Source organism: Leptosomus discolor, chromosome 9 (genome assembly GCF_034619465.1).
Source record: "Leptosomus discolor isolate bLepDis1 chromosome 9, bLepDis1.hap2, whole genome shotgun sequence".
NCBI lineage: Eukaryota > Metazoa > Chordata > Aves > Leptosomiformes > Leptosomidae > Leptosomus > Leptosomus discolor.
This window is the reverse complement of record NC_141399.1, coordinates 23,654,780-23,726,868: the sequence shown is the minus strand read 5'-3', so window position 1 is coordinate 23,726,868 and position 72,089 is coordinate 23,654,780. Positions and strand designations below refer to the sequence as shown.

Here is a 72,089-nt window from a genome sequence, read left to right as displayed (position 1 = left end):
AGAAGACCACCAGTGGTTGTGGAAAAGTGAATGTTTTAATGACTGTTCACTGAGACTTGATAGCCTCCCTTCGAATGGGCATAGGTGCCAAATGGACACAGCTTCTGCCATGAGAAGCTTGACATCCTCGTTGCTGATCTTGCAGACTCTTTAAAAAAGAATTTTAACTTCCAACATGAGCAAAGCTCTGCATAAGCACCCTAAACTTAAGACCTGTTTTTATCAAGGCACCCAGCAGAAATCCTGCACGTTCCCACCAGGCCAGAGAGGGATGAGGCTTACACTAGGACTGACAATTAGGCAAGATTTTGAGTAGTGAAAGATATAATTAATTATAAAAATATAGAATGAAAACAGAAAACTTGAGAAAAGTCTGATGTTTATAGCCACTGGAAAAAGGATCAAAGGACCACAAGCTGTGTACTCACCACTTCTTCCCACAAGTCCACCAAATGGATGGAGCCTAGGTTTTGAACAGCTACGTGGTACGATGCAGGCATCGAAACCATTGTAGACTTGACATCTGTTAGCCAGTGAAAACAAGACAGAATAATCAAGTAGCTGGTCACAGGAGACATAAATGTCTCACTACTGCGGTAGGCTGCAGTAAATGTGTGCTTAAACATGACCTGCATAAACAGTCACAGGTTCCTCTTGTTCACATCGCCTGGGCTCCACTCAGGTGACAGCCCTCGAAACAAGTCCAGCAGCTGCTCCCACTGCCAAGGTGGAGCCGGGAAAGGGTTGTGCCCTGGCCATGGGCTGGCAGCCTTCACTGTCGGCACAAAGAAGAGGTGTTTCCGCAAGAGCGCTCAGTGTCACCACAGACCAACGGAAGGAGTAGGGAGAAAATTTCTGTTTGCACCTTGAAGCTGAAAAGGGATCCATTTAAGTCTGGACAGCCCCTCATCCTCCCAGTTATCTAAGAGTAAAAGCAGGAGATTTAAGCAGCCCTCACATTAATGTTTGAGAAAGACTAAGGACTGGAAAGATATCGAAGACTTACTTCATAAGATCATTCAGTGACAGTGTACTTGGGAACTGATGATAAACCAGGTCACAAACAACCTCATCCTCCAGACAGTATTTAAGAATCATTAGGAAAAGATTATGGAAATGAGAAAACCCGTTTGTTAGAAGTCTTGTTCTGAATCAAAACTCCTTTGGCAAAGGAGCACTTTCGCTTTCACGCATGGTGCTTTATCACTTCATGACATTGTTAAAAGCTTTGTTTTGTGTGCTCAGCTGCTGCATAGCCCACATTTGGCTGGGCAGGCTGAGGTTTGGAACACCAAAGAGTATCATTAGAACAGTGGAAATGATGCTATAATTGTTGGGTTTGCATAGTTATCTGGTTAAATTATCATCTGGGAAAAGAAACACTATGTATGTATAATTAGTCTATTTAGAATTTTTTGTAAATTAATCATATTGGATATTAAAAATATTCCCTGTTCTCACGTTAAGAAACAAAATTTCTCATAGTTTTCATTCTGGTCTTACTAGAAATTATGAAGATGGACATTGGTATCTACCTCTTCTGTTGTTACCTATTGCACTGGCAGAAAAGTGCAAAATAAATTAATTGCAAGTTCCCTGCAGCAAAGAGCTGATCTTTTAGGCCCTCTGACACACACATATCAGTTAGTCCAACAAACAGAGCTGTCTGGGTGTCTAAAATTCTGTGTCTCTGAGGGAGTTTGCAGTAGTTAGTCCCAGTTAAGAAGTAAGCAGCTGCACAGATGACCAGAGGAACCATAGCCATAGCGTGTGCTATGAGATAATTTAAGTATGGCCCACCCAGAGCTACTTTTTTTTATTTCTTGATCTTCTAATTTTCAGGTTTAAGTTTTATATTGCTAATATTTACCGGCCTGAAAAATTCCTGAAAGATGCAAGTCTTCAGGAGGGACATGAGGGAGGCAGTAAAACAACCCAGAGAAGTATGTAAGAAAGAGATGGAGGCACTGTTCAAGGGGACCAGGGGAAGACGATCAAGTCAGAAGCGTAAGTAGTACCAAAGGAAGGATGCCTTGGCCCTTAATAGTTGATGGGCCACATCAGTCCGGAGTCTTACACCAGCACCAGGGGTGGCAATAAAAACTAAAAAAAGATGAAAGCGGAATTAAGGCAGAAAATCAGAGACCAAGGCAGCTCCCCAATAGCACCACATCCCTAAATAGCGTGAGGGTCTCTAGTGAAGATCAGTAGACTCAGTAAACAAGTGGCAGTTGCTGAGACCATTGGGGCAAGACTGTAACAGAGAGGCAGAGGGAGACTGGAAAGGGTAAGATCCCATTACCTACAGCCTTAGGTATTTTTGCTAGGAGAGATATTCACAGAAAGCAAGCTTCAGGTAAAATATTTATGTCACTATTTTGAAAAACGTATAGGCTATCAAAGTCTGTGACAAATCTCAGTTTCTCCCCTGGCATTTCCCCTCTACATAAGCAGCTGAGCCACTTTACCTGGGAAACAGAGCAAAGCCTACCAGACCACACTGCATACTCTGTGCACATACAGTACACACCTATACAAGTATATAGATAATACTGTACGTGCATATTGAAACTCAGTGGATTTTTATTTTAAAATAAACTTAGAAAATTATGACCAAAGGCAGTGCATTATACTGGAAACACATGAACTACCAGCATCACTACAGGGAAGGATGCCATAAGAGAAATGGCATTGAAGGAATAAATATTTGTAATACGAAAGTACGTACGCACAGTATTTTTCTTTCCCTATCTGGTGAGACTTAGGTAAACAAGTTGTAGGATCTGTAGTAAAAGATGCAAAACATCAGTGTTTTGTGCCAATATACATGTGATTACACGGTTCAGAATGTTGTGGCAAGAGCTAAAGATTTTCTATAGCAAGGAGGTCTCTAGAGATTTACTAATACACATTGTTTTAAGTGAGAAAAACATACATATGGCATTCACTTGATTTCTTCCCAATTTTGGACAGTAGCTTTCAAGTGTGTATTAGTGCTGTCTCACCTGCTTTATGAGTATTTGCTTGAGAATCATGCCAAAGTGTTCAGTCAACTCGCAAGAAGGCTTGGCATAATCTTCAAGACCCCTGGATACCCTATAAGGTGGGGTTTTTGTTGGTTGGTTGGGGTTTGGGTTTTTTTTTTTTGACACTTTAGTTGATAGACAGATCACAGAAGATGCAGTAAGTTCTCCGTGCAGAGGCGGGGCCTAGCTCGGAGCAGAGTCTCCATGTTCCCCTGTCCCATCCTCATCACTGGTCTAGCATGAGTCGGTTCAGAGTTACGACAACCAGCTTTTGCTATGTTGTGACAAAAGGGGCTAAATAAATGGCAAAAGCTATTTTGTTGTGGGCCTAACGCCACAGCATTACTTAGCTGTATTTACTGAAGGCTGCGATATAAAACACTCTAAAATAGCATGCCGCAGCATCATCCATCCTCTTGGTTTTCCAGTTGCACAGATGAGGAAAGGGCTTCACAGGAGCTGCTACTCGGACTCCTTCATCTTTTCCCACCTTCACTGCAGTCAAGGCAGGCTCGCTGCAGCACTCACAACTTGCCAGTGCAGAGCTTCCAAAAACCTCTTTGTGCTGTTTATCTGACACATCTCCTTACTCCTTTGTCACAATCACCACTTAGTTCATTTAAGTGCCTTGAAGAAAAACACGATCTCAACCTGAAACAGTTGGCACAATTTTCTTTTGTTTCTCCATTTCAACCTTTCAGACTACTTGTTCCACTACAATAACCAGCATTTGGTAAAACATCAGAAAACCAGTTCAATTACCTGGTACACAGCAGATATTGCCTTGGCATTTGCCATAATGACAAGTGACTAAGCTCAAATGTGGCTTTAGCAAACTCAGAGTGGCTCTACACTCGTGTAGCAGTGCCAAGAAACAACACGGACTCACCAGCCTGAAAGTGCTCTACATCATGAGAAACTTCTGCTCATCTTCTGCACGTGCACAGCCCACTAGTGTAGTGCACAGGAACATGAACGCTAACACGGAAAGGTGGTAGGGGTGTACAGGATTAATTAACATCCTAAGGTAGCATCAAGATCCCTTCTCAAAACTCAGTCCCACTCTTGCAGCAGGAAAACGGGTGTATGTTCTTCAAAACCCCACCAAAGCACTTGCTGGTACCTTTCTCTAATTAGCTGTTTGCATTCACTTCACAAATTTCTGTTTAAAAAAAAAGTTTGTTGAGTTTAAAAAACAGTAATAAATTATTCATTAATCAACTCAGCAATTTCATACCTTGCCATTCTAATTAACAGTAGCAATTAGAAAATAATAAGTTGGATTTCTACAGTACTCCCGTCTCTACTAACTAACATGTAACTTTTAAACAAAGTTTACAGATGCTACTCCTCTTAATATTAAAACATTAAAGAATTGAGGCCAAAGCACTGCTGGTATTGTTGTCCGTTTCCCACCCAGCTGTGTTACCTGCCTGGTTTTCACCAGCTCATAGGAAGACCAGAGAAGCAACGGAGGACAGCATCAAAGACCCACAAAGGTTTCTAAAACCCACATCTTTTGTTCATGTTTCAAACCTGGGCTCCGTTTCCTGTTCGCACGCTGTAGACTACGTACACGAACTCTCTAAAAATGACCATTTACTCTCACTCTTCTGGGACATCCAGTTCCTTTGGAGCCACCAGTCTCTCTAGGAACATCATTTCAGTGCCCCAAATGCCCAAGTTTTTAAATTTCTTTGGTCACGTTTTTAGATAAATTAGCTGCTTCTTCCAGATGTGTCCTGTACCAGACACAGTACCTGTGTACCTGTGGGTTTGTGGAGCGAACAATCTGCAGCACAGAGACACCCTGCAGAAATAAGCATAGGTATATGAGTGAAGTGGCTGTTTTGCTCATATTGGCATTTGGGTCAGGGTTTACAAATCAATCATTTCAGAACACCAAGTAACTGAAAAAAATATGGTTGTACAGGCAGCCTTCTCACATAGCAGTGGAATGTGCAATAGAAACAACAAATTTTATTTTTTTTTTAAGAGGCATATTTGTTCTTTTCTAGGACAATCTTGGAATCAAGTGCTGTAATGCAAAGGCATTTTTTCAACTTTCAGAAATAGCACCTCACCTTTACAGATCCTGCAACACAAATTGGTTGCTGAATGCCACCTATACGTGAATTAGTGGCCAATTAGCCCAAACCTCTCTTTGCTACCAACCCATCTTCAGCTATGACTCTGCACATTCAGAAGTTAAATGATAATGGAAGATTTTACCCTCTTAATAGCAATAATGCAAGATTGTGGCAGACACAATTTTACATTTTAATTAAAACCTGGTCCCCAGAGATGCTCCAGGGTTACCTGACTGTTCAGAGGAGTCCCAGCTCCCTCAAACACAACTGCACGAGCCACAGACCTTTCATTTCGTGGCCTGTGGCAGCAGAAAATCACTGCTATAAGGCTCTGACACCAGCGGTCCATGCTATAAACAGAGCGGATACTCTCTTCCTTTGCTACTGATTTACTTTGTCAGAGGGTGGAGGAGTACACGCTCTAACTATTGAACCTACCTGAAGTTGATCAATAGCAGCATCTATGAAATTGTTTTTGTTGTCTCTAGTTCAGGGCTAAGGAAAAGAAAAACCTGCGAGCTTCTCAGGGGTCATATTCTGCTCTCAGGTGAACTCTCCGTGGGAAGCTCCCATCCATTAGCGGAGCTCCTGCCAACGACTGCCCTAACCTATTTTGGCTCATGTCATTGTCCCTTCAGCAGGTTCCAGGTTTGCTGCATGAGGAACCCTCCATCACTGCGGCTGCTGCCAGGCACCCCAAGCCACCCAGCCCCCCCGCTGGAAGGCTCCCAATCAGGTACCGCTGGCTCTGCCTGTGCTGGGCATGTCACCTCCTATACACACACACCTCGTAAAAGCATTATAAACCCCTGGCATTACACTGGTGTGTTTGCATTACTATAAAGTTCTGTCACTGCTTCCACCATAAAATTATTTCAGTGGGTTGTAAGTCAGGTGTAAAAACTCTTTTGGGGCTGAAACTTGGCATGTGTATGCATGCAAACACAGACACAGCCCAATCGCTGGGAAGAGGAGAAGTGGAGAGAGATTTTGTCTTGCTTCTGAATCCTGCGTGGGAGCAGAGGATTTTCTGTGGGGTGTTTTTATGAGGAGAAGCTGCAGAGCTCCTGCAAGGGCAGTGGGAAAGGCAGGGACTCCCAGAGGTGGGACAGAGACAAAACTGCCCAGCACCACCATTCCCAGTCCCCTCCTTCCTACCTTCCAGCTCTGGAAGTGAAAGGGGAAAGGCAACTTGTCTGTCTGACATTAAGGCCCCTGAGGTTAGAGATACCTGTTTCCCAAGCTCAGACTATATCTGTGAGGGTAGAGGGACATTTCAGACTCCCCTGTATATACCACAGTTCCCCAGTGCAGCTTTAAAGGAGGATTTCTTGGAAGGCCACAAGGATTAACTTCATCCTTGAACCAAGCTTTGCTTCAGATCTGTTTGGATGCACCTGAATGTTGCTGCAAACTGCAGAGGAGAAATGCCTTTATGTAACCAGGACTTCACTCAGACAGGAGTACAAAGAGCACAAACCCCCGTGCTTACAGAGCTCCTTCCCACAGGGGCCCTGCACTGTCAGCACTAGCCTTGGAAGAAATAATCTTGCAACTGGAAGCCATCTCCAACAGTGCTTGAACAGGACAGCTAGCGAGAAGAGAGGAGGAGGTTTTAAGAAGCATAAGGGAAGAGGGAGCCTCTCACTATCCCTTGAAACTTCATCCAGCTCCTCGTTTCAGAGCTTGAGCCCTCCTGCCAGAAGGGAGTAGGGCACAGACTGTAACTGCAGTTGAAGGTGTTAAGTGTACTTCACCTTTTGTAATGCAACAATAAGTACATTTTCTTCACACTTACTTCACAGCCTACAAGTCTATTAAAAAATAGACCAAACTCAAAGCAGTCATTTGCTGTGACATTTTGCTCCCCAAATAACACAATGCTCCACCTTTATGTCAGTTTTCCTGTGGCTTGCTGGGTCAAAAATCCATGTCTAGCCCATGGGAGGTGAGTCATTTCCCCATGTGCTTCCACTCCTGCTGCCGCTGCAGCCCTCCTAAAGCCTAGATGATGAACGTATATACAGAAGAAACATACAGAAAGAGCTAGAGTAATATATTACCATATTATCTGGTAATAAAAGAAGGAAATGTCATTGACAATAAGGGTATTCTTATTTAATGTCATGCAACCATATTTAGTGATATTAGTGGTTTGAGCATTACTATCCATCATCCCAACTAGAAATTGACTGACTTTCTGGTTACACACATCGTTTGAACTCAGGAAAACATCATAGCTATGTCTTTTCATGGTATATGCAGCACTGGGATCCGAGTGACTGTTTCACAGAGCAGACTGAGTTCAGCAGTTTGCTCTGGCTCCAAGTACAGAGTGATCCCAATCTAAAAACTTCTGAAGGATAAATTAAGAGCATCATTACAGCAGGAACTCTGCTGGTTATCATGAGATAATAATCACACATCTGCATTTGTAAGACACAGGGCATAGTCTGGTGCTTTCTGTTCCCAAGTGACATGATCTCATAACCACACACCCCTGGAGCTGTACCGTGGCTGCTGTTAACAGAGCACTTTATGGTGGGGGAAGTATGCATTTCTGTGTTGGAAGAAGATGAAATTGGCAGCTTATAGCTGTAGTTTACACAAAGCTGTTTGTTTCTTGTAAACAGATTTATTTTCCTTCAGTGGTAGGGACCCAAGAGACCTACTGTACAGCAGCAAAACAGAGAGCATCTTCTTGCAGAGCACTAGCAGGGGAAGGACAGACCTTCCAGCACAGGCCGAGTGCTCCCATGATGATTGTTTAAATGAAGAGGTGTAGTGAATATGTAAGGCTAGATAAGGTCAGAAAATCTTTTGCAGTATGAATCAACTCCCTACTACTTCTGTTGCAGAGGTTCCAGGCATCCTGCTCTGGGGCTGGGCTCCTGCTGGGCTAATAATTCTTCCCAAATGGAGGTGGTGCCATGTTACTCATTCCCTGGCTCTAACTATCTGGTCAGTCCTCAGAAGATATGTCTCTAGCCTAGTCCTCTACCTCTTGATCACCAGCAAGCAAGATTAAAAAGTGGTCCTTATCCTCCACCCAGCAATCTATTGATACAGACCCACCTAACGATGGAAAATACCCCCATCCAGCACATCCGCCTGGTATGACCACAGCTGATGGGCCTGCCTCGTGTCAGCCCCAAAGTAGAGCAGGAGGAAGAATGCTGTGGGGGCTGAGGATCAACACTGAAACTCAAACTCTCACAGGACGACTGTCAACTTAGGTGGACATGGGGCATCTCTCCACTCAGCCTGCCCCCCCTTCTCATCAGTGAGGACAGACAGTGCCCACTCAGCGCCCATGCTGCAGCCGAAGCTTGCACAAATGTACTTCAGCTCCCTCTAATCAAATGAGGTTGGTGTCTGGGGACAGCATAACCATGACCACAACCACGGTGCTCAGTTCAGGCTGCAAAACCTGCTGGAAACCTACAGCAATAGTTAGGTAATTTTCTACACTAACCTAAATTTTTCTTTATGCTGTTCCTGGTGCCATGCTGGGTGAACCCAGGCTGCGGATGCCCTTTGAGCAGAGCTGAACCTTTGGGGCCGGCTGCCTAATGGCAAGGAGGTGCCAAACTCTTCAGTTACTGGTGTCCTCTGCCTGCCCTGAAATTAATAGACACAAACCATTTCTCTCACCTCGTATTTCTTCTCCTTGGTCCCTCAGCCACTACATCAGCTCCTCAACCCTATGTTCTGTTTCTCGTCTCCTCTGGAAGTCACAGGATCTTCTGTCCCCTTCCCAGGGAAAGGGCCATGGGCTCCTTCTCCAATCTTCACACCCAGTTTATTCCTTTCACATACTGGGAGATGCATTGGAGGATGGAGGTGGAGAAAACAGCAGAGAGTTGACCAAGCCATTTATACAGGAGAGAAATTAGGAGTACTTAGTTACTGGGCTTGTTTTTCATTCCTGTTTTTCCTCCTGTTCCTTCTCCAGCAGCTGAGTGAGTGCTACAGAGGCTGCCTGACCCCTTTTCCTTTTTCCCATGCAAAGCTCCTACACGTTCCCGAGAGAAGAACGGAGATCTCTGACCCGGGCTCCAGCACGCCTGATCCTCCTCCTCTCACAGCAGAGCTGCTCACAGTGGGTTCTTCCTCAAAGCAACACTGCGGCTCCCTCAGTGCAAGGGCTTCCCACAGCATCTCCTCTGCACCCAGGCCCAGCCAAACGTGACCATTCACAGTGTCACTGAGAAAGGTGGGGGCTGTAGGGGCTGACCCTCAAAGTGCCACTTACCTGCTGCTCTGTTCAGTTCATACTTCCACCTCAGGAGACAGCAGCCTGCCTGCTTTGTCCAGTGTCTGCAGCCATATCCAGTGTTTCCTCCGCCTTGCCTGCTTGGCCACACGTGTCAGGAGTGTTTGATGAATCAGGCTGGGGAATATGGGGAGAGGAAGCCCCTCTGACACAGTAGCGAAACTTATGATGATGTGTAAGAAAAAAGGGAAACTGAAGAGCAATTTGCCATTTAGAAAAAAAAAAATGCTCTGCAGTCAACATGCTAATTTTTTATCATAAGGTCCAAAAATTTCAAGCAACATCTAATTATTTTGTGTAATCATAACTTATTTACTATGAGTAAGAGGAGAAAAACACACAAAAGTGTATTGGGAAACATCCTGTGCCCACCTTCCTTTGCTCATGACCTGGATGGCTCAGAGGAGCCAGCCCAGATCTCGGGGTGAGTCTTCGCACCCCCAGCAGCAAGGGCTCCCCACAAACCTGCAGCCAGCACCCCCCCTCCGAGGACATGCTGCTGAGCAACGGCACAGAAATAATTCCACAGGGTACAGTCCTAAGGGGAGAAAAACCAACACCACCATAGAAGGGCAAAGAGACTCGGATCGAAAAATGCAGAAACACACTTGCATGCCGGGGCTGAACGAGATTGCCAACAGCACTATGCTCTTCACGGCGTAAGGCTTTAAATGCTGCTTACTTACATTTGCAAATCCAGGGTTGTGTTGCCGCTGGGCCGTTTGATTTGATTCAGGGGAACCAACAAATCTGTTTTTACACATTTTTAAAAGATTGCCTAGGATGCCCAGCACCTTGGGTGGCCGCTCTTATTACAGTCAGTAAAAAACCAGAAAATTAATAAAATACGTCCAGCAGCTCGGCATGGTGTGTCACGGTAAAACAGGGCCCGTCCCGGACTCCAGTGGCACACACTGGTACTGATTTTCATGTGGGAAAGCCACTGTGAATTCATCACACAACTTTTGCAGCTGAAATAATACACCGACCTGCGTGAACCAAATCTTCATAGTGGGCACGTTTTTTCTCCCACTGTTTCCAAACAAAAAAAATCAAACATAAATAGTAAGAAATCAGCCCATCTCAACTAATGAATGGCAGCATGAGAACATCAGCAACATTCCAAGTGCAAATCTTTCTGGTGCACTGAATTAGGCTTTCCCTGGAGTGGAGCAAGAACCTTGGTGCTTGAAAAACTCACTTTTCGGTAAATCCAGAGGCTATGAGGAGAAGCAGCGGGGGGTATTTTCTCTTTTTTAATCTTTACTCAGTTTTTCATGTAGCCTTCTATACCTTTTAATTACCAAATACACTATTAAATTAAGTAAGAACCTGGTTCAAAACAAATAAATCATTCTATCACCAAGAAGACATGAAACTAGAGCGTCAGTTTATTGTACAGCTTATTCTACTGCTGACCACAGTTGGCTCCTCTCCGGAGCACAGCTTACTCCCCTCCTCTACCTCCCCTCTTCCCACCCTGCCCTCTCCCACACCTGGCACGAGCATCCTTCAGAGCAGCAGGAAGGGGCTGCAAGACACCCTCACCTTGCCCCTTTCCTGGGACGGGCGTGCAACGGTTCCAGTAGCACCGCTCCGCATCTTTGTGGGAGGGGGGGGCTTTAAACAGAAAACTCGGTGCAAAGGTAAATGCAAAGGGGGAAACGCAAAGGGAGATGCAAAGAGGGTAAGGGGAGATGCAAAGAGGGCAACACTCCACACAGAGAATGCAAATTGCAGAGAAACATGACACTGCTTGAGGCCACACCACTCACCCTCAAACAGGGGCTCCAGCTGGTCCCCCGGTCCCCGTGGACACCCAGGGAAAGGCAAACCCCAGTGCACCCCAAAGGGTGGAGAGAGGATCCAATGCCTCCTATACCCCTCTGGCCAAACCATGTCTAAGAAGCGTGGAAATACTGTTCATACAGAAAAGTGAACTTGCACAGGACAGGAGGGACCCATGCCCAGGCCACCTCAGCCATGCCCGGGAGGGACAGCTGTCCTGGTCTGGCACTTGGAGCAAAACAGTTCTCCAAGTGGGTGTTACAGGAGAAGCAAAAAGCAAAGGCTCGGGGAAAAAGGAACTGTTGCACGGAGGTTGTTTGTGTAAGGTATTCTAAGAAAAAATAACATACGATGTTCTTGAATCATAAATAAGCCAGAAAACATTGGTAACAATTATTTCCCAATGCCTTTGAAATTAAATCCCTTCCCCAAAATCTTTTCAAATTGTAATATTTAACGAACCTATACACATAACATTGGCACACATAATACTGCAAACATACTTATGTAGTACATGCATGCAATACTTCACTCCTCACTGCACTGCCCACCTACCTGCCATAGCTGCTGCCTCTGCCAAGACACAACCTGCTGTTCTGCACACCCAGGGAGGCTGCAGGACCACCCATGGTAAGGGACTGTAGCAGCTGCTCTCCTGCCCAGCCTCCCCCCCCCCAAGATTCCCCACAAGGACACGCTTGCAACTCAGACTGTCCAGTGGCACAAAGCCTGAGGACTCTGGGTGCATTTAGGAACTGTGTTGTCCCTGAATGCCTTGGTGCAAATTCAGTGAATCATCTCTCACCAGGACATGTTTCCAAATAAAGAGGAACGGGGACTCATGGACCTGAAGGGCTTTCCACAGAAATTGGAGGACCTAGTCCAGTGGGACTGCAGAAGCACAGCAGGGAGAGCGTCCAGGCAAGCTGCAAGTGGGCCAAGGCTTGAACGATGGAAAATCGATGGTGGGAAGGAAACAACAGTGTCTGGTATTTTGAGACGTGGCTACAGTTTTACTGTGCACTCTGGCTACGAGTCACTAGCAACAGGCTGAGAAATTCCTGTGCTAAGCTGATGTCCCACCCACCTTGTGTGCTGCATCCTCAGGATGAGCCATGGGGTACAGTTCAGGGAGGAGACCTGGGAGAGGTCCTGCAGTCAGCTGGGTCCCCCGGGTCAACTGGGATCCCCCCCCAGAGCAGAGCAGAGCGCTGCTGTGGCATCCCACTCCCAAATGCAGCACCAGAACGTTGTTCAGAAGGTGTGTCCCCACTCAGACGGATGCTGCAGAGGTGCCTGCACAAGGGGACGCTCAGCCAAGAAGCCCCTGGGGGGCAAACATCACAGAGGCAACCAGTCGCCCACAGCAAGCCTCACCTTCCAGTAAGTTGAGCAGCAATGGTGTTTTGCCCCAGGAGGCTGCCATTTTTCACTGAGCCAGCCCAGCCTCAGGCCAGGCCAAAAGGAGCAGAAGAGCACAAAATGGTTTCTGCCAGAAAGAAGAAAGGCCCAAAGCAGGCATTTCAGCAGCAATAGCCATGCTGCTTGCTGCCAGCCAGGCACGTTCCCTGGGATGTCTCTCTCCCATCCGCACTGGGAGCGGGACAGATGTGCGAAGGGAAATCGCCTCCAGGTGACAGCCAGGGAGCAGCTGCCTGCAGGAGGGGGCTGTACACCCTCTCATGCCGCCACGGCCAAGCACCAGGAAAAGAAAGCAAATAGTAGTGGAGCAGGTTATATTCTTTCCAGTAAAAGCCCAGCAGGACAGCAAGCTATTGTTTGTGTATAAAAACGTCAGTATGGAGACAGAGTAAACTAATGGTAACATCTACTCTGAGGAGCCCTTTGCAGAGTGATGGTGTGCACAGGAGCAGCAGCCAGCCTGCAATTCGGGGGGGCAGCGGGATGAGGAGAGAAGGTCACATTTGGCATCCTCACAGGCCTCCTCAGTAGTGCCTGTGAGCAAGGAGGTGCAAGAGGCGACACGGGAGCGATTGTCTGTCCCTCAATAGCCTCCAATGACTGGAACAGGGAAAAACAACACCATGAAAACACCCTTGGAAAGCTTTTGTCTCTGTTCCAAGGGCTGAGCAAGGAAAATGCTCATGGAGGGTGTGTGCAGCCCCTCCTCATGTGCGAAATGCAGAGGATCCAGCCTGGGATCGGGACTTTGCCTGGCGAATTGCTGCAGAGCTGGACATGGGTTCCCACTGCTGGTGCAGCCTCCAGCTCAGAGCTAAATTCACACAACTAAGTGGCAACAGCAGCAAAGACCAGCCTTTGCAGTGAGGCTCGTCAGGTCTTATCACCACAAACCTGAGTGTTGCATCTGACACACACACACGCTCCTGGTCTCACAGACACTTGGGAAAAGTCCACACTGGAGCTGATACCTTTCTGTACTGTACCCCCACTCCCTGCAGTGCAGGGCCACTGTGAGATGAGCCCTCCAGGACGGCGATCCAGGGGCAGCTAGGCTGCCTGCTGCTGCTTGTGTTACCAGGCACCAGGACCCCACTGGCCAGCACCAGGTTGTCCATCGTGTTATCCATCATGCCCATGTTGCAATGCCTGGTTGAGAGATACAGAGGTATTGAAACAGTAGGAGGAGGCAGAATTCAAATTTTTACTCCCAAAATAAATCTTCGAAACATAGTTCTTAAAGTTCCTGTTATCATGCATCAGTGAACAGTGTGAGCACTTGCACGTGGCCACAGAAGACCGAATGAACAGTGAGAGGCATGAGAAGGCTCTGATAAAACTCATCTCCAGGCTCGCAGTGAAAAGGAACAAAACCATTTTTAACCCCAGAGGTGAAACCAGCATTTCAGAAACCCTGAACCTGCATTTCTTTGAAAGGCTGCCTCCTGCTCCCCAGGAAATTCCTAGACTAGAAAAAAAAACAAACCACTCTGACTACATAGCAGTGGTGATAAACAAGAAAGGATAAATTTGTATCAAGAGATAATTGAGCAGATAAAAGCAGGTATCTGCTGTGCAATCAATCCACAGAGTGACAACAACTTCCCATAAACAAATCCCACCATCACTGCAACCTCTTTGACTAGAAGTAGGCTTTTTTCCCCCATCAATAACAACTTACATTTAGGGATAATGCCCAAACACAGATGAATGCTAGGGGAAAAAAGAAAAGAAAAAAAAAAAAGTAGTTTCTGCAGTATTCCCTGGGAGCCTCAACCATAAACCAGGGACCCCCTGGGGTGCACATTGCACAAAGTACTGAGCAACAGCATCAGCTGCAGTTTGGTTTCACAGAATCACAGAATGGCTTGGGTTGGAAGGGGGCTGGCCCGGGGCGGGAGGGAGAGCTGGGGGTGGCACTCCCTGCTGTGGGGGTGGTTTTTGTCCGTGTCCCTCGAAGAAGCAACTGGCCAAGCAGCTGCGCTCCCCTCGTGCTCTCCTTCTGGTTTTCTGCGTTTTGTTTGGTGGGACAACCTGTCCCAGAGGGTGGGAGCGTGCCTTCAGGCACCAGCCCTGGGGGAAACTGAGAATTTCCTGGCCATAGCAAACGCTCTGCAAGCTCAGCAGTGGTACCCAGGATGGACTAACAGTCCAAATTCCTCCTCCAGGCACTGCCAGCAAGAGGCCCACAAGTGATGACAACCTGCAGAGGGGCACAAGTTGATTCTGTCCCCAAAATGTGCTGAGACAGTATCATCCTGTATTAGGACTGTGGTTGGATACAGACCAGAAATAGTATCTGGCAAAAGGAAGACAAGGCAACAAAGGTCCCTTGAGTCCCCTGGCAGGCTGAACGAGGAGGTGCCTCCCCATGTGCAAGCAGGTCAGGATGCAGCTGAAACAGTTAACCCAGAAGGGCTGCCCAGATCAGAGCTACTCCAAGCCCACCACACTTGGAGCTGCTCTGGGTTTGAATGAGTCCAGAGCTGAACCTTTCTCCTGAAGCTGCAGCAGTCAACACAAAGAGAGCAAGTCAAACTGAGCTAGCTTGTAGCCTTGCTGCTCTGGTCACTGGCCTGCTTAATCCCAGCTGCACCCTGCTGTGCTCTAAATATAGAGTAAACTCTTATTTTCTGTGGGATGTGTTAGGGTCATGACACCAAAACTCTCAGAAAGCGAATCAGTGAGAGCAGACAACAGTAGCTGGGCTCCATGGAGCAAACACAGAGCCCTGTGCTGGAAGATAACCTTTGGGTATTTTGAGAGTACAGACTTGCAGCCCTGAGGGGGGAAATAAAAGTCCAGGGACACATTGCCTCTCTTTTTATTGAAATACTTTGGACGAGGATGAAAGAGGTACATTTTTTATAGCTAAGGCTACTCTGCCCTGTGAGGACAGGAGCTTTCTTTTTATTTTTCCAACATTTGCTTTACACTGGAGAAGACAAGTGGGATCAGGCATCTTCAGCTATGAGTCAGCTGCTGTACCTTTAATTAATAACAGTTTTTAGAAAACTCACCTCGGCTGTTGTCCTGTATTGCAGAATAGCAACAGTCAGCAGCGTGTCCCCAGCTCCAAACACTTCACCTGGTCACTACCCAGAACGAGAAACAGAACAAACACATTATGGACACATACATGTGATTTCTGCTCTCGGGTCGAGACCACAGAATAAGTCTTGGACTCCACGTGTGACTGAAAATGAAGACGTCTAGCACAAATATAAGAGACACTTTCACTGCTATGCAGGTTTCTGAGGCTGGCAGGGAGTTCATTAGCTACAGATTGCCCTCCATGTATTTTTACATATGACCCCTAGTCTTTTCACTCTTACTTGTTCATTTATTTTCCTCTTCCAAAAAGACAGATTGGAAGCCCTGGGGTCACACTTTCAGAAGCTGTCGGGGTACAGAAAAAAACCTGTGTTAACATCTCAGCTATACCCTCCCCAACTCACGTGCACAGCTCCAGGTTTGATCAGGTAAGCTAAAGAGGTTGCGTGCTTTAGGAAACTACTTTATTGCTGATAAAGAAAGCTTTTTCTTTTTTTCTTAATGAACTTTTAGCACTGCTAAAAGGGGAATTAGTATTTTAAATGTTAAAGTCTTCTCTGACTGTCCCAGGGATTGGGAAGTCTCTCCCTGCATGTACAAAACCAAACGTGAAGAACTGTAAGTATCAAAAACCAGCTGAAAGGCCAAGATGACAAGCATTTTCTGCAGAAAAGGCTTCCCTTTCCTTGTTTACTAAAAGCTTAACCATTTCCTAGAACACACAAAAGCAAACCAAAACCCAAGCCCCCAACCTTCTCTCAAAGAAGGAGGATCTGTCGAGTTCACAGACCCCTCTTTGTACTTCAGTGTGTCCCTCACCCCACGAATTCTCCCCACTTAGCATCTCCAACTCCTAACAGACTCGGGGCTCCCATGTGAGCCAGAAAACCCAAAAAAAGATGCCTGCAACACTTTCCCCGATGTGAAAATGCAGGTGGTATGGCAATAGTTACTGAAGACACAAGCTTAGGTATGTGTGGACGCTCACCCTTACAGCCGCTGTGCCCTTGGCCTCTCCTTCAAAGCATCCTCACTGGCTGAAAGCAGCCGAATCCGTACACACAGCTCTGGTGTTTCAAAGAAATCCAGCAAATGTAATGTGGCATGAAAGGGGAAACGGAGGTCAGCTTTTTGGTACTGCATACCTCTGCCTTAAAGTTCTTAGGCATTACTTTTGCTGAAAAACCTTTCAAAGTTTACATATTTTTCCACTTGGGCATAAAAGAAGAAAACTAGATGTGATACCTTTGATGGGAAAGGGAGAAGCCCCAACGCAGCCGTGTTGTCCCTACAAAGATCAAACAAAACACTGCTGTTGCTGAACTCTGTACATGAAGTATCACAAGGTTGATTTCCTGCCAGAGTTTCATGTCGCACATCCAGATGAAGTTAAAGTATTTCTTTAATAAAAAACAAACCCAGGAACTCTGATAAAAACCTGGGTTTAGTTACGACCAAGGTAAATGTAGACATGGAACAGAAAACAGTGTTGCAGTTGGACTCGGCTGCATGGCCAAATTACCTGAAAGCAAATCCCTTGTAGTTACTGCGGGCACTGTAAAATGTGTTTATTAACTTTGAAATGAGTTACGAAAAATGTCTCTTTTCCTAAAAAGACAGCTATATTGTTGTGTAATGAGGAGCAGATGTCAAAAAATACTATAAAGACTTGAAACAAACTTAGAAAAATAGCAAAGGCTTCACTCACTTTGTCAGACCTGCCCTAGTCTCTCATGCAAACACTGATGCTACGTGTGTTGTCACTTTGCTCTGAGAGCACGGTCCCTGGGAGCTCCAGCATGCGCGGTCCATGCTTATCCACCTCTTCCACCGCACAGGCACGTCCCAAGAGCAGAGAATCTCTTCCCAGCAGCAGGAAATTTCCTTTAGTGCAACTGACAGCAAACAGCTTGTCCTTCTGAGGGGAAATAGCAAGGCAGGTATGAGGGGAAAGTCACCTCAGAAGAAAGTGTGAGTCACAACCAAGCACTGGAGGTGCACCCTGCACTCCAGGGATGGGTGCCCTCCCAGCCGCACCACTGGCCCCGCGCAGGGGCTTTGGGCAGCCTCCCCAGCAGCGCTCATCCTCTCTCCTCCGCAAGCACAGCAGGGGCCAGGGCAGAAGCCAGAACGCTCCCACCAAGACAAGAGGGCTGGATCCTCATTGGAGATATCGCAGCGGACTGGCTTTGGCTTCAGGCAGCGTGATCAGTTTCCACCACTGAGTAACCAGATTGTTTTTGAAGAGTGTTCAAACTGCAAAACTGAGTTCAAGTTTCATGTACAATTTTATTAGAGGGCAGAATTGCAGCCAACTGTTTATCTGGTGTCTGGCCTAAGTGCTGATAAAGACTTGGCTGAAATTTATATAATCTGCCATTAAGAAATGCAATTTGTGATCATTTCAAGGAAAGACATAACCACTGCTGGCTCTGTTAATAGTACATTCAGCAGAGGCCACGGATTTAGTCTGCACAGAGACGAGACTTAATTCACTTCTTGTCCCTAAATGCTAGTGATTTAGGTCAGGCCCAAGACAAAAGACTATGTAAATCTAAAGGCTCCACATCAGAACTGCCAGGCTTTGCTAATACGAGTTCAGTTGCTTTAATACAACCCCGTACCCTACTTTATAATTCCAGTGACCCACCTAAAGCATATATTGGCTCCAGCAACCACACAGCAGTTTAAGTGAGAAGCCCTGAACCTGACATGATAGATGTATGAGCTTAATTTTACACCCTACAAGTGGTTCTGTTGAAGTGCAGTGGGCAGAGCACAGCTCATAAACACCTTTTCAGAACTAGAGGCATCGAGACCAGAGACAGAGAAAACCTATTACACCACATAGTCCAGGACCCTTCTCTGCTCTCCCCCCGCTTTTTTTTTTTTGCTGCACTTTGGTAATTTGTGAGCTGGCACAGACTGTCTTTGCGCTTGACCTCTGTCCAACACTCAGCCCAAATGCCAGATGCCAGCTCCAGACAGGCTCTGCTGAGGGCTCTCTGCAGGGCAGCTGCTGAACAAAACACTGCAAGGAGAAATAGCACATGCAAGGTGATGAACAAAAATGAATATACAGGAACAACTTTGGTTTCCATTCACAGTGCTTGATTAAAAAAGAATTAATTCAAGGAAAAATTTATTTGGCAAATGCTGTCATATTTAAACCCATCTTAATATAAAAGTGTATACTCCATTGCCTATAATTCAAAATTTACACTTACCATTAACAGAAGGTATACAAATCTGATCTTTACGTAAGCTCTGCATATTTAAAGAAACCTCTGTTTAAATGTACATACACTTTATAGCTCAAATTCATCCTCTGAAAATTTCTATGGCCCTATCTGGAAGCCAAGAGACATTTCTTTTCAAGACCTGTGATGAATGAGATCCAGACACAGGACTGTTTCACAAAGTGTATCCATGCCAAAATCTTCATCCAAAGGAAAATTCCAAGAACAATTTTGAAGATCTAAATATCAAAGACCTAGTTCTGTTGCATTCCAAGCAAAAGAGAAATTTATAAATGCATGGATAAATCACTTAAAAAGTACACGTCAGAAGACATTAAAATGCAAGCACCTAAAATAATTTCTAAAATACTAGTAAATGAGTAATTTTTCTATTATCTTTTCAGTGTCTAGTATAACATCACACTGCTAGAGGATACCATTATGTTTACTCATTTTAACATGAAATTTAATCACCAGAGTTGAATTCCTCTAGATAATCTGACTCTGCAACAGGGTGAAATTCAAAGGAGACAATGCAAATAAACACTGCAGAATTCCACTGAAAAACATTTGAAAATTTATCTAGGCTCTTTTCTCCCTCTATCCCCACCTACTCTGAACTACTCCAATACTCTCAACCACAGGACAAATGCTTGGCATCAAAGCTTACACCACTGCTAAAATTTGGCTCCAGGTATGAAGTTATCCAGAACAAATTTTCTCTGACAGCTCTTGCCAAGACACCCAGTTCACAAGGCCTCTTCCTGGTCTGTCCACCCTGCTCCCCACCTCTGTTTCCTAAATACCTTGGTGGCGGTGGGATCCCTTCACCCACTGTCTATGGGCTGTGATTCAAGTGCCAACATTTCCAACATGCAGTCCTACCAGTGCTGATCTCCAAAGGAAAGGGACCTGAGAGTAGGCAGAAAGCTGAGCTCCATTAGACAACATCTGAAAACATCAACAACAGATGAACTGCGAAGCATTCAGGAACTTGGGCAACCTTCTGCTATCAATTGCAGCCAATCCATGGCAGTGCAAATGAAGCAGTGGTGGAGGTGAACCCCATTTACAGCCACTAATGAGAGAGTAATTTTTTGAACCCCAGAGATGCAGGAAATATAAGCCAGGACTGCAGTCAAGAGAATTACACATTTCCTTGACTCAAGGAGGGACCAAGAACACGTTTGGTTACACGGAAAATAGATCACCATAAAGAAATGAAAAAGTGCTTTGACAAGAGCATAAAGGGAAAGCGCCTCTTAAACCTCACAGCCCACCCTCCCCAGGGGACTGTGCTGCTGGACCCCATGCCAGGGTCTCCCCAAGCTCAGGGCCAGCTGGCAGCAGGTCATCATGCCCAGCTGCGGCACCACGGCACGGCCGAAGGCATCCCTCGTATCGTTTGCTCTGCTTCCAGGGTGACATGTCAGCCTTCCACAGCTCTTCCATTAAATTGTACTGATCTGGGCGACTTGCCCATTGGTGTTTGTGGGGTGATTTTATTGTTTTTCTTTTAATTTGGTGAACATATGCAGAACCTACTGAACACAGCCGTTTAAGGCTGTTTTCATCACAGATTTAGCTTGAGTTTGTTGCACTTCAGTTAACTCCACTTGCATTAGTTGCACTTAAATGAGAGCAGATACAGTGCTAAATTTTATTCAAACTGCGCAGAGATTGCATTAGCAGCTGGAGAGCTGCGCTAGTTCAGGCTGTAAGCAACATCCCCAGAGAGAGGAGCCGGCTCATGTTCAAAAACACAAATAACTGTTTGCGTGTGCAGACAGGCCCGAGAGGTTTAACTAGAGGAAAACCTGCAGCGAATGCTAGCCTCAGCAAAAATCACCCATTATCTGGTTTAGCAAAGAAGAGAGTTTGATGCAGTCTTACAGTAAGTTTTAAAGACAAACCCAAATGCTCTCCTAATAAAAGGAACACAAACCAATTTAGATTTATCATTGCTTATGTAATTGATTTGGGCCTCCAGCTGTATAAAAGTGATCAAGCTCTATTTATTTCCATACAGAGACAATTATTAGCTACCCATTCTTGGCATTCCCTTTTTCCAAGCGGTATTGTGTTCTGAGCTCCTCCTGTTTTTACCAGAAGCTTTAGGGCTACAAATCTCAAGCATCTGTCAGTCAAAAAATATGCTTCCCATCTGGCTGCCTTTCAGTCAAACTCAAGCATCAAGAGACCTTTGCACTAAAACAATTCTCAAAACAACAGAAGAGCTGTTCAGTGTGCAAGAAAAGACTTCACCGCAATTGTTATATAACAACGGAAATTACAAATGCATGATAACTTTATTAAGTGAAATAGTGCTTGCTGGCAGCATTCAGCAAGGAAATCTGCATAGCTACTTCCCGACTAAAGCACAGAAATGCTTCCTAGGAAGTGAAAAGTGTGCCAGTTTGCCTTCCAGACACAGACCCTGCTGGTGCTGTTTACTGGGTTTCACACATCTGGACTGCAACATTCATCGACCTTATTTTTTCTCTTTTTTAAGTTCCATGAGGTTCTTTGCATCTCCATTACTAATACAGCAACACCTGATTTTGCACATAAAATGGGTATTTGGGATAGCTTGTATTTATGGGGAGCAGACACTAATATGAATATTCACCACGGAGGGAGCTGCTGAAAACCAGCAAGATGTGTTGCAGATAAAAGCAGGTTTTATACAACATACATGGGTACACCAGTATCGACATGCCATAGGAACTGACTGATGAATACTTCCAGACTATCCTATCTCCTCATGATTATAACACCACTTTATCAAAGCTGAATTCACTCTTAGACACCTCAGTGATTCACAGCGACTTAACAGAGCCAGTTCTGTAACTTCACCCAGTAAATTACCTCTTTCCAATCTGCAGGGTATGTGATGCACAAGGTACAAGAAAATAAGCAGCTCTTGGAGGAGATGCGTTTATCTGACTCACAAGGGACAACTTCCCAACTCAGTAAGTTCATGACAGAATGGAAATGAGTTGTGGGACTTCACACAAGAATATCTACTACCATATTCAGGTATTCCTTGTGGTTATAGGAGCTCTGTGAATGTAATCACAATACTTAAAAATCTAGATACATTCCTGCTACCACCATAGGACTAGGTTACAGTTAAATACTCTGATCAACAAAAGCAGCAGCAAATTTTAGCAATTTACCCTGAAGCATCTCTATATTCTCCTGTTTGGATCCAACTACAGAAAAAAATGCTTTTTGATGGACAGTGTACTTCTGAGGGCTCTTCTGAGATGAAGCCAGAAAAAGAACTGTACCTTCTTCCTTCCCTTCCCAAAGGAATCAAAGCTCTACCTCGATGCCTTCACATGCCAGACCTGAACACAAGTCTGGAGCACCATTCACTTGGTGGCCTCCTGCTTCTGCCACAGCCAGATCACCAGAGCATCATGGGCTGGTAAAGCATGAGATCACCACACCAACTCTGCCATCACTAGTCTGCCCTTTTGTAATAATCCCAAATGGTGAGAAAGGCACATGTCTTTAACACTCCCTCTCAGCCAGCTGCCCTCTGCCTCCCTGCGGAGCTGCTCACAAGACAGGTGTGGGATCCACCTTCTCGGGCAGTCCTTGTTGGTGGGCTCCAGAGCAAAGGCCAAAGCTTACCAAGTCTGAAAGAGATTGTACCAAAAAGTGTGAGCCTGACTGATCGCTCACGGATGAGCTCACTCAACCGATGAACGGCTCTTAATACTGCAGGGTCTTCTAGTGTTGCTCTGCTTTCTTTGAGGCACTGAGCAACAACATCAGATATTTGCTTTCACCTGGGGACCGGCAGCAGAGCTGTCTTTGGGCAACAATTCAGCTCAAAGTAGAATCTGAGCATGTGGCAGCACTGTGGATAGTTACGCTGTAAAATAAAAAAATAAATCTTATCTAAGATTAAGTTGAGCCAACAGAAAGACAACCGCTGTATTTCGGCATTTTAAAAGTGTAATAAGTAATTTCCCTAATAATAATGAGGCAGTGTCCTCTAGTGGTTAAAGCACTGGACACTGAGTTAGAAGCCCAGCAGTCCACTCTTCGCTCTGCACGTAACATGTGTAGCCTTTGGCAACTCACATCGGATGAGTTCTGTAACACCACTGAGGCGCTTAACATGCCTTTAGTTCCTAACTCCTGTTGAATCAAATGAGCCCATGATGCTCAAATATTTTTAGAAACTTGGGTCCCAGCCAACACTTACTGATGCCCTACTTGCAGCATTCAGGACTTTAGGATCTTTATTTCTTTAAGAAGTCATGAAGACACAGAGACACCTTGCAGTGCTAGCATAACACTTCTGTAAGGACACAACAGGCAGGATATTAAAAAGGTCATGGACAACCCTTCACCACATGGAGAAGCTGCTGCGAGGCCCACAATGCAGAATATTCTAGCTCTGCTTCCCAAATTTCTCTTTCAAAAAATGGACATCAAGCCACTCACTGAAGACTCTCGAAACCAGCTTGAATCACCCACACCCGAGAATAAGGAGGCTGGTCTCTAGAGGATCCAGCACATCACGGGATCAAAAATCTTGAATACACCAAGGCTCCATGGAACATTACTACATGGAAAACGTAATTTACTATAAAATTACTGCATTATCAACATCTTTAGACTGGAGTGGTAACAAAGGAAGAGGTTTTTGGTTTCGTATGCAAATCATACTGTTCTTTCCATTGAAAACTATTCATCAAATAATTTGTTGGACTACCTCTTAACAACTTGCTCGAAAACACCACGCCAAAGCCAAAAAAGGTCTGTTGCAAGATTGCAGTTACGCGGTCAGCCAGTTTTAAACCAGAGAACAGGTGCACTGCAAATCTTAACTTTGACTATGTGAAGCTTTCTGTATTTTCACCCAGAAGAGTGACATTCCATAAAAAGACCAGCTAGATACAGTTCTTACAAAGATTTAAACATCGGATACACTGAAGTGAGCCATTATCATAGAGTTCGCAATTAGCTTGGTTACAATAAGATGACTAGCTCAGGGATTTTTAAGATTTCCTGTATATGTTTTGAATTATGCCAAGTACACTTCTGAAAGTACAGCTAATTTCTGCTTTAGCCCAGATTTCAGTGACTGGATCCTGAACATATTATACCAGGTTAGGTTGATTTAAAAGATTGTAATTAATAGAATTAGACTAGATAAATACTCATGTAACTAAGCCAATCTCATCCAAAGCATGTAATGTACAGTAAAACTACAGCATGTAACACAAATGCAGTCTGAAACCAGAAGGGATAGAAGTTATTTCAATCAGACCTCTCTACTAAGAGAACGTCATCCAGCACATATAATAAATACTCTCAGCTCATTGCAAAGTTGGTGGATTTCCAAGCAATAACGACTGTGATACATGCCGACATGTTACTAGGGAACTTGATGAAATGCTATAGTTGAGAGAAAATTTCTTGACCTAGTGGGAGTCCTGGATTTCTCCGAGCATTGCATATTTCTATCTACATATCAGCCAAAACCAGCAGGCCAGCCTTCAACATTAAATGTTTCTCCAGAGCACTTACAGCCTCTACAATGGAGACAGAAAGCCTAATCACATTTCAATTGAGCCAAATCAGACTTCCAAATTCAACCCATATTCAAGAGATATTTCCTCCAGTTAAAATATAAAACTGCTAGGCACTTCTCAATAAGCAAGTAACTTAGAAAAGATAGACTGGAGGATTGAAATATGACCACACGCACAAATGAAAACACATCTTCTAACAGCATTACCATAAAGAGGATAATTGGTATTGCCTTCTCTTCAAGGCACTGGATTTTTCCTCTCCAAGATTATGCAACCTATCAAAACAGCTGGGTTTCCCATTAGCTTATTGTAAACACTGGTCATCTTTCCCATTACCATGTTTTTTCAGACTCTTCCTTGGGGAGAAAGGCCAAGTAAAGGCTGGTGGTGAGATTGCCACAGGGCCAGAAAGGCTATTTACTGGAAGCAAGCTGGGCGACACAATTATGTGACATAATGAGATGGACCAAGAAACGGCTGAGGAAAAGACTTACACGGTAGCTTGCTTGTTAAACTGAGCATTTTTGTTTTGTTTTAATTGCAGAACACTTAATTTGTTGTAAAAGCAATAAAAGTTTAAATAACTTAATTTTAATAATATGCCTCATGTTATTCCACCTGTTCAATAGACCTGCAACATCTCTGTTACAAAGCGATGCTAATCCAAGACAACATGCTTCTGACAGGCTCCATCCAATAAACTTCTGACTTCTCCTGCCATAACATGTACAGACATTTTTGACTCTTGCACACAGATCACCCCACTGAGCTGAGGAGCAAGGAACACTTTTGTTGGAGCAGGTTCCAAGCGGGTCACTGAAAACAGTAAATTTGCTTCAACATGTGTATCTAAGTCTCCCAAATCCAAAAATCAAACTGGACTGAACCATCCCTTGTACAATGCCAGGAAGAAACTTGCCTAAAACCAGTCACATTAACTCCCAACAGAGTCACTATAAAGCTTGAAATTTGCTTGTACACTCAAAGAACTAGCTGTTTCCATCTTAGAGGACACCAGCACTGTAGATGCTGCTCCTGAGCAGTACATCAAGACTCAACAATCTCCAAAACTGAGCAGCTTAGTGGCCTACAAATTCCCTTACCATTCCCACCTCAGAATTTTTAACACCTCATGCAGCACCAAAAGATCTTTCTTCCTCAGGCTTATGTAGTAAAAATTACAAAAGATATAAAGGCACCAATTACTGATGTTTAGCTGTATATATTCTAAATCCTTATGGCATCTAGTTATGATTCTGCACTATTCTCCATGATCTATCAAAAGTTCTTCCCAGTTATATTCATTTTTAATGCTACACAAAGAACTCAAAATACATTTTATGGTAACAGAAGTACCAAGATGCAGTGTAGCCTTTTTCCTGCCACACTTCTGTACAAGATGTGGCTGGAAAGGTGTATTACGTGCTGAAGAACATACATTTCAAAAACCATACGCTGTTAAAAAGCTGAAATGCAGAAACACTGATGCTACAGCACTAGCCCACAACTATCTCTCTTGCTTGAGGGAACATATGTGGTTTTGCCCACGAATAAGTGCGCTTATCCAGAGTACTGTGTCCAGCTCTGGAGTCCTCAGCACAGGAAAGACATGGACCTGTTGGGAGCAAGTCCACATGAGCGCCACAAAAACGGTCACGGGGCTGAAGCACCTCCCCTGTGAGCACAGGCTGAGAGAGTTGGGATGGTTCACCCAGGAGAAAAGAAGGCTCCAAGAACACCTTATAGCAGCCTTCCAGTACTTAAAGGGGGCTACAGGAAAGATGAGGGCAATCTTTTCAGCAAGGCCTGTTGTGATAGGACAAGGAGTAGCAGTTTTAAACTAAAGGAGATTAGATTTAGACTAGATATAAGGAAGAAATTTTTTACAATGAGAGTGATGAGACACTGGCACAGGCCGCCCAGAGAGGTGATAGAAGCTGCAACCCTGGAAACATTCCAGATCAGATTGGACAGGGCTCTAAGCAACTTGATGTAGCTAAAGATGTCCCTGCTCACTGCAGGGGGTTGGACTAGATGAGCTTTAAAGGTCCTTTCCAACCCATTCCAAACCATTCTGTGATTCTGTAAGTAATGTTTACAATTGGTCTGTCAGTGCAGTGACCACAAACCCAATTCAGATTCTGGTAAAACATTTCTATTTATTTTTCTAAGGCTGTTCTAAATAGTCTTTAAAAAGAGGAAAAATGCAATCTTCTGCTTGTTACTAATATAACCATGTCCTTGTAGACAGCAGGTTACTTTAAGACACCTAACTTTTCCCTCAACTGCTTTGACAAAAGTTTAGAGGGAATTTAATTTCCCTTATCATCATATGACTAAGTTTAAAGGAAATTTATCATTTGATTCAAGCAAATGCTATTTCCTCCATGGAAATGGAAACACTAAATCATACATTTTTCTCACATACCATATTTTGAAAACTCTGCATTCTTTCACATTTCAGGCTCAAATGTTCCCACAACTAAAGCTTATTATAAAAGCATTCAGCTCTTAAAGCACTCCCACCTCCAGTAAACAGTCAACCCAAAACACACCCCAGTTTTACATGTAGCCTTGTTCATCCAAAATAAATAACTTCGTCTGTTCACTGGAGATCTATTAACTTAATGTGCTCATTTCATTGTTGGCATTGGCGCAGATGTCTAGGTCTAGAATGAAAAATAGCAAAAATTGACAAACCTTAAATCCCAGTGTCAAAAAAAATTCTTAGGTAACAGACAGAAAAGATAATTAGTCCACAACTCAACCATCACATGCTTAATTAGGAACCTTACTCCTATCAGACATATTCTGTCAAAGATTTTATCTTCATAACAATAATGGCTATTGTTTTCCACCACAGGTCCATGAACTAGCAAAAAACAAGGTGAGCTCTTCAAATTTGGAGAAGAAAAAAGCCTTATTCTCCTCTAAATTCAGTGGTTTGCTTACACATCAGTAATTTACAGCCATAAGCTGGCCCTGGGATTGCTGTGTAGGAGGTTATCTTGGGGACAAAAAGGCCAGGTCAAGAGTTTACTAGCCAGCCTCTCTTTGCAAGTGAGAGGGAGTTATACAATCTTTGGTGGCAGCAGAAACTTGTTACACAGTCATCGTGCAGCGCAAGATAAATATATGTACACATACACACACCAATGACTGTTTCCTCATTAACTTCCATGCAGTCAAAATTCAGCCAGAGTCTTGCTACCTCTGCTTATGTTTGTAAAAAAAATACTGAAAAAAACTTGTACACCTTGGTAACCTGCTACACAGCTCTACACTTCATGAGAAAATATTCAAAGTAAGTGTAAATAGATGAAATACCTTTTAACACTAAAATGGCTTGTTGAAATTTGTACATTATTTATACAGGTCAGACCAATTCTCCTCTGGAAAGACCTCTGGCAAAAAAATGCAATGACTATACCTTTTGTATAATTTTTATGATATTCTATATTACTATTCATATTTTCCCTCTATTTATAAACAGCTAAAGATTAATAATTACCTCTTTTGAAAGAACTGTGTGCTGATTTATTCATGTAACATACAAATTACATGCAGCAGAGGAACATCACTAAAGCAGAGCAGAATACCATGTATCTGGCAACATACAAACTTTCAAAAAGAAACTTTCACACACAGTATTCATCCATTTATGTATTAAGTCACTAAAATGGCCTGACGACACGGAAGTTGCATCCTCCCCTCTTCCACTGAACAACAGTTTGAAAACCACCCATATAGAGTGCAAAAGAGAAGCAAACCATTTCCATAGAAGCAGGGGAAGTACCATTATGAAAGCAGCATTTTTTTTTCAGATCTACAATTTTCTTCTTAATGGAATTCTACCAAATAGTCAAAGGAAGAACAACTGAGCAAGCCCTTTGATTTGCAAAAAATCTTTTCCAACTCCTTTTAAGCAAAGAACTACAATACAGCTACAGCAGAGGAGAAAAAGAGATGAAGCAGAACCAGAGCCCTATGTATTAGATACATCAGGAGTCCAGTTTGGTCAACCCAAGCTGTTGCCAACAATGGAAGGGAAATATTAAAACCAGACAAAATTGAAACATTTCTGAGAATATGAACAATTAACTTCAACCCTAAAATAAGCTTCACTAGCTGCCAGTCTCTGACAATCTCTGGGTCTTCCCTTGGCTGTGTAGGGGACTGTTGGCTTTCCACCTCCAGACAACACTGATTAGCTGCTACAGGTCAAGGGTGAACAACAGTATTATTCTTCTCCCCAAGGTGAGCTATCACCAAAATATAACTGCCTGGATATTACTCCTGCTTCAAAACTCGAACTGTTCCTAATGACTAAAATGACCCCATGATTCCCTGTACAGTCATCTAAAACACTGCTAAGATATATTAAAAAAAAAAAAAAAAAAAAATCTATCTCCACATTTCCAAATGTTCCCCAAGGAGCCATGTTGCATGTCCCCAACTGGATGCCATCCACCTCCCAAACACTGTAGGCTGCTCTCCTCACACGCTGTGAGCACAGCATAAGGAGAAGGTGTACGTGCCTTTTGTTGGGACAGTAACTCACCTGGTATGGAAGCAGTGTGCATCTCAAAGACAGCATTTTACCAAGACATTCTAAAAGACTAAATTTTCCACACTCTGTAAGATTTCAAGGTCTTTGAGCATGCCTTAAAAAACAAAACAGCAGCTTATCTCTGTTGTGTGACCACTACTGATTTCATCACACCCACAGCACGGTAATTTGTTGTGGGTTGTTTTTCTTTTCCCCCTAGCAATACCTCAGTGATGAAAACTAAATCAAATCCAGCCCTCTAAACACCGTCCTTGTTGTAGAAATGCACAATAAATCAGGCCCAGCTTTGTTAGGGTTGACCTTGACAATTCTTTATAGGTTTATTGCATCCACATTTAAGCTGAAATATTCCTTGTCCTAAGCTGGGAAAGGACTTGCATGGGAACTAAAGCTTACAAACTGCATTTCTAAACAACAACTATCACGTCTTGTCCCCCTCCTCCATTTTTTTTAAATTTTTTTTTAAATAACATTGACCTTAATAACAAGTCATTCAGATAGCAGTGCATTACATGTAGTTATTTGGTTTAGACTACATTAGGTGGGGCCTAAGTAAGCATTGGTCATCACTAGAAAAATAAAAGGTTAGTCTTTGGTTTTACCTGTATCCTGAAAATGTTTCTTTAAATTTCTTCAAATTATTTGCTTAAGAGGAAAGGGAGACAGCATGTATCGTTCTCTATCATCACCATCCTACAACACATGAATGCCCAGTTGCAACATTTGGGAAATATCAGCCTTCCAGTTTTAACGAGGAGGAATATAGAAAAAAACAACAGATGGCAATTGTTTTGAACGCAGTTTATTGCATTCTTCATTTGGTAACTCAGCTTTATTTCCCAAGCTGTGTAGACCCATTACATCAAGAGCCTCAGCTATTTAAAAATTAGATAGAATTACTGTGACTACATCATGAAGCACTGATGTCTATTATAGCTTGTTAGCTTTCAGACATACATATTTACTTTCCTGAAGTCAAAATAAGGTAAACTTGTTGAATTCTTAATATTGTTCTCAAGCATACGCAGGCAGCTCTAAAAAAAGCCATGTCTGCACTTCATCAGCACTGCTGCTCCCGCACTTCATGAAACCCTTTAATTCAATCAGTGTGCTGGCATAGAAGGCTACACACTCATACTCCAACTCTCCCTTTCATGTTCCATCTTTGCATATGCTCTTGGTCTGTGCCAACATTTTCATGAGCAGAAAAAATGAACAAAAACTTGCACATACTAAACAAGCAGCACAGAAATGAAAAGGCTAACAACAATTATTTGTCCTACCTCTCCCTCTATAAACCAAGAATTTCTATAAAATGAGGCTACCTAGCCTTTCTTTTTGCAAATCCAATAAAACATCTTAATTACTAATGCAAACAGTTCACTATTTCTTAAAGTACTGCTACTGTTTGAACAGTTGTTAATACCCATCACTATTTTTGTATTGCAGCGTATCAATTTTCATCTTACGCTAACATGAGATTACAACCTTGATGTACATTCACTACACTCACCAATACCGAATGCACTGCAGCATTCAGACTGATAGCTACACTGCTTTCTGGCCTGTAAGAAAACATCTCTCTAGAAATACTGTATAAAACCAGATTAATTCACAAAATAAATAGTGAGGTGGGCTGATGTATCAGTACAGGAGGAGACTCATCTTCACTGCTGCCGGTCCATTCTGACCATTGTTTACGGCATCATAGAACTCAAACTCCACAGGTGGATAACGTGCACAAACGGATAAGGAAAAACTGGTCTATATGACAGAGCCTGCTTTTGTGCCTAAGTCACAAAGATTCTTTGCATACTGAGTGGAGAAGTGGGCCTTACACTGCTTGCCATGTGAACTTTAGCAGAAGTTATCTCCTGCTGTAGCACTTTAGGAAATGTACTGTAACTTCATTAATGATCAAGTCCTTTTTGCTTAGCCATGGATAGATCCTCAACACCTACACACAGCATGCTGTAATTGCTACTGACACATAGCTTCTGCAAGCAAGCAGGAATTCTGAAAAGACTAAATAGCATTAAATCAAGCTTCAGTTTTCATCCTTGTCTTACGGTTGAGCAAACTATGCATTCAGAAAAATGCCAGGTTTTTTCAGACAGCTTTTTTTCTCCCCACAGCATATCTTCCTTTGAACTAGTTTTTCTAGTTAACCAGCATAGAAGTACAGTTCACATGTTTATTAACCAAATGAAACCAGACTACAGAGCATTTAGTAACTTTCTGGATTTTTATGCCAATATAGGGAGAACGGTCCCTAGCAGCAGATATAGCTGATGAAGCATTAGGAGTTATATGTGGTTGTGTCCATAGTCACAATTACATACACGACTCAGGAGTTTTCAAATTTATCAGCATATGATATCCAACCACAATGAACAGTGGGAGACCTTGATGGACCATGGAACCTCTACAGCTCTATCACTCACTGGTTCTGTTCCAATACCCTGCTCCCTAAAGAGCACCAGAATGCAGGCTATAGAAAACACAAAATACTTCGCTCACCTTTTAGTGTAGCCACTGCACATTTACTTATTTTTCTGTCATAATACAATTTTTACTGTATTTATTTGTAAAACTTGTGCTTAATCAAGGATTGGCTAAAACATGCATCTATTTTACAGATCAGTGAAGGAGCAAAGTCTGAAACACTCCAGGTGTTTCCAACTTGCTCATAGCATTAAAAACATAACTCTTAACTGGGAACTCTAAAAGCTTCCTAACACTATTAACAGTAAATAGAAGAAATCACAAGGAAAGTGGGCTTCAGATATATTGTTTGGTTTGTCTATTATTTATTTGAGTTACAGCGAAGAGTTACTTTACTGTCTTATTAACTGATGTGTTTATAAGTCAGCAAACATAAGAGAAGGAGGAATAGGAGGGAATCACCTGGGAAGCAAGTTCTGGGTGATTTTCCCTCCAGAATTCAAGACACAGCTGTGTTTTACTCTGGCTTCCACTCCAAAACTGCATCTTTGTGGCACCATGCTTACCTCTAGAAACAGTTACAGAAAAGAGACAAAAGTTACCATCATTTACAGAGTTGATAATACTGCAGAGTAGAAAGAATGAAAGCCCACGTTTGACTTTTCTCCACAAAAAAGGGCCGAGACTTCTTTGCTTTTATACAGTCTCATTTATTTCTACCAACTATAATAATTATTTGATTTTGAGTACTTATTGGTTGTCAATTCTGTTCGATAATATGATATCAAGCTCTAGTCTGCCTTTAGAATCTCATCACAGGATATTTAAACTCTGAGTACATCTAATTTGTATTTGTAGTATTTTGTTCTCTGATCCTAACATGGTATCAGCAGCTTCAAGTGTACTGTTGAATTGCATGCCTAAGTGCAAATCCTTAAATTATTTTCCCATAGTCTGTGATACATTTAGCACTGCTAATACAAAGTTGCCCAGAAGTTTTGGGGTTTGTGGCTGGTTTTTGTGGTTTGGTTCGTTTTTTCTTTTTTAATTAACAAAAGGCAATTTTGAGAAACAGTGCCCAAGATAAAGAAAATTAACCTGAGAATTAATTTCAGAGACAGCATACCATGAAGCTAAAACAATTCATCCAGAAAAGGTTAATTTCATCAATAATTCTGTTTGGAACTTCCAACAGTCTAAGCACTTCCTCTAATAGTATTCTAAGAAACAAACTCAATTAAAAGACATGGATGGCAATAAGCAGGGTATTGGGCTGCCTGAAAACTGACATGAGATACCACTGAGATCAGAACTGGATGCCTGGTGTTCAGAAGGGTTAACCACCAGCCTTTCTCAGGGGCTGCAGCTGAAGCTGCCTCTGGCACAGATCGCAATGCTCCTTGGCACACCTGATCCACAGCCCATGCTCTCTTCTAAACCGTAGCTGAGCTGTGGCCATTGCTTATGATGCCATTTTTAAAACTATTCTTACAGAATCTGTATGAATCAACACTTTTTGCTTTTTTAAAAGAGCACTTGAATCTCACAACATTCAAGTAATTACATTGGAACTGCTCTGGAAAAGTAAATAACTAGGAATTGGAATCGTTAGAACCACTTACCTGCTTCAGAACTTCACGTTCCTGCTTATGTCCACAGAGTAACAAGCAGGGCTGCATCTTATCACGCCATTACTTTGTCTGCTAAGCCAAAACAGTGCTAGCATGAAACTGAGAGCAATTACAGCAGTTGCATCACATTACCTGCAGCTATGCCTTTCCCTCTCTGCTTTCCATTAATCTGCGCTTCTGTGATTATCACAGGATGTAGTCTTGGCAAAGACATCTAATTTGCAGTAATACTCTGAGACAATCATAGTATCTTGAAATTAAGAACCCTCAGATCCACTAGTTTTGGACATCCCCCACAAGTAAAACTATCTACTTTTGATATTTGTCAACTTGTTTTAATTCGTAAAGGAATCAAATTAAAATCTGATTCTGTTTCCATTCTTCAACAAGCTATTATGAATTACTCCTACTCGGGCAGCAATCAAACATCTCTTTCTGATCTGGGACCCTACTGAGCTGCTTAGCCCAAAACCACAAACAACTGTCAGCAGAAGTTGCTGTGTATACCCGTCACTTACTCAGGTCCTCAGGTGCACGTGCAGAGCCTGCTTTGCACATCTGTTTCCGAAAGTCTCATATGTTAAACAAGAGCCATACTCTAATGTAGCTGCTAACCAAAACAAGTATGCCCAAATTCCACCAAGCCCTTATGCTGAGAATACCTAAGTAGCTTGAGGTCTCTATAAAGGGAGAATCAGTCAGCAAGAAGTTGTACCACAGCTGGAGAACAGTCCACACAGAAACACCCCTGCTTACCAACACCAAAAGGCAGAATGTCCTTGGTAATGCTTTTGGTAGACAGTTGTCACAGGAAAGATCAGCAAAGACTGAAGAGAGACAGAAGCTAGGATACAATATATGGAAGAAGCGAATAAATACACCGATACCCACATATACCAGTAAAGATCCTACTTGATTCATACAGCAAAGAAGAAAAGAGGCTTTTGCTGGCTGCAGCTCTTAATGTCACAAACAAGGAAAGCAGAGAGCAAGCTGCAGCTTTTCGTTTAGGATATTTTCAGTTTCCTTGTCCCATCTCTGCTATAGACCTAAATAGACCTTAAAGTCTATTTTGCCCTCTTCTGTACCTGTAGCAAATACAAGGGGAGGAAAAATAAATCACAGAACAAATGCCAAGCTTTTGGCTCAGAGGATTAAGTACAATCTTTCTTGGGTGTCAAAAGTGAAAGAAAGGAGATATCTCTTTGCTCTTACAAAGCATTGCAATCTGTTCTATCTCTACTAAGGACTAAATTTAAGACACTATAAAGACAAGACGCACTATTTTAGGTTGGCCTTGAATACATTTCTATTTTCCTTTTCTCTCTCTCTTTTTTTTTTTTAAAACACAAATCAAACATGCATCTCCAGAATAATCAGTTCAGTCAAGCTCAAAGGACATCTACTCTCAACTGCAAAACAAGAGTTTAGTTACCATTAGTGAAATACGTAACTAGCCTTATATCTGACAACAAACAGTTCAACTAATGATCTCTAATGTTACTTCTGAAGGAAGAAATGATTTATGTTCTCTCCTAGGCTTACCATGGCAGTGAGAATCAGGCTTAGTAACAGGAACTAGTTCTTCATACAGCTTCCCAAAACATCATCTCTTTTTAGAAGAAATTAATTCTATTGATCTTTCGTAAAAGGTGACTGGCTGTAGCAAAATGTCCTGCATAAAGTGTAAGATGAAGAAGGGAAAATTAGATGATCACTGGATGGGAAATCTAAGAGATTATCAAAAGCATCAGGGTCAAGGAAAGACTAAAACCTGAAAAATCACACCCATTTAAACTCTTAAGCTACAGGCTGGCACATACCGAACAATTTGCAAGCTGGCCTCTAGAATGGCTGCAGAACACACAACCTGTGCTAAAGTCAAGTTCAGGACACAGCACCACTTGGAATTAGGCCCTGTATTATTGCTTCTTATATGCTCTGCATTTCAGAATCAACTAGGAGGTGTAAGGAAGATTATCTTCCATTGGGCAAAGACAGCAAGTGAACTTTCTTCTTCACCAAGGGACTGCAGTTTTCTTGAAAGAATGTTTTCAGTTATTCAAAAACTGGCATAACACACAGCACAAGATCCTAGACCCTGAAGCTTTCTGAACTCAGCAAGCTCCTTCAGCTCCTGGCAGCACAGTGTGAGCAAAGTCTAGATCCAAGATTACCAACTTCATAACTTCTGGATTTGTCAGAGAGTGTTCTCCCCAAAGTGGCTATGCTGCATGTAGGACACCACTGTATAGCACAATTTGTAAAAGTACAAGAAATTCCTAAAGTGTCGCTTCACAGACCACAAAACCCATATGCAGCCACCACTGAAAAGAATTGTCTGCTTGCTGTCTGTGCAAGAGAAGGCAGAAACACTGCTGAACAGCTTACTCTGGTAGCAGGACCAGAAGGTACCAGGGAATGGTTTCAGGATCATTAGGTTCCTCAAGCTGAAGAACAGCAAGGAGTAGAGAACCTGGGAGCATGGACATTTATTACTTGCCAAACAAAAGCACTACCTGCACCCCCCAAAAGTCTATTTACCAATTAATTTTTGTAAATTTTTTTTTTTATAATAACTATAGCTGTCTGACTTACAGCATTTCTCATTCTTCCTTGCATTCATGATACAAGCCTGGGACTTCACAATGCAGGGTGTTCAAAAAAACATCAAACAAACAAAATCATACTCTCCTTCTGAAAGAGACTGATATTACCACCTAAAGCTAAAGTTTGGTCAGTGTAAGGCTACGACCACAACACCCAGTGCTTTCAATGCCAAGTTCTATACTGGGGGTCGAATGTCAGAGAGGCAAGGGGGGCTGGAGCTTGACGCGTCAATTGTCAAATTGAATAGATGAAAACACAAACTCTTCAGTTTATTTTTCAAATAAATTTCACACATGGATGACTAGCAAGAAATGCATGTTCATACACTAAATGTAAACTACCGAACAATCCTCACTATTTCTTTGTTAAGTAATTTGAGTCAAAACTAATATCTTCTTATGAAAGACAAGACCTGCTAGGTCTTTCTTCAAGATCGTTTTTTGGTTGTAAGTTAGGGCATCAGTTCTGAAACACTCCCTCCTATTATGGGAGGATTTCATAGTTACAACTGCATTAACAAAACCAAAACACAAACACTCCACACTTTTTCCCTGTAGAATTTGTGAATACACAGCATTCTCCTAGCAGACTTTTACAGGTCCATGTGTTCCACAAAAGTTTTTGACAAAGCTAAAAATTTTGATGGTGGTAGGTCAAAGCAAGTTTTCCACGAAGAAATTTTCAGTGAACTTTGACTAATGATAACAGTATATTAACTATGAATCATATCTATGGTCTAAATTCAACTCGAAGTTTCACCACTTCTCTTGGAAAACAATACACACTTATCTTGGACCAGTTTCTTGATGTGTAGAAATTCATTTTTGGTTTTAACAACCAAATCAAGTATAACACTAAATTAAAATTTTTGAAAAATATGAAGGAGGAGTTACCTGTTCACCAGTTCTAACTTTATAATGAAAAATGAAAATGCAGTCAAGTATGTCTGCCGCTTAACAATCGCAAATTTTACAGATGAGTCTGAAAGCTAGCAGGCTCTTCTGCAAACATTTAATTCTCTCTGAAAAGATACTAATTTATAAAAGACCTCTAACAAACGATTGCAGCCTTAACAGAAGCTTAGTTTACAGTTTAATACCTGTAACAGTAAAATGCTTAAAATAGGAACTACAATATAGGTAATGGAATCTAACTTGGAACGAGAAAGTGACTTCAACCCCTTATGACAACATAAAAACTCTCTGGATACAAAACTTCCAAAGCTCACTTTAAGAGGGCAACACATTAACTCTCAGAGAAGTCATCCACTGTTGACAAACCTTGTACTGTTCACCCTTAAGACTCACTGCAGTTTCAGTTACGTTTTCACGTACGAAAAACACATCCTCTTGTCGTTTCAATAAACTGTTCCATTCAAAATTTTTGACAGCCAAGACACATGTGAAGTGAAAAGTCAAGTCAGTTAGTGTTATTCAATGTCATTTTAATCTTCACCAAGGGAAAAAAATATAGACATGCTAACACAAACAGAAAAGGTTTTGGAAAAGACTGTATGGTACTGTAACAGGGTTTTAGTTTATAGAAACGTAATTTATAATTTTATAAAAATTATATGAAATAACACCTTTCAGTAACATCAGACAATATAGAAAAAATAAATCTCAACATTAGTTGTACTCTGATGGTCCTTCTAGTATGAAATTTAAAAGTGCTTTTTAATAACAGTGTTGCAACTCAAGATTAGTGCAATATGTCAAATCTGTTTTAAAGCAGACATTTATAGCAATTGTGCAAGTTCTTACAATTAACAAACCCCATCAATCTAAAAATTAACACTAAGTAAGGTAAGTATTCTAATTAGAATTAAACATTCCTTAAATAGCTTACACACCGATTCTACTACAAGGAAAATATTGGTGCTCCTTCACAGAAACGCTCAAACCTAAACATGACATGAAACTCGTACTACAAATCAGTGAACACTTGGAAGTTAAAAAAAGCTCTCGCAAAATATACAGTTTAGTAAGTTTACGACGCAATGCTATAAACAGTACCTAATGCAAAATATACCAACTTAAATAAAACCAAACTTTACAGTTAGTGTATTAAATTTGCTTTTGAATACACTATTTTTTTCCCAAATCCTCCTAGAAGCTCCCACCTAAAATTAGCACATTAGAAATTTCACTGTATTTTTATCTGTAAATACAAACAATTTGGTTACCAACTATGACTGCAACTATGAGTACCTTTATTCTTCCAGCAAGTGGAAAACATAGCACTAGTTGGGGAAAAAAAAAAAAATTTACTCTTCACTGTTTTATACATGACAAGCTTGCAATAATAAAAGATACCTTGTATTTCTACTCAATATTTTCTGCAAGAATTCTCAGAACTCTAAAATTAGTTTTCATTTGTAGTTTTATTTACTCCATGATTCACGATGCATAGTACACACTGCCTCTTATACGCAGGTCTCATTTTAGGAGAGGCAAAAACCAGACTGTTAATGCCAAGCACTTATGGCTCATTTGCATATGGACCAACAGTATTCCATATTCTATTTCTCAAGGTGTTTATAAGTAGGATTTAAGTCACTATCAACAACAGGAATAAAATATAAACTAATGATCTTTCATTCTAACAGGCTATGACTTAAAAGCCTATCAACTGAACTGGTTTTTTTTTGGTAGTATTGCACTTAAGTTTAGCCTTAAACTGACAGTTGAAGCCTGCACAGAACTCGTTTTATAACAAGATTTCATTAAAAAGGCAATAAATAAAATGCAGTATCTAAGAAAAAAATGCCAGTAGGCTTAGTCCACATCTCTCCCACCACAGTCCAATCATCTGAAATAGGTCTGGGACAGTCTTTGGACACCAACAGCATAGTTTTTTCAACATAATAGACTACCCACAACAGTAAGAGAAGCAATTAGAGCTTTCTACAGTAACACTATAAACTGAAAGACAGTACCCTTGAGTATATGCCCCAATTAGCTTAAAAGGATTTGTTGCCTTTGCTCACAATAGCTTCAGAAGTTAGACACAGTTATCCTGTGACTGCATATTATCTCTACTGTGTTGTTTTACAGACAAGTTGAGTCTCTTTTAAATATGTTCTATTAACCCTGACAATGATGTGGAGGCTTCCTGCTCCTAAACCCACAAAATTTTTCCTAAAGTTGGTAACTTGTCATTGCAGTGACAAGTTGGTTAAGTCTTTAGTAGAGTCTCTAATCATCTGTTCTACTTTGGGATTTCCAGCTCCACTGGTTGCTAGCTCCTTGTCAATAAGCCCCAGGTTGTGCAAATTGAGGATGGAATCAGCAATAATCCGTGCTGTCCTCTTCTGGTAGCCTCCAGATGTCACCATCAGGATTGGGATTCTGCGACTTCTGGCAGCCTTGAACACTACTTCATCTCTCTTCACAATTCCCTGCAAGTTTACAACAGTTACAAAAAAAAAAGTGATACAAATATGGTATTTTAGATCTAGGCTATGGTTTATGGATTTATAGTACTGGATGCTTGATAAGTGATTAAGGCCTACATTTTACAAAATGAATAAAACAACTAAAAGTCCCATTAGCAGGTTTACATGCATAATCATTAAAAAAAAAAAAAAGAAAACCAGCAAATCAGAAATCCTGGACTGGGTTTTTGAAGACATAATAGATAAAAGTCTTTAGTATAAATTCCTAGAAGAGTTCCTGCTCAAAGGCCTTAAAAGTCTAAAATGACTACAAAGTTTAGAAATGTTCACCCTATTTTACAGGTGACAAATTAAGACTATGAAAGACTGTCTGAATTCACAGTGCTTTAGTTTGCACTTCACTTGCATAGCATCCTCTGACAAAACTTTAGCAACTTGATCAAGATTTCACAAAGCTACAGAAGAACCAAAACTTCAAATCAGATTTTACACGTTCACAATCACTAGCTGAATTATAAGCTTCCAGTTTCTTTAATAAAATAATAAAACTGAAAGAAACTACAGCTGAAAAAGGAGTTGCATTATGTAAGTAACAGTAAACAGACAGAAAGGAAAATAAATTCTGAAGAGCCTCTTACAAATAGAGAACGGTATGGAACTAAAAAATAACTGAGCCTGGAGACCAACTGGTACTGTACTGTCATTGAACCTGTAAAACAGAAGATTTTGAGTGTCTCAGGTTTCAAATAAGTACATGTGGGGTGGGGGGTTGGGGTGGGGAAAGAGAGAATTCAGAAATCAGTGAGAACAGAGCTAAAATCTACTTTTGCAGAAACAGTAAATGCAAATAATTCCACATACACAGAAGGCGTAAATAATCCGCTCCAACTCCTCAAATAAAGAGACTAACAACATAATACACAACCGTTTACAATGTACAACTCAAAATTTAAATAACTGCAAAAGTTGAGAAAGGGAAAGAGATCCAAATGCAATCAAATACAAAAAATGAAGGAAGAAGCAGCAGAAGTTTTATTAACAAAATTTATTAACTGTAAATACATCAAGAAATATCACCCTGCCATTAAAAAAAATTAGACTGCAAATAAATGGTAAAAGGGAAAGAATAAAATTCAAGCATAGCTGAAAAAATATTTTGTAAAACCATACAACAGTAATGGTTCTTGTGTAGTTTGACACAGCTCTGTAAATGAACAATGAGAGTAAGGAATAACAACTGAAAAGAAGGCAACAGAAATGGAAGAATCCTATTAGGAACAGAGCCTTAAAAGAAGTAACCAAATTACAGAATGAGCTGTACGTCCCTTGGGAGCCATCGCTGGATGTAGCAGAGACATTACACCATTCAAGAATGGGAAGCAGTCACTATTCATAGGAGTCTAACTGCCTCATCCCTGCTCCAGCATCTCTAGCAGCTGAGCCTGGAAGAACTGAGGGGAAAACACACAAGCTTACTCCAGCATTTGTGTGTTACCAGGAAAGAAAATACATCAAATGAGGACAACAGCCCAATACACTTCCCACTTACAAAGATAAGAGGGACTCACCTGCCACACCTCAAGTTTTCTGCCTACAGCCTCAAGCACCAAGAAACTATCACTCATAGCACTCTGAGGAGGCATAGTTTTGAGTAGAACCAACTGTGTAGCAAGATTTTAAAATACAAATGACATCTGCAACTGTAGGACTGAAGACCAAACTGATGAACCTTGAAGAGATGCATTATTCAGGCTCAATGCCTTCAGTTTGGCATTTCCAGTAGCCTGGGATTTCAAGCTTGGTAACGCCGTTCACACCTAAGCTAAACAAGATCAGAGAGACGTGAAACCCTGCCCGCAATTCTTGAGCTACAGAAGGTTTGAGCTACAGAAACCTTTTCTCCACCAGGTTGCAGAGAAACGGCACTCTCTGCCTTTCATCTCCACTTGTGACCAGGAGAGTCGTTTCACCTTTCTTTCCTCATCCTTACATTCTGTCTGTCTTTCTCTACACAGCACCTAACAAGCTACAGCAACTCATTTTTCTTGGCAATTAACGCTGCTCCTTCTCAAAGGGCAGAAATTGTTTTTGAAAAGGCACATCTCTAAAGTATTCTCCATCTGTCACTAAGCTTCTGTTTCTCTCTGTGGCCTCTGCTTTCCAAAAATCTCCACTCCACCAACGACATCTTACACCTCAAGTGATGTCATATCCTCTCCAAGGTCAAAACCAAACAAGTCCAAGCCCCTCAGCTCCAGTTTTCTCCTTAGAGACTTTTACACAGACAAGGAAACAAAATCTGGAGATTCAAAGCAACTCCCAAGTCATTCCACCATGGGTCCATTTACAAGGCAGTCAGCAGCAAAAAGGCTGCTCAGTGACAGAGACAGCAAGAATGAGGAGACACAAAAGGAAGCCAATAAAAACCAGCAAGGAACTAGAGCTCTGTGCAAGAGAACGACAGTACTGCAAAACAGAATTAAAATTGAACAGCTCAAGCGATGACTCTACTAGAAGGGAATCCAAGAGCTCACAAATGACGAGAGCACTTTTCTATATTGAACTGGTAGATGCTAAGAGAGAACTGAATGTGAAAACAGGAGAGAGGCAGAACCAAGCAACTGTCAGAGAAGGAATCGTTTAAAAAATGGAGGAAATATGAGATCTGTAAATTTTGGTTCACTTTGAGACAAGTAGACTTGTTATAAATATAAGGTGAAGACTTCTATGAAGCTATACAGAATAAAGCAAAATTTAAATCTGGTACCAAACTGGGGAGAGAAGGTAAACTGAACTGAAAAAGGGTAATGACGTCTGTATGGACATGAAAGAGAAAAGGGAAAAAATCTATTCATTTGCTAAGAATACACAGACAGGCTGCACAAAATTGCTAGAACTAGGAGATACCTGGCAGTTTAAGACAGCTGGGAGTGCTACAGAGGAAATTAAGTGTAAGATACATACTGTGGGCAGGTGACAAAAGAAATACATTGCAAAATGGGTTATGTGAGGGGAAAAGAAACAAAGAAAGAAAGAAAGAATCAAACAGGAAAAGGAGGCCAGGTGAGTGTGAAAATATATGCCCTGCTGGTTATTGTCTGGATGTTTAAAACCATTTTAGAGAGAAGATCAATGATACTGGATTAGGCAGCCGAAGAATAAAAATATTTAGAGTCAGGAAGAGACAACAAAAAACCCCGTATGGTGAAAAGAGCAATGGAGATGTATCTATATATCTCTATAACAGGAAAATGCTTCAGTTTAGTGCAAAGTGTGCACCTTACCTTCATCTACCAAATGGCCCCAAGTCACTCCCAGGACTGCCTTTCAGTATCTAGCGAGGAGTGAAAGGCTGGAGGTATTTTAATATCTTACAAACCTGAGGCGAAATAGCAAGTCCTCCCAATGGGTCGCCATCCAGAATATCAGTCCCAGCATTATAAACAATGATGTCAGGTTTTAATTCATTTAATGCTCCTTCCACCTGAGTATGTACCTTCTGAAGATATTCTGTGTCCTCTGTACCCCACTCTAACTCCACCTTGCGTTTTATGGCACCTAAAAAAAAAGTTTAATGTTACTCAATAAACAAAAGAAAGAAAAAGCAAGATTTAGGCAAGCAAGAGAACAAGGTAACATTTCTGGAAATTTTGTAAATACGTTGCATTTTCACAGAACCTTGAATTAAAGAAAATTATCCAACTGCTTGTTTTCCCATCAAATGCAAGCATGATGATCTTGAAAAAATTCCATTGAGAGAAAATCAGATGCAGGGTGGGGGTGGGGGGGAGGAATAAATCTGAGACACAAGCTGAAAGTTATATTGAAAAGCAGCTTATCTGCATGTCCATTTACCAATCAGCAAAGAAATCAGAAAGCACATGATTAACTTAAAAGCAACCTAAATAAAGCATAAGAGAAAGTCGACACTGAATTGCTATTGCAGAGGAAACAGTTGGGGGAAAAAAAACATGATAAACATCACTGAGAAATTGAGATGTTTTCTTTTTATCACAACACTCAAAACTTAACAGCAAGGGATCATGAATTTATGTGAACTACTTTATGAATGTATAACAAGATTCAGCTTTGCCCCAAGCATTTTCAGTTTAATGTTCTTACCCTGTAATCCTTCCAGAAGAGCAAATATGTATTCTTAATTTATGTCAAATTATTTCTAATGCTTCTAATAAAGCATGAGAAACAGAAGAGGAGGGTTGAGAAGGTAGAGGAAACAAACCCAAGGTTATGCAGCCTAGCTTTGGGTGCTGTTACAGAGTTATGTGTAACTCTAAATCTGAATTAATCAAATCATGTCAGAGGCACTTCAAGGTACAACTCCTACCTCACCATACCTTATGCCTTGAATTAAGTGACCTGGAGTCTTACATCTTAAGTGTGGATTTAGCACCCACCAAGTGTGCATGAATGTACTCAACACAGAATAATATTTATTCCTGTGATTGCTGGGTAGGTTTTTTTTTCTGCTCTCCATCCCTGTTCAATATTAACGAAGCATTCTTTTTCTTTTCTTTATCTTATTGCATCAACATTAGTTTCAAAGATTTTTGTTCCTTTATCATCTTTTTCCTGAATTGTTTTCTCACTGTTCTATAAATGTTCAAATAAGTCTGCACAGCTGTGCTCTTCTGAACAGCACTTAGAGGCTCTTCACGGTGAAGAATCCGCTAGCTGGATAGAGCTTCAGAGGAGGTGGTAACCACATCAGCATGCGGCACAAATAAGTATTGTTCTGATGAAAACACTAAGAAGTTGAGACGATGGTCAATAAGGCTCCATGCCTCTGCAGGTCTCTTGTCTTCATCACCACCACAAAACACAGAATTACAGTGATTAGTTATTACCCTGATCAGTGACTACTGATGGATGCAGTGATGGATCTGGAGGTTAGCATCAACACAGCTTTTGCATTTGACAGCCTTTTGTCCATGTCTTGCTAATTAGTGAATGGATTTCTACAGCTTTGAAAACTGTAAAATGACACTCGATCCAACAGCGAAGCTTCTTTAAGGCCTGAACTTTGATTTTCAGCTGTCAATTTTTTATGCTCATCCTTCAGTAAACTAACCCTTTTCCCCATCCATCTTCTTTCCCTTCCTAAACTTCAGTGTAATTCCAAACTACTTCCCCTTAGGGCCTCAACATGCTTATGGCTAAGCATTAGGCAATGTGCTAGCTAGTCTTTTTCTTTTTCTTAATGAAGTGCACGAGGGTAAAAAAAATGTACATAAGAGACTCCTGTAATAAAACATGGAGAAAATGAGTAGGAAGTCCAGGGAAACAGTGGTCAGTTAGCGTCTACCCTGAGGATTCAAACTCTCAGGTTCAAGCCTCTACCTCCCTTCAAAAAGATGCCCTCTCTGATCTCACCTTCACCTGGTCACCTAGCAGGAGACAGTTTAAAGGATTTAGCCTCTGAACTCCTACCAGACACCCTTATGCAAACTACAAGTAACTCCATATTCACATGCCTTTGGCCGCAGCCTTCCACACCTCATGCTTCAACTGTAAAGGGAATGCCAGTATTTCCAGCTCCACAGGAAGGGGCAAGTTCAGTATTTCAGATTTGCTAACAGGGGCTTACTCAGTCTTGGTCTTAATCCACCTGTTCAAAATATTGCCATTTGATATATGACTAAAGGGATGCTTTTCTTAGAAAACAAAAATAAATCTTCATTTACTTGCTTTAAGTGTTCACTTTTTAGATCAATACCTTAAAATACATATACTACAATTTTCAAAATCTTTACTAGTTAAAAAACAGAAGTACAATGCACTGCACCTAATTCTTGCCAAGAATTCAAATTAAGTAGGCTTTTCAGAATGACAGCATGACTGAAGAAATTCAACAGCAGAAGAACATCTCCCCCAGTAAACTATGATTCAGTTAATAAGTTAAGCCTGTAATAAATGACAGTGTAACAGAATCAAAGATCAAATAAACTTTGGGCTTTTGCATTCCGATTTAACCATTAGCAAAACCCCACTAATTACTTGTGACAGGTCACCAGACCACAGGCACATCACAGTAGGGATAAACAAAGCGACAAGAACAAAAAAAAAAAAAAAAAAAAAATCATCAAGCGCCAGCACTTACATTCCTATGACTTACTTTCACTTCCCATCTCTTTTCACATTCAGATCTTGTTTTCTAGATCCTTATAAAACAAGTTCTACTGGAAAGACAACACCTAAATATTGTCTAATTTAAAACTTTCCAAAGAACATGAAACCTTTTTCCACAGCATTAGCTAATTTGTAGTGAATTCTTTTATAAATTCAGTGTAAGGGAAAGATTAAGTTCTAACAGTTATCTTCAAATCAAAAGGATTATTTAACTCACTGTTCTAAGCATGGCAATGACCTTTTGAATGGACTGCTAACAAAGTCCACATAATACCCACACCCTGCATTCCAGAAATTCATTCCAGAAGTGAGGGAAAACACTACAGCATTAACACTATAGTGACGTATCACAGCAATCATCGAAAATTGTATGTTCAATGCGAAATTAAAAAAAATTAAAATCTAGTTAACATTGTTGCAAGGAAGCTTCTTAGTAAATGAAGAAATTATTTAACAACACTGTAGGTCTCTTCCATTTTGGAATATGAATTTCAATTATACTTACGTTTAGCAAATCCATCCCCTGGATAAATATATCTATTGTAGGCATCCATAATATATACCCGATGATCATCCATAAAGTCCCTTTCATGGCCGTTTCCCTGAAGGAAATTTACAGTTAGCTATTCCTAGCACACTAACACAGAATTAGATAATCTTCAAATTCTAGAGTAATTAAGACTACAAAGATCTAATATTTAAAACTCCTGTGTCATTCTCCTATTTATAGTCTTGAGGGTTATTTTGAGGTATAGAGTTTTGGGGGCTTTGACAGTATCAGTCTGAAGACTGCAAGTGTTATCAAAACCAACATCCTTGTATCCCTGTGAAGGTAATTATCATAGATCTCATTGCACATATAAGAAAAATAAATGCAAATTAGACTCTGATTGTGTTCAACAGCATGACAAAAGCAACTGTGACCACCAAACAGATATCTGCTCTTCCAGTTGTGCAAAAAAAAAAAGTCACTTTCAACTGCTGCAAGGATGCTCATATTCTTATACCAGGATTAATAAATAAAGCAGACCATAGCTCTTCGGACAGTTCAAACCTTGGTGAGATAAGTAATCCCTGGAAGAATTACAAACACTAAATACCCAACAGTTTAACATACTGTTTAGCACCAGGAATTCCCTATAGAAAGATTGCATTGGGTGCAAAGATGGATGCTCAAGAGAACACTCAAGATTCTGAACATTTCCCCCTCCCCCATTTCTGAATTTCAATAGTAGTATTTTGGCTCTCATTTACACTTTTTTACACTAGTATAAAAATCACCTTTTCACAGCAATCACCAAGATAATTTTGTTCAAACCAGTGTACCTTACAGGACCCCAGGCCCTACCACCAATAGAATTCAATTTAAACTACTGAAACAGACATTTCCACAGAGACATCTTCTGTAATTCAGTTACATAATTTACGTCCCTGGACAGTTAAAATGTATTTCTGCTACAACTTCACCTCCTGGAAACAAACAAAAATAATGAAAGAATCACTGGGCTAAAGCTAGTCAATGTGTGTGAAAAAGGGCATGAGAAGCACCAGAGCTTCTTGATGGCAACTCCTACTTATTTCTTCAGCACCTTTGGTCCACAAATAAACAGTTCATGAACAGAAATCTAGGAGTATGAGAGTGTCTGTGCAAACCATTTTCTTATGAAAGGTAAAACTCATCAATGCACCAAGAATTGGAACACTGATAAGATAAGACTATCCGTATACTTAAAAAATATCTGCTGACCTACTACTTCACCCGCCTCTCATTCCCCAAAGAAAGGAATCAAGGGGGTGATTCAGTGTGCAGTCAGATTACCAGCATGATGCCTGAAAATCAAGATACATTCCAAAAAGGTTTTTTTTTTTAAAAAAAAAAAAAAACCACAAACAAAAAAACCATAAAAAACATCCCCCCAGGAAAACCTCACAGAGATGGCTGAAGAGAATCACGAACACAAAACATCTTCCTCTTGCATAATCTGTGTCCTTATTTCATGGTAATTTTATGATGCCTTAACTTGCAGATAAGAGAAATTATAGAAGACTGAAAACTTGGAGACATTAGGCTTCCTCACTGCCATAGAGCTACTCAAAAGTGGTTTATTTACACGTAGTAAGTTACCTTCAATGCTTCAGACTGGACATAATTTGGGTGCAATAACTGCTTTTCTAAAAATACCATTTCCCTCTTTTGAGGATTTATTTTGGAAAGCCTACCCAAGACGAGATATGTTCTCAGTATCCACAGTAAATCACCAGGTAAAAAGTGATGTATTTATTAGCCTGAAGCCAGGCCTCCCATTAAAACACTAAAGACCAAATTCATCCGCTGCAAAGGTTGCTGCAATCAAGCATGCTGAACTAACTGTAATTCTGTTTTAAGAGATTCTTGTTTCTTCTGGAATACTGACCTACTCTGGAGACTGTGCATGCAACTCAAATATTTTTACATCTAACCACATGATGGCGCTATAACTCAGTTTAATAAAATTAAACTGGTTTAACAGCCTCTTGGACCATAAAATAATTAAACTGTTCACAGTTTTCATCATCTATGACTAACTTTGTATTCTGTGACTTGATAGTTTATACTACTATTAGAAAAAATGGTATTTATCACACACTTGTATTTCAAGCAAAACATCTGCAGCACTGAACACAGGTAAGCTACTCACCTGATGAGCATCCAAATCAATAATTGTGGCTTTAGACACCCCTTGTACTCTTTCAAATAAGAACTGAATATATAAGCAAAGAAAGAAATGGAGAAAGTTAGGAGGTCAGGTAACAGATTGAACTGGAGGCTTGAATCTTGCACAGTGTATAACTGCTCTGATTTTAATATAGTGCATGTCTATTAATTTCATTCACCAAATAAACGGCTAAATGATTCTAATAGCTTTAATTACAAAAGCTCTAGTTATTTCACATAAAAAGATAATTTTTGTGGTTATACAATAAAAAACCCTATAGATTTCCACCAGATTAAATGCCCGAAATAGCGTTTGTACAGGTATCTACCTACCTGTAGAAAAAGCAGGCAGATAGAAAGATCGCTACTCATGTCCTCTTTCTCCAACAAATTACCAGATACAATGCAGAATCAAGGACGTGTCTTTCTCCAGCACCCCACACAAACTTGTACAACGGACTCCGCAACCGAGGCATAAGCCCAATGGCACTGAATAATGGAACAGTAGCCCTGGGTAGTAAACCCTGTTGTAGTCATACAGGTCTAGCTGTTACATCTCTGCATCCTGCACCAGCCAGGTGGGAAAGGACAGGTCCAACTAGGGATTATAAAGCTGGTTGTGGCACTGGTGCTGTCAGAGGCTGGAGCAGGACCAGTGACAGCACAGAGAAAGCAACAGCAACCATGGGCTGGGACAGTGAAGCAAGAGCTGCACAGGCCCCAAAACATGGAGGAGCTAACTTCATGAGACACAAACGATAGCACAAGCAAGTCTTGGCTTATCAGCAGGAAGGGAGAAACAGCCCATTGTGATGGCATCCAACTATATAAGCATAAAAGCCACCATTTAGAAAAAGCTGCTGTAGGGACTGTGTAGTTTAAAACCATTTTGGTAACAGAATTAATTTCTTATTCCACATCTGTGAAGAAAAATTTTTTTTTTTTTAATTCTTTGAGTCTTAACACTGACAAGTTACCAGTTAGACACAGTAAAATCCAAAGATTTTGTACAAACCGTCACACACTATAATTTCTCAATCTGTATTTTAATGATAGGGAAAATAGAACACTGTGGATTACTTTTCTGCAAATTACCATGTACAGAAATTATGATGTTATGTCACATAGCGTGCTGCAATCATTAGAGCTTTTTTTATGTTTGATTATTACGGATACTTCATAAATACTCTAGTACACAAATACACCAGAGTACATCCGACAAAAATAAGCCCTAATTGCAGAAGGCTCTTGCTTCAGCCTTTCAACAGCTAAATACCAAATGCATTCATCCACATTCAGTGATTATTTTGAAGACATTCACATTTTCATTCATGATTTGAACCACTCTGAGCACTGCATAGTGCAGCTTGATTCAGAGAGAGGATGTCTGTCTCTGCATTCGTCTTGATTGTAACTACTGAACCTAATGTGGAATTTTCAAGTTCAACTGCAAGGCTAGGATAATTATCAGTGAGGATATTAAAAGTCAATCTGGTTTGATTTTGAGTGGGTTTTTTCCAAGACATTATTAATGCAACTGTAGTGGTTCATATTTACATTCATAATTCTGATCCCTGCAACACTTTCCTTCCACTTAACAATACTGCGTAAGTGTTATGTTCTGCAGCGTCAAGTAACACACCATTCTCCTGTTACTACCCGTCTATAGATTGCTTTATTTTCTCCTATTAAGGTGTGAATTAGCTCTTACAAATTTATGTGCATCTTTTTCCATTTGCACAAATAGTAGAAAATCCTGGTTTAAGCGTACTTCTTACCTTTATAGCCAGTGTGATATCAGCGTATGCACAAAATCCTCCACCTTTGTCACTCGAGCAGTGATGAAAACCACCCCCTAAACATAAAAACGTTGAAGAGGTAAAAAGCTAGATACTAAGGAATATAGATGGTCTTTGCCAAGAGACAGAGATCACTTATATGTCAGGCATTTTTTTCCTTTAGCAAATACCACGCCTAAAGCTATTAAAATCTTACCTAGCAACACACATCATCTCAGAGAGTTTCTGTACATGTGTGGCCTATCAGAGCATCAAAGGATCTGCAGGTGCCCAGATTAAAGGGAATTGTCCCTTTCATCTAGCAACCACCCTAACCACCGAGAACTGTACACATGTAGCACATGGTGACAAAGCACGCTGCTCTGAAAGCGCAGCTCCCCCAGGCGTGCTGGCACTGCATAATTAATATTATGGAGCAGGTGGAAAGTTCTTTTCTATGCTGAACACCAGGCCAAAAAAAATACCAAACGAAGAACTATGGTGTCGCTATTATTCGCACATGCCATTGTCCTTTGCAAACGCTGAGACCAGAAGAAGCTTTAACAACTCCTCTTTAAACACACACACACACTCTTTACATGAAAAAAGTACTTAGACCTCCCATCCCCAAACACTTTTTTATTTTTAAATATAATAAAGCAGAACTGTTTACTGAGAAGCCCACTGTAAACATCTAAGCAAGAAAGTTAAAAAGGTCACTTTATATATCAGTATATATGACAGGCTTTGGGGTTTGTTTTTAACATCTATTTAATTTTTAACATCAGATATTCACTTTGTAGAACATGTGTGTAATAATGGAAAAATCCCAGAATTGATGAGCACTATTAAAATGACAAGCTAAATCTTACACGACATAAAATACTGCCTCTATAGTTTACTGGTTTTGCACTGCTATTTGCTATGAGCAGGACAGCAGATTTATATTCACTGTATTCTTCATAATTCTTCATTCAAGTCTTTTTCAGGAAAATCTGCACAGCCAAAAATAGACACTAACTGGTCTCCAGCAGATCAACCAATCCCTTGATCTCGTATAATATAAATTAGCTGATAAGATTTATGAAAAATATTTTATATTTTAATGAAAAGGAATATTTTATTGAAATATTTACATTTACTCCAAGCATTTTTCCTGAAATTTTTTTCAAACTACTTCAATCCAAACACTTTTCCTTATAGATGATATCTTAGCTTTATCCAGGTTTTTTTTCTTTCAAAAAGAGATTTCATTTCATTATAAAACTGCAACACGGGTGATAGTGGATAAGAACACAAATCCAGTTCTTTTCCATTTATTTTTTTGTTCCCTTTGGAGTTGATTTTAATTAAACAGAATCCAGTCACTTTCTGTTATTATAAACAGAATACCCATCACGTTAGATGAAAACACTACAATTTTAAACACACTATTTCAAGTATCATTTAATGCACTACATTAGTACTTACCCACATTGATCGCCCAGCCTCTCTCAACAGCAAGTTTTCCTGCCTTAAGAAAAATCACAGGGAGAACTTCATGAATGAACAAGGCAACCACTTAACACAGTCTGCTTCCACCCCAGATGCAGCTCTTGGTATTTGGACATGCCCACTGCATTTTCGGATGTTTTACCACTGCAGGTCATTCTTAATCAGATCTCTGAGTAAGAGCTGTACAAAACAATCCTCAGCACAATTAGTTGAAAAAAATATTTGATCTCTCATCTGTGTTTCATTCTCGGGCAGTTGAGCAGATCTAAAACTAACTGTGCTTTGCAGAGATGCACACTGACCCCAGCAGACAAACGAAAAAGGGGAAGTACAATTGTGGGTCAGAGTAAAAAGTGAGCCAGAATCTCCTAATACCCTTCCTGTTTCTGTAAAAATAGGAGGAATCTAAGATCAAAATCCTGCAAATACACATTAACATAGTTTCAGCCAGGGGCAGGGACAGAAAAATACTACAGCATGAAATATCCTGTGACTTTTTTTTTTTAATGATATAACATTCACGGTATAGAGTATCACTAATCTTTTCCCGTCCAAGATAGAAAAACTGTGCGTGTATCTCTCCTTTGAACTCAAATGAAATTCAGGGAAGGGAAAGTATTGACAGAGAAGAGATATATAAGGCTTAAATGATGACATTTTAATTGAAAAACCTGACTTATTTTGGGCAGGAAGAGTTAAGCAAGTGTTTAACTGCAGTACTCCTTAAGTGTCTCATTAAAAAAAGGAAGATACTGCTAGCCTAAAAAAAAAAAAAAAAAAAAAAAAAAGAGAGGGGAAAAAAGTAAAAACAGATTATCCTTTTCCCCAATCACAGAAAGAACATATTACACATCATACATGAAAGGACATTTGGACAGTTGAGAGTTCTTCACCACCAATATTTATATTTGAACAGTTCTAATTTAGTACTAAAAAACTACAGGGCAGGTAAACATCATCCTGTTATGAATGTGCTAACTTATACAAATTAGATCTTGAGAAACAATTGCAGTTTCTGAACTATAAAACCCATTAAGTCACAGGGAAAGCACATTTTCTGTGATTCAGCTTACTTCCTAGGGATTCCTCACCAAAAAAGAATCTTCCCATATTGCTAAAAAAAAACATTTAAAAGTACAGAATCTCAACAGGAATTTTCATGATAAACAGGACCATCAGGTATAGCAGAAGATTGTACTTCTGACTTGTACTGTATAAATTTTATTGTCTGATGAATCAAAACTGCTTTTAAAGTACATAGCTATTTCCCCATAATGAAAAATAAAAAAGATAAAAATAACAGTATCTGGCATCCAGATCAATCTAAAAGTGACCAGTGATGTTATCCATATTTCAGGAGGCATGATACAAAGACATAATAGACAACTAGTGGCTGTCTCTTCTACATGACCATATTTATAACTACTGAACACACATTTATGAATTCAAGATGACACAAGCACAGTGAAAAACATCACAAAAGTTTATAAGAGTATTGACTAGTTAGAACCAAGTTGAAATAGATTTCATACACGCATACTGTCAAGACCCTCAAGAAATACAAATGTAGACTATTAGGAAACTCTAGACTCTTCCCAGATATTTTTTCTCTTCTACCATTTCCTTCACTCCTCATAACTGTTGTGCAGAAAGACAGCATGGCTTGAATCAGAGAAGACTCCGCATGATCCTATTCAGACAGGACTCTGCAGACCAAAACCCCTCATCTCAGCAACCACTGCTGTCTGCACTCAGAATCACAGCACAGAAAAGAGAACTGACCAGGAGTCCTGAAGTGACACTGAAGGACTAAATGGAGACAGAAGCACCTTGAGCTACATGGACCACATGAAATGAGAATTCTTTCTCTCTACTACTACCCAGTCTATAATATCAGGTTTAAAAAAACAAGTCAAACTACCCCCAAACTTCCCAGCAGCCCACTGAAAGCAAGACGACTACACAGGTATCAGCAAAACCAGTTTGGTGCTACCTCCAGCTCCTGCTGGTCACTTGCCAGGAGACACGAGTTGCAGGTGGTTTATGCAGGTTTACATTAGGGAGCTGCATGATGTTCCAGTTCTATCATCTCTGCTTTTGCTAGTTAACGCCTACTAAAGCGGGCAGCACTTTCTGTTATCTAGCCTATTACCACAGCCTAGTAAGTCTAATGATTTATCCAGAACCTAGCACGTTCTTTCCAAACTCATATACTTAAAACTGTCCTTAAAGGCTGGTTTAACCTTTTCAGTAGATTATCTGGTTTTGTTGTGCTTATGCAGACTTTCAGAGTTCAACAAAAGCATCAGACATCGCTATGCTGTACAACTTTCACTTATTTCCTTACCTCACTATTCTTTGACTTTAAATAACACATACGTCCAAGAAGTCAGAGCAACAGAAGAGAATAAAAGTAAAATTAGGAAATGGGATTTAAGAGGTGAGAACAACAATAGTTGGAGAAACAGAGTCCAAGGTGGGCAAGATACATACAACTCTTTTTTTATAAAAGAAACCCATTTCCCCCTCACCAGCCTGAATTAAAACCAGACTCGGCAACCTGCAAGGATACTTAAACATGGTAAATGTCACAGGACTCACTACTGTCCTAATGATTTAGGAAGAAACCACCGGCCATTTGTATTCAACAAGGTTAGACCAATAAACAGCAGTTAACTCACTTCACACTAACAATTTCAGCACCAAGGAGGTAACTTTCCCTCCATTATCCCCATGTTCAAAAACTTACTGGAACTCTTCCTTTGCTGCTACTCTGCTATGATTATAATTCTCACCTTTTCCTCCAATCATAACCAAGCTTTTTCCGAACACATGCATATCGATACATTTTTCAACTACTCTGAGTACTTCACAGTATCATGAACAGTAAACCCAACATTCCCCATTATAATAATAAAACGCACCAGTTTGCAACACAGCTCAAACACGGTGATATACTCAGACTTTCTGAAAAGCTCCAGATTTTTAAGTAGCTATGACCAATTTGGATATTACACAGGGAGTTAAGATGACATGCTTCAAACAATTAAATCACACTATTAGAAGATGTTTCTGAATCTTAACAGTAGATATTTAAGGGCAGTCACAAGTTGTCCAGTCCATTCTACTTCTTTCTCTATTACCTTTTGGTGACAAAACACAACTACTGGCGCAGAGTTACTTTTACATACACACTTGCAAATCCAGCAGCTGGATGGGACACAGATTTAACAATAGAATACTCAAATACTGAAAGGAATTGCCATGGTTTTTCCCAATAAAGAATCAGGCATTGAGTAGTTCTATCACTAAAAAAGTAAATACAACAGAAAGGCAGACTATTTCATCTTGCCTTAAAATCTGATAACAACTAGCTCTCTACTTTCATTTCACATCGTAAAACCCAAGACAGCTGAAACTTAATAGTGCCCAGATCCAGTTACACACTCAAATGATGGTAGCAACAGTTAATAGCATGTCAGCCCCACAAAATTAAAGAAAACTTAGAGAACTGCTTCACCAAACTTTTGGGCTCACTCACATCGTTCTCATAGGTCAGACTCACAAACAGATTCAATCTTTTTCAGTCTCTGAAAACTGTACTGCACTGCCTCTTACGCACTAATCATAGAAGAGATCTTTCTATTATTTATGTCTTTAATGAATTCTTAACATTCATGAAGGCAAGAATTTAAAAATAAGAAACCTTGATTCCAGTGCAGATTACTAAGTACCTACATTTCTGTTGACAGAAATGGGAAGCTACCTATTGGCCTACTTCTGAAAATAATGCCATTACTTTACCATTCATTTATGGCTTCCCAGTCTCACTCACCTTTAGTATCTAGTAGTAGCAATAATCGTATTCTCATATCTGGCACAGACCTACTCTGAACGGTTTGCCAACCCACAGAACAGTGTTCTTTAGTAACTGGCTTCAAACAGGTACAGAAAAAGCAATATGGGCTTCTATCCTTTTCATGTGCACCCACTGTCACAGCTACCTTCAGGCAGCAAAGATCTATTTGTTCCATAGTATTAATGGCTTCAGATCAGATTATTTGTCTTCCATTTATGTAACTGTTACAGCTCAATGCCTGCAAAGAGGGATTTGGACTGTTACTGTCTTCTCCCAGCACCATGATGTATTGTTTCTGAACTCTAGCCCTAATATGACAAACAATGATAAAAAGGGCAGAAAATGTTCCATTAGATATTAGTTTACAATTATGAAGGCATCTTTTCCCCAATACATAGTTTAAATAACTCATTCTTGACTCCAGCTATTAACTGTTTTCGTTCTTCCTATTTCCTCAACATCTCTATGGCAATTCTCAGGCAAAATTAAATGTCTGGCAACACTTAAACAGCTTTTCTAACCAGAGCACTCATTTAACTAATTAGGAAACAGTTTTGTTAAGGTGAAACAGACTATGTCTCACTTGAGTTCAGCTGAGCTGCTTATGTAGTACCTACAATAGAAAAAGTAGATAAACTAACTTTAATCATTAAAACGAGCAAGGTGACATGATTTTTAAACACTTAGTCTCATGAGCAACCGAATCATACATCTCTTCCTGTACCATACCATAGTACTGGTAACGATGTGCTTTAAAAAGAGCTTCTATATCATCAATTATGAGACCTCCCATACCTAGAATTTGTCTGTATTTGAACACTGTTCAAAACTAATTCAGTCTCTGTATTTGCCGTAAGTCCTGCCACATCTATATCACTGCTTGCTCAGGCTGCCCCTTACTGTCTCTTCCACCTCTGCAAATTATAGACCACAAAATTAGGTATGCCCTTCGCCTTGGTAGCTGCTAACAAACAGCAAACTTTGATCATGTTTAGGACTAACTCACTTCTCTCTACAGGCCGCCAGGGCTCAAGCCTTTGAGTTATACAAAATATTACAACTCACAGGTTTATAGTGTTTTGATCAACAACTTTAAATACAACACAAGTGTATCAAGATCACCTTACCATTATTGTTCCTCCTGTCTGGGTTCGTAGAGGTTTCAAAACTTTTCTCTGAACAACAAAATTGGGAAGAAAGGCAACTGGTGGAATTTCTGTGATTGTAGCCACAACAAATGACCACTGTAAAGGAGGGGGGAAAAAATTCCAATTAATGTAGCCTGTCTTAATGATGACATTTAGATCTCTCATCAGTTGCTATATAAAATGAGCTCACAGGTCCATAGCAAGATTTTTAATCTTTTTAGATGGTGACCACAACAGTCCTTATTAGTAACCTCCAAATAGGTTCATCCTCAAGTTGTTAGCTATGAGAATCGTCACTATGAATCACTATCGTTAGGTTTTTCAGATTTTACTATCAAATGGTAGTAAATCAGCAATTTTTCAACAAGCTAGTATTTCAGAAAATCTAATATCCCTGGGATTGGGAGGAAGAATTGTAAAATGTCTTTCAGCAGTATTAATAGCAAGCAACGCTTGATATATTGTTCAAACCTAAAATATCTTTTCCTGTGTCAGGTCAAAAGGATATATCAAGGAGAAAGGAAAAACAAACAAACAGACAAACCAAATAAGAAAGTTCAATACTTAAATGAACACACAGTGCAAATTTTAGCATGGAGAACTTATTAAAATTTATTTAGCATATTAAACACTTCTGCAAAATGTTTCAAGGAAACATTTTGTTAAAAAGTCCTATCATCAAAAATATGATTTGAAGGTTAGAACACAACATATTTGCAATGTGTAAATGCTTTTTTATAAACACAAATAGATGACTTCGAAGAACTTCTACTAACATTGCTACCAGCAATATCACTTCCAATATATTTCAAAAGCCTAAGTCACAAGCAAGAATACACCCCTTCATCCAATACTGAAACATTCAGGTACTAAGAATGATGAATTTGACACCCTCTACAAGGATTCTAAATAGATCCTATTTTCTTCACTTCAGGAAATCTAACTAGATTCAGTACATTTGTTCCTCAATTACTGTTAGCTGTCTGTTGAAAATGATAGAATGTACAAGCAGACAATTTCAACCAAAGACAATCATACACCCACTTCATGGTCCTCTGATACTCAAAAAAAAGCTACTTTGGCTTCCCAGTTATCAATGTTTCAACTACGAAGTACTACTGGGTGGGGTGGAGGGGTGGCAATATTCACAAAGTTCTTAAGTACCAACTGTATTTTGTCAAGAGTTCATTTGAAACTCTTACTGCTTTTATGTTTGTAAGACATTATTCTGTTACCATACTATCAGCTTTCCATCATTAATAAAGTGCTTTAATTATTTTGTAATACAGCCAATCTTGATAAAGTCCATTTGCAAGACACTTTAGCTTCTAAACAAGCATATTGTAAAAAACTGGATTCGAACCTGTTGCTCTAAAATGCAACTGGATGGGTCACAACTGGGTATAATAAACTTTGGTTTCAAATTTGAAGGATGATCACAAAATTTCAGAAAGTTTTAAACACAGTTTAAAAACATTTTAATCTCAACGGGAAAAAAGTGGGAGCCATAAAGACTCAAATCAACACGTATGCTGCACCGGGGTTTAAGTGAATATAAAGAATCCGTATATGGTATGAGCAGAGTAAGCAAAGCTTTCTATTCGCAGCTGAGCACATCTACAGAACAGTGTCAAGCCCAAAAACATTCACTGCTTCAGACTCAGTCCTTGACTGCATTTATGTAAGTCCTAACATATGGGGGAAAAGTCATTTGACTGTGACGAAAGTCTTGGGATTCAAGAATTCAGCTAGAGACTAATAAAAAAGCTTCTCAAAAAGCACCACCAATAATTGAGAAATATATTGCCTCAAACTGCAGGCAGTTCTGCACTTTTTTTTCTTCAACGTGCTAATTTTGTTTTCCTACATTTCCTGCCATGTTCTTCAGAACAGCTATGTATATACTCAAAAAATAAATCAAAAGGAATTGGTTTTATATAGTTGTATACCTTTTCCCTGCTGTAAAAAATTATTTTGAATAGATGAGGACTACATTAATTACATTTTCCAGGCTGTCGGTGGGCTTCCATAACACGTCTTCACACCTACTAGTTTCCTTTCATAGAGAACAAACCCTTCAAATTTTTAAATCTATTTTTTTAAAATCACTATTTTTTGCATTCAAACTGCATATATCAGAATAAGATCAGTTACTATTTCTTTTGGTAATACTTGCTCTCACTCAGCCATCTTCAAATTACTGATTCTCTAGTAAAGTTTTGTAGACATGTAGTTACACAACAGACATTAAAACTTGGTCTGCATTCAGGGAAGACTGAGAAGCATATAAACAGTATTCAATAAGATGCTTTCACTTAGTCTTTTTAGTTATCAACTCCACTTAACTTTCTTTATTTCTATTGCTAGTATTGTAAGATTTTTAAAAATGATTTGTCTTCCTATGTTTTGGATAAGTAATTCAAGGTATGAATTTAAGTTTCAGTTTTAAAAAAGTTTCACCCTGTCTTCTTAAAAGGAGTAAAGAAGTCAGGTTAACCCTTAACTAGGTGTATTTTCCTTTAATATGTGCCTCCTACCAAATTAACGGCTAGGCAGTATCATTAAATGCAGGTAAGTAACACTATACCAAGATGTTACATCCAAAAAAAAAAACCAACCCAAAACAAAACAGAAAACACACACAACTTGAAGAGTTCTTGAATCTTCCTTGCTTAAGCCTGAACTCTATAATAACATATACACATAATGAGGATATTCTTGCCGGACTCTATTTATAAAGTATCATTAACTTTAATTCCTTAACTAAAACCTCTTCTCAGTAAGGCTAAATGACTTCACAAATAATTTCAAATTACTGGTGTTCAAGGACTAAAAGTTAAACTGAAAAACTAGTATTACGAAGATAAAGCTAAAGCAATTGCTTCTATGCTGATACATCCCAGATTAATGCAAATAGCACATTAATGATCAAACCCACCCCCTGATGTGCTGCCTTTTATGTTATGCAACCTTTGCATTCCAGCATTTTCAAATAGCCAACACCACAGCAAATTTTTTTTAAATATGTAATTTTGTTCTTTAATATCTAAATTTAAACTGTGTTTAAATCTTTGATAAGTTCCTGGAGCTAGTCCCAGCTTCAAGGGAAAATTCATAGACTTACAAACCCAACACGAAGCAACTAACATGATTTTGTATTTAGAAGTTCGCCTGGGGCAAAGCTATTTGGGTCTATCTTTAATAGATAAAGAAAGTATGGGTTTAGCTGGAATTAACTTAAGATAAAATCATAAAGGAGAGCAGGAAGCTTGTAACTGTCACAGAAGTTTCCACCTCCAGGTGTGAAAGCACTATTATCACTAGGAATAAGATACTGCACTGGTAGAAACTGCTGATAGCCAGGCAACACACCCAAGAAAACCAACCAGCCAAAAACAATTTTAGTGCACCAGTCTCTCAACCAACAAGTTGGACATAGTAAAAGGAAAGAAACAAATCACTGTTAACCAAATGCTACCTTATCCTTAAGAGGTTTACTAGTTGCTTTAGGTGCAAAGATTGCCCTACAGCATTTGCGCAGCGGTGTAAAAACTGAAACCTGTCAGACCTTGTTCCCTCTGACTCTTGTTCAGTGTTTTCTCCAAACACAATTATCTTCATATATTTCTACAGACCTTTATCTGACACACTAATATTTACATGAAAGTGTAGTTAAAGGGGTTAAATTCATTATCTGCTCTCATGACCTTTTAAATGAACATTTTACAGCAAACCACCACTCGCCTTCAAAAATTTTCCACCAATGAAGGTTGAGCAAGGAAAAAAAAGCACAGCGTAGGGATAACAGCACAAGAACTGCATGAACTGAGGAACTGGACAGGGGAATTCTAAGCACTTCTGAAGGTGCCCATCTTATCCAAACCAAAGCCACATTTCCAACTGCCGAGTAGCCCATGGTCACTATCGCAATGCACACAGCCCAAGATGCTGTCTGTGCTCATTTATCTGAGCACCTAAACCAGCCAGAAGTCTCACAGGCAGAAACTATTACTTCATGAGCCTGCTTCTACCGCCTTCATTCCTGAGAGCCCTACCACCTTCCCCAGGCACGCTGCCAACACCACCATGCGACAAAGAGGCAGGTACCTCTGGTCTCTCAGCAGATGTGCTCACCTGACCAGGCAAGAATCAAAGCACACAAGCCCTTGAGCATCAAACATTCCCTATCATCACGTCAATCCACTTTTCACTAACCATAAAAATTTACATTTCTAATAGTGATGAACTTTTTAATTTTAAACCTACATAATTTCCAAATAAATAAACCAGATTAAAATTTATAAGTTCAATTGATCAGTCACTCGTTTCAGATCACTTTCGGAAAAGCACATTTAGCATTCCACTGATGCACAAGCATTATCCTCAGCATTTGCATTTCAGCATTCCTTCACATGAGTTATCATAGAACTTCTCATACACAAAAATGGTTCAAGTGAAAGACTTATATGGTCTGAAACTAGCTTTAACCTCATTGCCTATTTCCTTCCAAAATTTCAGGAAAGAAATATGCAGGAAATTCATTATCTTACATAACACCAGAAAAAGGCAGTTAAATGCAAAAGTACCGCACACAAATATCCGAAGTCCAGCCATTACTTTAGACATCTAAACTCTTCAAAGGAATAACTGAGGGGGAAATCACCTCAATTCAGAAAGCCAGATTTTACTGTAAGGACTAGTTATGTTACCTGAAGCAGGGAAACAGGGAAACCCTTCCTTCCAACACAGAACTAATCTCCAGTACTATCTAATCTGCTTTATGCATAGCATTTTGTTTCTCTTCAACCAATCCCCAGCCAGCTGCTTCAGCTGCTGCTAAGATACCAAACACCACCTCTTCTTGCAAGTGTATGGAATTTCCTACCAAACTCGTGCTCAAATTTTGAAGAATACTGAAGTGATCCATGATTTTAAGGGACTAGGCATTCCCAGAAACACAAGCACCTTTGTAGTATTCACAGCTGATCTAACATAGAACTATGCCATGGATTGGTAGATCTGTTTTTGTCTGGATTAAAAAAGCACAGCAGACTTTGGATAAGGCAATACAGAGGATATCCATGGCCTTTTCACATCTAGCCACATTATTTTTCGTTTGCAACTAAGCATTTATCTTTGCTGTTTGGCAGGAATTTGCTGACATGACAATATAACCTCTTCCAGTTGCAGGAAATACTCTCTCAAGAAAAGGAGAACAAGAGATACAGAGCTAATCACATCCAAATGCACACGACAGTACCGGTCTTGAACACCAAGACAAAAGCTATACAGACAATTCCCTGTGAAGCCATCCTGTAGGTACTAAAAATATCATTATGATATTCCAAACTGAGCTATGCACATTACAGCCTGCTTCAAAGAAGTGATTCAGTAAAGAGAGGTGGGTGGTTCTACGGAATTGAAAGCTCAGTATCAAGAAGAGCTGCAATAAGATCAAATCTAATGATGTATGAAATTCCATGTAACTTGACAACAACACAGAATGAAGAAGCTTAAGAGAAATCAGTAAAGGAGTAAGAGTGAAAAAAGTTCACACAAATAATAAATCCCTTACACAGAAAAATAAAACATTCCAGAAATAGCAATACGAGGACTCTTTCACTGTGGAAGGGCAAAGTTGACTCAAAGTAACTTCTTTTGAATTATGAAATGGAAGATTATTTGTCATAGAAATCCCCTCTCTGCCCTCCAAGCGAAGAGTTGCAAAATAAAAGCAACGTGACCTGTGCTCATCTATCCAATTCCACCTGCAGATGACAATATATTCAGCAATAGAGATCTCACGTGTTTATGTTTTAAAGTTACATTGAAGTTTAACAAATAGCTGTTTCATTAAAAAATACCCAATGAATGCTGTGAACACATAATCCTGTACGAGCTGGTATTGGAAACCTTCACACAGAGATAACATGCAAGGTTATGCCCCTACGTTGATCTTATAACTCTCTCCACATTCCACTGATATAGTGTCCAAGTATGACACCAGTACTTCCCCCTGCAACACACTGACAACAGAACCCCTACATGGATGCTCTTTGAGGTTACATAAACTCCAAACCCATAAAGCAATCCTTGCATTAAAAAACATCCAGCAAAGTACTCCATACGAAACACACAGCAATGTGTTTTCGATTTCAGAACCATATTTTACTAGAATAAATCAAAACTTACACTTTTGAAGACTAAAACCCTGGTACTAAGAAGAATATTATTTTGTATCTCAAACATTAAAATTTTCCTTACTTTATTTAACTTTCCTGAAATGTCATTTCAGGCAATCTATATAACATGGCAGACCCTTTTTGCCTTCTGCCCCTGCCCCTCTACAGTGTGAATTGCCTACTACTTCTGTTTTTCTTTCAGTATTCTCAATGACAATGTTATCAATGTTATCAAAATATACCATTCTATAATCCATAAAAGTTGGTTCTATAACAAATCTAGTAGGATATCTGTTGCCTTTGACACTAATTCTAGACAGTTTGCTTGAAAAACACATTATAAATACAGCACCTTTAATTTATTAAGGTAGCGCCTTGTGTGAACAACCAAGAGATCTTCATCAGCAGCTTCCCGTGCCTGTACAATCAAGTCATCTGCAATTAGTTTTTCTTCTGAAACAGGAGAGAAATAACAATTGGCATTGTATACCATTGCTTAACTTCCCATATTCCACCCTGCCAAAGAAGCTACTTTGTTTTGGTGATTTACATTACAGATTAAGTTAATTGCGCCAAGGTCAACTTCCATTGACTCACTATTTACAAATTTTCCAAATACATACCCTCTATACATGTAATCTGTCAGGTAGTGTGTATGTGATAAATTTAGTACAATCTATTTAGGTAGTGTATGTGTGATAAATATTGTTTACAGAAAGTTTTCAGTGTGCAATCATGCTAACTTCTTGTTTAAACTGGAATAAAAGATAGTTAGTGACAGAGGATGGACAGACAAAAGAATCACAAGACTCCTCACAGTTTAGAGTTTGACACACTGGGGAAATTCTGGCACTCATACCATCAAATATTCATCGTTTTTTAACATGCTTTAAGAAATTGCACAGTTGATACTAGTATTTAATTTCCTAAATCAGAGAAGAATTAGAAAAATCAAAATTCAAAAGAAAATAATTGCTTGGATGTTCATGGAAGGGAACACTTAATTAGGATATTTTCTGTCGCATCCCTACCTCCATTTACCTTCAAGAAACACCAATGACCACCTATTAATTCTTCTCCTTAAAATCCAAAAGATAGTTTATTTTAAAACCTAGTTCTATAAGAGCAAGATACAAAATATCACTCCAAGATTTCAGAATGTGATCAAAGATAATATTTTTGAATGCACACATCTGGATATACTTGCCAGAAAGTTCAAGCTGGGGTCAACTAAAAGAGCCAAGCAGTGCAGAAAAAGTGCTGCTTTGCCTATGTTCACTACAAACAACAAAGATATGGTACCACACTGATCTTCCCAGACAAATTTTGATATTTAACTGCTGCACGGCTGCAGCCTTCTAAGACTGTACCTTTTCTCCAATTTTATACTCACAAATGTAAGAGATTTTATTCTAAGAGTTACACAAGAGCAGCACCTGCAACAATATTTGTTTTGGCAAGCTCATGTTTTTCCTGGCTTAAGAAACATTTCATTCATTCATTCGTTGGTGTCAGACAGAAAGCCAAAGTGCTAACAGTTTCATTCTTGAGGAAGGAGAAGGTAAGAGTAGAAGGACTTTCACTGGTGATTTTCTAGAAAATGATAGGGAAAAGTGCAGGTCAGCTGTTGCCAGGAGGTGCTGCAGAGCCAGAAAAAAAAGCAAGAGCTCCCTGAGGTATTCTGTGGCTCCTTTCTCCTTTACAAAGCAAGGAGACTAAAAGGATTGGCAAAACTAATTTTCTGTGAAAGACAGAGTAAAAAGTGGACGCTTCACCAGAGAAGAACTAGAGGAAAAGACTTCACACAGAGAAGGAGCAGAAAGGCAAAGGTTTTGATTAACAGAGAAAACTGTCGTCGAACTCAAGACTTCACTATTTAAGGTTGTAGAGGGAAGATCCAAAATTCAGCTACTAAATGGAGTGTTAGAATTCACTGAAACAAGGTCAAATGAATACAAAGCAGCCTAAAGTCAGAAGGGCAATACTTAACTGCAAAAGATAATTAGCTGAAGAAGTCATTAGGACCACATAAATAGAAGAGGCCTGGCTCTCGGACAACCTTGTCTTGGCAAGAAAAAAAGCTTTTTTTTTTTTTTAACTTGATGAGTAAGCTTAAACTGTAGATGAAGCGATGTCAAGATTTTGTAGGCCCTGATCCTAACCTTGGTTCTTACATTTCTATTTCCTTAATGTATCTCTGCCTGTATCCTCCAATCTGTTTAAACAGCAATAATGAGCACCATCACAAAAGTTCTGTCACCAGAGGTGTCTCAAAGCTCTTCCCAAATATCATCAGAATAATATCATAAAGTTAATATCCAAGCTGCACATATCTTCCAGCCTGAAAAGCGCCGTTTGCCAGTCGACTGTCTGCAGTCTACATTGAATAATGAAGTTACACCCTGCAGCAAGGCGGTCATTAACACCTGCAGTTTCACAAGCCCCAAGGAATGAATGCCCCAGTTCTTGCCACACCAGGTGCAAACCAATGGAAACACCAGGCTACAGGAAGCTATACAGAGTAATCTCAAACTGCAATTCGGGTCTTGCAAGCCGAACTGTTTGTAAACTGGCAGCTAACATAGGAAGCATTTCCCATTCATTGCTATGAAACTGAAGTCTGCTTCTGCTTGAGATCCAGGCCTGGTCTTCAAAAGAAAGAAACTGGAACTGCAAACAGCACCTATCCTCAAGAGTAAACTTAAAGGAAATACTGTTCTCATAATAAAACTGAAAGAAAGTGTTTGAATCATTAAAAATCTGCTCAGTATCAAAACACGGCACACTGAGCTACGTCCACAAGGCACCAGCATTCTGCACCTAACCCAGGCTACACTGAAAGTCAAGATTCTAGTGCTTACTTCAGAGGTGGAAACAGTTCTCAAATATCCCACATGAGTGTTTCTTGTAAAGGCCAAGCAATGAAGTTCTGCTTACTTCATGCTTTCCTTCAAATCACAAAGACCAGAAACATTTTAAGACCGTCGAAGACATAGCTATGCTCATGTTTCTCCTTCCTCCCTCTTACAGTCTTGTAAAGCTCTGGGCCAGACTGAAATGAAGCAGGCTAGTTACTCTGACCAGTATTATTCATGCCTCTGGGGTGAGCAAATCATTTAATGAGCTTGAATTTTCAATCACATTTCATGAGTTCACTCTGCACAGACACCATGACTGAGCTGAAGCCAGAACTGTGGGTTTATTTAGTGGAGTGGGATAGAAAATACATTTTCAAAGGACTGTGAAACAAACCTATGTATTGAAAAGCCCTGGTGTAGGACGTTTGTTCTAGCATTACAATGTCATCTTTTAAATACATCATAGGTAAGATCTTCAACAATGTGCAACACATGACATACAACCCACCTCAGAAATCCTACGATCAATTTAGCGTACTAAGATTTAAGTCTGCAAATATATAAAAATACTAAAGCACTCCAAATATGATTAAAGAGCATAGCTTAAATCTACACAATGAGCCATGAAGATGTACAGTCACTATTATATTGGCAATTATTAACACAAGTCTGCACTAACTACATAACTGTCATTAGCTCTTGTGCAAATATTGGTCTAAGAGGTACCTTCTGTTATTTTACCTTTCAAGAAATTGATTACTTTTCCCCATTTCCCTGCATCGAATGGATGCAGCTTCTCAAGTCCCATAAACGTGATGTTGTAGTCTGGAGAATATACGATAGGCCAGCATGCTGATGGAGGATCCTCATACAGCTCTGTTCTGTGAGGCCTTGAAAAGCAAAAAAACAAACTAGTCATCATTTTTAGCAATTATTTACAGAGTTCGATGTTTTCCACTAAACTCCCAAATTACAGTCCTTATTAACACCAACCTTACATTAGGAATGATTCCTGAAGATGCTATTTCCAACAGTTACTGAAGGAAACACTTGGTTGTTTAACTGCTCTTCAGCAGTAGGGCTGGGGAGAGTAACCCCTCACTTCCAACCAGTACAGTTAAACTCTTGAACTAACCAGTAGTGGGGGAAAAAAAAAAAAAAAGAACTGAAGACTGAAGAATGTATATTAACGAATCATGCATATGAAGTTCATTGCAGACATTAATTAATGGAAACAGCAGCCCCTCTCCCCTTGTCTTTCCAAGTCCATCAAGCAACACCTCTACCTTAGAAGGTGCATTTGGTTTTCCAGACATCACCTTCAACAAATACATTACTAGCCTCACATTTTAAAGTCTGTATCCAACCACAACTGAAAAAAAAAAAAAACAAAACAAACCTCCACACTGCTCCTAGACGTGATGCTTCTAACAATACAAGGTTGGCAAGACTTCCAGGATCCTTTCCTAGGAGCAAGAGATTCTTTTGTGACCCTCTCAGCAAGTAAAGGGGCTTGGTTTCGTATCTGCATAGCATACATCCGCAGGACACACTCTCAACTCTGATCTCATGCCTGTAGCCCTTAACCAATACTTCCCTATACCTCCCCTCCAGATTCTTGTATTCTCCAAATGCGAGGGGAGGCGGCACAGCCAGCCCAAAGCCCTCCTTCACAGCCCGTTCACAGAACATGTGTGTAACACCACGCTCTGCATTCACAAGTGCACGCAGAGTACTCAGTGGACACCTGTGTGCACACGTGGGTCAACAGGCAGGCCAAACGCTAAAGGTGACTCTGTGTTCACACTCAGCCTATTCCACCAGCTGTGGCCTCCCTTCTCCACCCCAAAGCCCGTGTTACTGAGTTACGCTGAGACCTCTTTTGCTCCCCAAAATTTAGCTGAAGTTTGCAAAAAGCTTCACAACCTCCTAAGCAAGACAGAAAGCTCTTTTGTCAGGTAATCAATACAAACAGAAACGCCCTTATTTCCAGCCTAAATATGCTCAAAAATGCCCTTTTAAAATCCAGTTAAAAACAAAACAAAACAAACACGAAGACAATGGAGGTTTTTCACCAGAGCCTGCAGTCCCGAGGCCCACACACCGCCCACAAACAGAGCTATGGGTCCCTCCCTCGCCCCACCCGGCAATACAAGGCGGCTTTAGGAAAAGGCAGTGTGCCGTGCCTGGCTCCTGTTCCTCTCCCCGCCTGCCAGCAGGGCCCGGGCACGGCGGGGCCTGAGGGAAGGGGCCGATCGTCCGGCCTCTCCCAGCGGGCGCTCCCTCCCGGCGGCCCGCGCCCCACTTGCGGCGGGACACCGCACGCCCCAACCGGACGGGACAAGACGCACCGGCAACGGAACAGGTGCCCCCAGCGCCCACCGGGGGCGGGCTCTGACGCCGGTTTCAGGCAGTCGTAATAGCCCACCTACCGGGGCGGGCAGGGGCGGCCGGGGCGGGCAGGGGGAGGCGAGGCGGCGCTGCCGCAGCCCCAGGCAGCTTCGGGGGCGCACCTTGCGGCCCTGTCCCCGGGCAGGGGAGGGCGGCAGGCCCCGAAGCCCGGCAAGCCTGCACGGGGCCCGGGCGCCAGCCGTGCCCCGCTGCCGCAGCCCCGAGAGCCATCTCCCGCCGGCGGAGCTCTCGCCCGCCCCTGTCCCTGCGTCTACATCCCTATACTCACATTCCCCCCGCCTTCCGCAGGCGCGCTGGCCAGCCCGCGCACGGTACGCTGCGCCCTGCAGCCCGGCACCGACAGCCCCCGCGGCCCCGCCCCGCCGCGGGGCGGAGACACGGGGGGTTCGGGCGGGGCACGGCGCTAGTGGCAGCCCCCAGGGCCCAGGAGCGCGGGGCGCAGCGCAGAGGCTCGCGGAAGGGCAGGGTTGGCACCGCCTGCGCAGGGGAGAGCGGGGCGCTGGGGCCGTGGGGCGGCCGGGCCGCGGTGCTGCCGGGTGGGGGGCGCAAGGGGCCGCTGTCGCGGGTAGAAGAGCCAGGGGTGGTGCTGCCAGGGCTGCGGGGAAGGTGTGTGCAATGGCGCCTTCGGTGCGGGGAGCTGGGGGACCTCCGCGACGGGCAGGGCGGCTCAAGATCAGGGAGAAGGCGTTCGGCAAAGGGAACCGAGAGGTCACAGGAAAAGCTGTTGGTCGAATGGTGTGGGAGTTAGAAAAAGTGTTCAGAGTTTTACACCAGCTGCTGCTGTGATTTTATATCAAGAGTCTCAAAGCGATTCCACACAAACAGTATCTTTGGATAGGGAAATGTGATGCTCATTCTAAAATAAAATCAACAAGATACCAGTAGTCGAAGAGACAGAAGGTCAGCAGCAGAATGAGGAAAACAAGGTGAAACTGTGGTATTATCTGAGCTGCAGAACTCCCACTGCTTTTGTCAGGTCAAGGTTCACCCAGGGAACACCATCCCTGAATTCAGGCACACAAGAAAAATAAGCTAGTTTCAAGTCAAAAGCCAATTTCTAAGCATACTTTACTAATTCTGCTTGAATATATACAAAAAGCATTTCTTAGCAGGTGGACAGCTAAGTCAATAATGCCATCATGAAAAATGGTCCGTCAATAGCAGCAATATTTATCAAACCAAGGATAACTGTACAGAAGCACTCTTTTCTCATGAGGAGTAATGTCTCTTTATGAAGAGTTCCAGACAGATGTCTGTTTTCTTAAAATATGCTGGCTTTGGCTTAGCACTCAGTTTTTGATGGATGCCTGGACTTCACCTTGGTATTTATTTAGCAGCGGGAGGCTGTTATCCCAAGAAAACATTCTGCATCTTGACATCTTTTAATTAACATTTCTTTTTGTTCTGGCCCTGTGCACTTGCCCGAGTACTAGTTCAGCATACCTACCTTTTATTCCTTGTTACTGGGTACTTAATGCTTGGTGCTTAAATAGAGTTTGAAGGTTGTTTGGTTAACTAGATACAAATATGTTGTTATTTCGTTTTCATTTAAATTAACTTTTAAACTTAAAAATAAACTTGCAGACTAGTTTCCATATTGGTTGGATGGTGTAAATTTGTTTTCGTATGCACTTTCCCATTAATCATTCACATCTAAACCTCTCCAAATGGAATTTGCTTAGTCATTCCATTTTTTCACCACCAAAAAGCAGATGAAAATACCTACACCTCTGTTCTGGCTAGCTGTGATGTTTGTTGCTTTCATTTTCCTCCTCTTGTGCCACAGTAAGTTGGATTCTTACCTGGAGGCTGATTCCCACCAGGCCCCTCCGCAATAATACCTTTTCCTTCCTGCATCAGTGGCAGAGATATGCTCTCCTGGAGGCGCCCTAAGGAAGTGCTGCGCATATTTCAGCTAATACCTGTTCACTCTTGCTGGGGTACGATTCTTTTTGTCTCCAGCAGAAACAGAAATACGATCAAGACATAGAATCATAGAACCATTAGGTTGGAGTAGACCTCTGAGATCATCAAGTCCAACCGTTGACCTAACACCACCATGCCCACTAAACCATGCCTAGAAGCGCTACATCAACATGTCTTTTGAACACCTCCAGGGACAGTGACTCCACCACTTCCCTGGGCAGCCTGTTCCAATGTTTGAGCTATTTCCATTTAGGACACACTACTTATGATAACATAAATCAGAAAATGTTGTTTATAGTATGTATTTACCATTTGGGCATTCTGTGATTCTTCTTCTCGACACTGCCACGGTTCCAAGGAACTGTATTTGTGGACACCAAACATTTGACAAGCCGCCTGCACATGGGCAGTCCTCACCCCAGAGGTACAGCCCTATGGTGGAAACATTTACAGTAATGAGTTTCTAACAGTTTTAAAACAAACCATATGGGGCATAACATTGTTGTTCAGTCTTATCTTTTTGTGTAGGAAGGTAATTATTTCCTCATGAATTAGGCCCAAGATATGCAGGAGAATGACCCGTGCTGGATTTTGGACATTCTCCAAGCTCCAGTTTTCTGCCAGCAGACTTTTCAAGGTGAACGGATTAGGAAACCTTACAGCATTGTAGAAGAAACAAAGCTGAGCAAAAAATAACATTCTTGGTTCACTAGTCACTCTGAAAAAAAAGTTCTTTGCAGAAAATTTAGGGCTCACGTTATCTTTTTACAACATGCAATATTTAAAACAGTGGAATTTAAAAAAAAGTCAGTCTGTCCTGAAATTGTGTTTTAAATACATATAAGTGAAATGTTTTTATTGAAAAAAAATTCTACACAAATAATAATCCTTTAAATTAATACACATTCACAAAATGTTCTGGAATAGCTGAATCCATACTTTTGGCTGAAAGATATTTCCTTTAAAAGTTCTGCTGAGTTCTAATATTCTCCTTACAAATTTGAAGGGCAGGAAGCAGGGCAACAAGCATAAGTCAGCAGCCAATGTGAGAAGATGATCTAAATCTCATAACAAGCAGAAAATAGTTACAGATCATACAGAAGTCAGGCTTCTCTAAATTTCTTGAAATCCTTCAAAATTAGGCCCCAAATACACCATAAAAGTCAGAAGACAGAGAAATTACAACCCAGCTCATGCAGAGTACTGATGTAATTTCTCAACTGATAGCTCTGTTTTCCCAAGACAAAGGAAATGTTTTTTCCTTATACCATTTCGCTTCTGTTGAGACAAGTGCAACTTGAATGGTTTTGACAATATCACGGATAATGCTGGGGTGCTGTGGTAAGGCAGTTTATTAATTGCTGCATACTTGAAAGCACAAGCATATGATTGTTATAATAAATAACCAGCAGCCTATTAGCTCTGAAGGTTTGGCCTGTTTAACATGTGCTTTATCATCCAGGAGATCATTCATCTCATGCTGAAAATCATAAAAAGCCCTTCTGGGAGGACAGACTGCTTTCCAAAGAGAAATACTTCATTATAATGGGGCTCCAGTTTGAAATGGAATCAAATAACAGCCCTGTCCTTCCAGACAACTCTTTTCTGGCTGTTCATCTGACCATGTTCATGGTCTCTTTTAAAGTTCAAGGATCCACTTGGTGCAGATACATTTGAAGATGGGTCCCAGAATCTGAATTGCTAGCAAAACCAGCTTTTGGCAAACAGAAAACCAAGTCTAAGCAATGTCCCATATGAAAGGGACTGGCCACTCAGGCTTGCCAGTAATCATGCGAGTTTATTAAAACTGTTCAAGTAATTTGTTGCACATTCATCCTTTAATAGAATGAGGGAATTTGGCAAAAGCCCTTCAACAGCTTCTTGACCTCCCTTAGAAAAGAAAATCACTTCTTAGTTCTGATGTTCCATGATGGTGAAAGTACTTAAACATGATAAATGATGAAATGTGAGAAGTGTTTTTCCATCTCAAGAAACAGCGGAATTAGAGACAAAAGTCTGGTAGCAAAGACATGGTACTATGAAAATTGGGACTATGTGTCCTGTCATCCATAATCTGTATCAGTGATGTAACCTTTGGGTCACCTGCCTCACAGGTCATGCAGTATGATGCCAAATTAAGAGTTAGTGCAACTTACAGTATTATTTTCACGTCCCAGAAACTTTCCAGTTACTGCCTGGAGCTGGAGTAACGCAGGAGTTGGAAGAATCCCAGTAGGTTTGATTAGGCCTGTTGGAAGAATCCCAGTAAATTTGATCAGGCCTGACATGTGCAGCTAACCTCCTCCTCTATATGGAGGCAGTTTAGCTACCTCCAAAGTCTCACCCCCATCTCCTGTCACAACAGCCTGTCCTTGTAGAAAAAAAAAGTGGTGTGCAAATCAGGTCATTTTGTTTCAGTTGTGAGATGCAAAATATCCATCCTTAAAGGGCGAGACACCCTCAGGACTGAAATAAGAGCCATGT

General features: G+C 40.8%; 1 protein-coding gene across 1 annotated transcript; it reads right to left on the bottom strand.

Annotated features, from left to right (window-relative positions):
- Positions 1–38,803: 38,803 nt before the first annotated feature.
- HDAC11 (histone deacetylase 11) lies at positions 38,804–66,090 on the bottom strand. Its single transcript, XM_009954651.2, has 9 exons — positions 66,009–66,090; positions 62,762–62,862; positions 56,207–56,323; positions 51,197–51,239; positions 49,727–49,803; positions 47,932–47,994; positions 45,759–45,855; positions 42,486–42,664; positions 38,804–39,109 (listed from the first exon to the last, which is right to left on the bottom strand). Exons 1-9 carry the CDS (start codon positions 66,073–66,075, stop codon positions 38,867–38,869), a joined length of 987 nt encoding a protein of 328 aa, XP_009952953.1. The 5' UTR covers positions 66,076–66,090; the 3' UTR covers positions 38,804–38,866.
- Between the last annotated feature and the right edge of the window lie 5,999 nt (positions 66,091–72,089).

What these genes read in the sequence shown, in the direction of transcription:
- HDAC11 (XM_009954651.2), bottom strand. Translation starts at nt 66,075, where the DNA reads ATGGGACTTGAGAAGCTGCATCCATTCGATGCAGGGAAATGGGGAAAA. An exon ending in GCTACCTTAATAAATTAAAG is followed by an intron (nt 56,324 to 62,761) that starts GTGCTGTATTTA and finishes CCTCCTTTACAG; the next exon opens with TGGTCATTTGTTGTGGCTAC. An exon ending in TTGATTTGGATGCTCATCAG is followed by an intron (nt 45,856 to 47,931) that starts GTGAGTAGCTTA and finishes AATTTCCTTCAG; the next exon opens with GGAAACGGCCATGAAAGGGA.